General features: G+C 44.9%; 4 protein-coding genes across 6 annotated transcripts in view; 3 read left to right on the plus strand and 1 right to left on the minus strand.

Moving 5' to 3' along the window:
• Positions 1 to 825: 825 nt before the first annotated feature.
• TRMT5 (tRNA methyltransferase 5) lies at positions 826 to 10,687 on the plus strand. The gene is made up of 4 exons (XM_085894163.1): positions 826 to 1,803; positions 3,859 to 3,983; positions 8,406 to 9,144; positions 10,142 to 10,687. Exons 1-4 carry the CDS (start codon positions 1,026 to 1,028, stop codon positions 10,363 to 10,365), a joined length of 1,866 nt encoding a protein of 621 aa, XP_085750289.1. The 5' UTR covers positions 826 to 1,025; the 3' UTR covers positions 10,366 to 10,687.
• Positions 10,688 to 11,219: 532 nt separating this feature from the next.
• Positions 11,220 to 17,916, minus strand: OPA3 (outer mitochondrial membrane lipid metabolism regulator OPA3). Its single transcript, XM_085894164.1, has 2 exons — positions 17,659 to 17,916; positions 11,220 to 13,668 (listed from the first exon to the last, which is right to left on the minus strand). Exons 1-2 carry the CDS (start codon positions 17,798 to 17,800, stop codon positions 13,355 to 13,357), a joined length of 456 nt encoding a protein of 151 aa, XP_085750290.1. The 5' UTR covers positions 17,801 to 17,916; the 3' UTR covers positions 11,220 to 13,354.
• A 12,106-nt stretch (positions 17,917 to 30,022) lies between these two features.
• LOC147019612 (uncharacterized) lies at positions 30,023 to 51,370 on the plus strand. Of its 2 annotated transcripts, XR_015061464.1 has the most exons (10): positions 30,023 to 30,179; positions 30,765 to 30,914; positions 32,863 to 33,123; positions 33,303 to 33,538; positions 35,784 to 36,053; positions 36,668 to 36,910; positions 39,067 to 39,193; positions 39,308 to 39,361; positions 43,658 to 44,660; positions 44,876 to 51,370. XR_015061464.1 is itself a non-coding variant. In XM_085894165.1 (9 exons), the coding sequence occupies exons 1-9, from the start codon at positions 30,038 to 30,040 to the stop codon at positions 43,969 to 43,971; spliced, it is 1,797 nt and encodes a 598-aa protein (XP_085750291.1). In that variant the 5' UTR covers positions 30,023 to 30,037; the 3' UTR covers positions 43,972 to 51,368. The 2 variants fall into 2 exon arrangements, 1 of the variants encoding a protein (XP_085750291.1); XM_085894165.1 differs by having other exon boundaries at positions 43,658 to 51,368.
• Positions 51,371 to 66,095: 14,725 nt separating this feature from the next.
• The window catches only part of LOC147019613 (isthmin-like), a 71,951-nt gene continuing 71,039 nt past the window's right edge, over positions 66,096 to 67,007 (plus strand). For both annotated transcript variants that reach the window (XM_085894167.1, XM_085894166.1), the window contains exon 1: positions 66,096 to 66,415. Coding sequence is in view for 1 of the 2 variants with exons in the window: in XM_085894166.1 (XP_085750292.1) it covers positions 66,299 to 66,415 (117 nt within the window). In the remaining variant the exon portion in view is untranslated. The remainder of the gene's footprint in view (positions 66,416 to 67,007) is intronic.

The raw sequence follows: 67,007 nt of genomic DNA on the forward strand, positions 1-67,007 counted from the left end.
GAGCACAGATAATTTATCGCAAACTTGATACATGACAATGACGTCATATTCGTTTTTATGACGTCATCATTAAGAGGACGAGGATCTTAGCTCATTCGAGCTTGTTTATTGTCGTTTTCAATTTCAGAACAGGAGACATTTATTGCGACATTGTTAAAAAGGAACATAAAACTAATTTCTCGACGGACGTAGTTGGCGCTGCAATGATTTTCGGTGTTGAATCGTATATTCGGCCGTTGTACTTGTCAAAATGAATGCAAAATCCAAATTAAAAAAAATCTATTCTTTTTGGCTTATTCAAAACTGTTCCCGAATTTCAAGAATGCCGACAGATTGATTTTTCCATGCAAAAAGCCGTCGTTTTACCACCAAGAACATGTAGATTGTAAATAAGCTCGTATTTTCGGGAGATATCAAATCTATCATGTCGGGATGATTGCCCAATCGTGATAATCCTTTTTATTTCCCGCTCGTTCGGACCACACAGTCGCGACTTTCTTGCAGTGTGTTGCACAAGATGTTAAAGCTCGGTTGTTGCTCTCCCTTTTTTGTCATTTGATTTAACGGCTTCGTTTGTACGATTATGGAGTACGATACTGAAGTAAATGTTGGAATGCTGGTGCGAATTTGTATCCTGAAAATGACATTCGAATCGGTAATATAAAGCTTTCACCTTCTCGTTGTTTTTTCCGTTCTGTGTCTTTCGTACCGTGAAGGTGGTTGTTCTTCTTTTTCTTTTTCTTCTCCTTCTCCCTTCTCCCTTCTTCCTTCTTCCTTCTTCCTTCTTCCTTCTTCCTTCTTCTTCTTCCTTCTATTCTTCTTCTTCTTCATCCTATTCCTCTTCTTCTTCTAATCCTTCATATTAGTATTCCTCTCATTTTCTCCTCATTATTAGGATTATTTTTCTGTGAACCAAATTCCAGTTCGTGGTTCGTTAGACACACGTGACAGGAAGTATTTTCATCGTGGCGTCCAGAATAGTAACAGGTTGCGTCTTGGCCTTTCGATCTCAGAGACTCATAGTTATGGCGTCAAAAGCGGCGACGCAGGACGTGACCATGACAACCACCATGACCACGACCACGACCACGACCACGACCGACTCTTTTCAGGAGGGTTCGTCAAAAGATCCCAAGGACAATCTTGGTCCCTCGAGCGCGGTGCGGGGCATGACCCAGCTGAACCGCGGTCTTTTCGCGTCGACCGTCTGTGTACCCGCCTTGCGAGTCCCCACAAAATCCGCGTACGAACTCTCCCGTCGTCTTCGGAAAGTCCGACTGAACAAGCGGGACTTGAAATGCGTCATCGATGCTCCGCGGGAGGAGGAAGGGGAAGGGGGGGAGTTAGGGACGACGGGGGAAGGAAGGAGTGCATTGGTTGAGGGGACGTGTCGTGCTGCGATCAAGGTAAAGAAAAAAGACCAGGGAGAAGAAGAGGAAGTGGTTGCGAAGATTCACGGCGATGGTTTTGAAACTGAGGTAAAATGCTTTGAAGGAAAAATGGAGGAAAGTGGAAGTTCGTCGATAAATGAACACAAATTGATCCTCTTGGACCCAAAGCAAGTGACTGTGACGGACGGACTGCAGGCCGGGAAGCTCGGGCACATTTTGGCGCAAACCCGAGACGCAGACCTCAGGTTGGTCTCTCACCGGGTTGACCTCGACTACGTGAACTTCCACGTGGATGAGGTCCTTCGTGCTGTGCTACCCGAGGGTCAGGATGTCCCGTCGGGGTTTAGCCGCATGGGGCACATAGCTCACATGAACCTCCGGGAACACCAGCTGGACTACAAGTACCTCATCGGTGTGTTGGAGTGTCTGTCTGTTCGTGGTTTGTCTGAAACTTCTACACATTTCCTGGTTTCGGGAAACAAGAATGTTCAAACATCGGATAAAATGTGACGAAAACCACGCACACGGACGCACACGCGTACACACACACACACACACACACACACACACACACACACACACACACACACACACACACACACACACACACACACACACACACACACACACCCGTACACACACACCCACCCAAACACACGCACACACACACACAGACACGTACACACACACACACACACGTACAAACACACGTACACACACACGTACACACACACACACACGTACAAACACACGTACAAACACACGTACACACACACGTACACACACACGTACACACACACGTACACACACACACACACACACACACACGTACATGCATACACACGTACACGTACACGTACACGCATACACACATACGTACACGTACACGCATACACACACACACACATACGTACACGCATACACACACGCACACGCATACACACATACGTACACGTACACGCATACACACATACGTACACGTACACGCATACACACATACGTACACGTACACGCATACACACACACGCACACACGTACACGCATACACACGCACACACGTACACACACATGGGGTATTCCATGTCAAGTGTACACACCCTCCCAACACTAATACCTCATTTTCTCCCCATATGTTGGTCATTTATTCACTTTGGTGAAAAAACTCAAAATACCAACTTTTAGACCCATCGGGGCCCATTTTAGCCCCCCCCGCCCGAAATTTGGGTGCCCCCGGCTGCCCCACAATCTTCCAGAGGCCATATCACAGGTTGTAGGTGGTCCGATTTGGCTGATCTTGGTGTCAAAATGCTCGTAAAAGCGAGATCTTTCGAATCGCGTAAAGTAAAATTCTCCGAAACAGTAATTCAAAAAGTTATAGTTTGGGGTGCCCTTTGAATTTGGGCCCCCGCTCCCCAGCCAAACCGATGGTCCCCATTTTTTCGTGTGAGAATACCCCTTCATATACTCCAACACCTCAGCACAAATGAAAATGAGATCCCAATGGGTTCACGCATGGCAAAGATTTATGTTGGGGGACTCGGGTGCTGGACACACAATACGCCACAACACAAAGCACAATATTTGAACACAAGATTTCCAATACACTATATCTATATTGTACATAAATTTTCCACATGCAGGAACTGGAAGTGATACTAGTATGAGTAAGAGTTTTTCATAGCATATTATAGTCAAGATTTTTTGCCAACCAATGTTTTATTTGACAGTATGTATTGTGGCGTATTGTGTGTCCAGCACCCGAGTCCCCCAACATAAATCTTTGCCATGTGTGAACCTATTGGGATCCCATTTCCATTTATGCTGAGGTGTTGGAATATATGAAGGGGTATTCTCACACAAAAAAATCGTGACCATCGGTTTGGCTCGGGAGCGGGGACCCAAGGTCAAAGGGTGCCCCAAACTATAACTTTTTGAATTTGTTTCGGAGTTATTTTACCTCACGTGATTCGAAAGATCTCGCTTTTACGAGCATTTTGATACCAAGATCAGCCAAATCGGACCACCTACACCCTGTGATATGGCCTCTGGAAGATTGTGGGGCAGCCGGGGGCACCCAACTTTGGGGGGCCCCTAAAATGGGCCCACAGGTCTAAAAGTTGGTATTTTGAGTTTTTTCACCCAAGCGAATAAATGACCAACATATGGGGAGAAAATGAGGTATTAGTGTCGGGAGGGTGTGTACACTTGACATGGAATGCCCCACATGCACACACGCACACGCACACGCACACGCACACGCACACGCACACGCACACGCACACACACACACACACACAATCTCCCTGTCACATTACCCCCTCTTCCCTGTTTTATGAACGTGATGTTGACACAGCACAGGCCTGATGGGCCAAAGGGCCTCCTGTATCCAAGTTCCATTATTGTTTCTATTCTTGCCCTGTCCCCACTCTTTGCCTGTTTAATATATGTCCTTCTCTCTTTGTAACAGGTCAGGTTATCATTGATAAAAATCATGGAATTAGGACCGTGGTAAACAAGACGCATACCATAAACAATACCTTCCGGAATTTCTCGATGGAGGTGATTGCTGGTGAGGACGATACTGTTACGACGGTAAGAGCTGCAGCCTCGAGAGATTATGAAGATGTTTGTATCTTTTCACGGGCGTTGCTAGGCAGGATCTGCACGTTCTGACGAACCCTCATCCCGGTGAACCAATCTGATGTACCATAATCTGTGATACAGAGTGTTGGTTTTGCTGAAGCAGTTTCTCGCCTGGGGGTCATGCTGGGTGGTTTGTCATTGCTCTACCGTCAGTAGTTAGGGCAGGAATTTGTCATTTGTTTGTGGTGCCAGCGATAGCTCACCTACTCTTCGCGAAGGACATAGTGGGATATTTAACGTCCATCAACGAATGCTGGCAGATGGAGTCATGGGGTGCACATTTAATGTCCATCGGAGGGATGGCACATGTTGATGAATCACCCCAACCCTGCCTGTAAAACTAACCCGAATCCTAACAGCCAGGTCAAAATTTGAACCCAGGCTAGACAGCTTAGAGGCGAGTGTGCATCCCTCTCTAGGCCATATGCCCGTAATATCAAACCAGCACTTCGTCGCCTTAGAATCGGAATGTTGTCTGGTAATTGAACCTTTGTTCGTTAGAACCTTTTGATTCGAAGGCGACATCTCGTTTATTTTATTTTTTTATAATTCACAATGATTCCCTGAACCTATTACAATGACTCCCGTTCGATGTTTACATGAGCAATTTCTCTGTTTTTCTCCATAATATATATTTATTTATCCTAGTTATGACGCACAATAAACCCTCAAATATTAAATTCCTGGAAAATACTGCGATAGTTAAAACCGCAATCATGGAAACCAAGGGCCAAGGGGAAAAGGGGGGTTTGGTTCCTGGACTTCGAGGAAATAGAGAGGATGGTCGGCGGCAGACAGAAAATAAACACATCACAATTGAAATAAACACGTAAATATCTATTAAAAAAACATGTTAACGTTGAAATAAACAGGTAAATACAATAAATGCATGATAATCCGTCGACAACTTTTTGAGATATCGTGCTACATATCGTTTTTGGCCCTATCTCTCAATGGTGAAGAATCATTTAAAAATTTTTAGAAGTCAGATCCGGATCTGTATCTTCACCAAAATCTAATCAGTTTGTCCTTGTCACACACCCAACTTGTCCACAAAATTTCATCCGAATGGGTCCACAACTTTTTTGAGATATCCTGTACACAAACAAACAAACAGACAAGCCGGTAGGCGGACATGGGTAGTCGACCACCCAATAGAACCTGACGCGATGGGCCCGTTCGATGGGGAATGACCTGAGGATTAAGCACAAGAAAATTCATGATTCTAGCTTGAAGGGTTAATGCTGCAGATTGTTTTTTCGTTAAAATACCCCCACATTTAGAGGTTTTTTGGCCGTTGCTAGGCAACGGAGGGGTCCATAGCAACGGTTCTTTCTCACACATAACTCGGACATACCATGAACCTACCATACCAGTTTCATTTATATCTGACTCATAGTCTCTGAGATATAACGAACTTCGTTTTTTTATTGTTTTTGACCAGGGTTCATTCAAAGTCTATCTTCTCCGACAGTTTTCATAGGATCCGGCTGGAAATTTTTGACAATATGGCTGAATTTACTGCCACAGTCGGTCATGGCCCGATTTTTGATTTTCGAAAAAATTAATTTTTTATGATTTTCAAAAAATTTCAAAGTCCCGTTGCTAGGCAACCAAAGGGGCGTTAGCAACCAGTACCGACACGGCACAACGAGGTCATAAACTGGTCCTACCACCCAAATTTCATCAAAATCGAACAACTGCAAAGGGGTCAAAAACCCCCGACAAACACACACGGACAGACCAATACCACGACCAACAAATAAGGGTAGATCATAGATCAAATTAATCGAAAAAAAAAAATTCGAATTTTTGTTTTTTTCCACTCGATTGACTACCCAATAAAGGGGTGAAAATATAACCTCATTCACCTTCGGTGGTGGAGGTAATAAACCAAAACACGACTTTTACCTTTTGAATTTATACCAAAACAGCAAGGTGGGTGAGGGTAAACATTTTTATGTACTCTTTCGTACTGTACTCTGCCGTCAATGGAAAACACAAGACTTAGCTCGGAGATGATGACGATGCTGCTAAAGGGGGAAGGGGGAGGTTATAAAGATGTCGATGCAGAACTTGTGATGGCTGTTCGATCATCGGGAGCGCGACAAAATCCACTGCTGCATTTCCACATACAAGAATGGTAAAACGATCCTTAGCCACCTTGATCCAGAGCAGATCTTCCCTGCTTGGACAGGAAGGTATGAGATGGCATCATCTTCCAAAAGAATCCCGTTTCTTTGAAATTAAAAACCTGCTCCGGCATCAATCCCTTCACCTCGATTAGTTCCCTGAGCCATGGTTGAACTGGAGCCTTGGTAAATCTACAATGGTTTCTCCCGTACACCTGTCCACTCAAAGGCATTTTTCTCTGTTTGGTCCTCGATCCAAACAAGAAGCGCTTTTTCCATCCCTTCAATATGATGATCCTGCGACTGGAATGAGATGTTTGCGCTTTGCAGAGCAGGACACTTGAACAGATATTTGACTCTCATTCACTGCACGGTCGATTCATTGATCCAGTAATTGCGGCCCAAAGATGCCGCACTTTCACTTCTTGCCAACATATTTAACAATTCAATTATTTTCACATAATTTCATAACCATTCTTTGCGTTTTGGCACGATTAATTTTCTCCATTGTTTTCGGTTTGTGCACCGTCATTAACTGTTGTGTGTCAACTAGATCTTTGTAAATCTAGTATTACAGGATCTTCGTATGTTATTTCCTGTTCGATGACGATTCATTATTAAAGTTAGCTTCATTCCCTTATGCTGGTCTGATGACAACAATTAACGGTGCACAAGAAGCAAGAAAAGGCTCGTAATGGGAGGTAATCGTACATACGGATGAAACAATGACTCATCTTAGCTCAAAGACTGAGATTGGCCGAAATGAAATCCCCTATTAACGAAATTAGAACACAATAGGTTGCCCTCGATTGGTCAAAACCCGCGATATTGGAACCCACGATATTTGAGGGTCGAGTGCAGTGTTTCTCAACCGGGGTTCCCCGGAACCCTAGGGTTCTGCAAGAGGTCGCTAGGGGTTCCGCGAGAAACAGTAATAAATAGGCTAATGTATTTTTGAGTAGTTTTTGTTTGATTTAATATTCGTAATTTTGCGATACACGTACGGCATATTGTTGGAAACTCCTTGGTTATTATAATAGAGGCTTCAACCTCTTATATTATTTTCGATTATAACAACCATAGGGAATGTATTTACTGATGTCTATATGGCGCCAGTGCAGTGTGAAACCGCCCTCACTGGTTAGTGGACGTCCTGGACGCGGCGGATTCGTGTATCATTGAGTGACTGACTCAAGTACGGGACGCATGCACGGTGTCCATCTATCTTCTCTGTGCTTCCTAGCGCGAAGTCTCTGTCTCTGTCTCTGTCTCTGTCTCTGTCTCTGTCTCTGTCTCTGTCTCTGTCTCTGTCTCTGTCTCTCTCTCTCTCTCTCTCTCTGTCTCTGTCTCTGTCTCTGTCTCTGTCTCTGTCTCTGTCTCTGTCTCTCTCTCTCTCTCTCTGTGTTCTAATGTTTACCTTGATTGCTTCAGCTTTATTTGTTTAAGTTTTGTTGATCAAGTTGCATGAGGTGTGTTTTTTAATTGTCAAACAGACTCGGGGTTGACAAACACTTTCAAAAATGACGTTTTCAAACAAACAAACAAAAAATTTTTTTTTGTGTGAATTAAAACCTCGGTGTGAGGTCTCATAAACGAGCAGTATGTTTTTTTTTCATTGCCAATGAATTTGACAAAAAGGGGGTCATTTTTTCCTTAAACAGGTATCTGAAAAAAATATTATATTTACCACGTGAACTACGATAAAAATATTAATAATGGTATATAAGAATTTTTATGCAGGGGTTCCTGAGACATGAAAACTATTTCAAGGGTTCCACAAGGGTAAAAAGGTTGAGAAACGCTGGTCTAGTGTATCACTTCCAAAAGGTTGTGGATGCATGTGAAACAAAATTACCAAGATGTATCAACATGGCACTCTTAGATAAACAACGGTTGAAACTTAACCACAGATACTCCTTTTTTTTCTTCTTTTTTACACTCATATTTTGCCATTAAATGGAAGAGGAAGTAGTTGCAAGTTAATTTTTCTCACCTGCTTTTCAATACAGCATCATGTACAGCCTTCTCCCTCCCACCTCTTCCCACATTTCCCAACCCTCCCTTTTCTTTCAATCCCTCTGCCCTTCCTTTTGTTTTCTCAATTTTTCTTTTCTGGATTCAAACCCTGATCTCCCACCCTGTCTTCGTGTGTATTGAATAAATATGTGGCCCCCTTATGAGGGCTTCAGCTCTGAAATCATCTCTTTAATCTTGCTTTTTGTGGCCTTGTGGAACACAGGTGAAAGAAAATGGAATCTCTTTTGAATTTGACTTCGCTGCGGTTTACTGGAACACTCGCTTGTGCACAGAGCGGCAACGTCTTCTTTCCCGCTTTTGTTTTGGTGATACCATTTACGATATATTTGCTGGAATTGGACCTTTTTCTATCCCGGCTGCTCGTGCCGGCTGCCGCGTCCTCGCAAATGATCTCAATCCAGAAGCTTACCGTTGGCTGCAAAACAATGCGCGCCGTTACCGCCTACGTGCGGACAGCCTTCGTGCCTTCAAGTCCTTCAATATGGATGCTGCCGAGTTTATATGTGGTCCTCTGCGGCAAGATTTGATTGAAATTATCAAAGCAGAGGAGGAGAAAGAAAAGCTGGAGGACTTTGTGGAGGACAAGAAGTGTGTGACGTGTCATGTAATTATGAATCTGCCTGGATCAGCTATTGACTACTTGCCGTGTTTTCGAGGACTTTTATATCAGCCTGGCTTCTCAAAACTCGGAGCAGAAGATGTGAGAGCTGTCAAGGCATGTCAAGAAGCAGAAAATGTACTCATCACTGTGCATTGCTATGCCTTTTCAAAGGCAGAGGATGTGATTAAAGATGTTCGAATGCAGGTTGGCCAGGCCCTAGGCCTGGGAGAGACGTGGTGTGGGGGAGAGGTGCGAATCGTGAGAAATGTTGCTCCAGGAAAGGAAATGGTCTGCATTAGCCTACTGCTTCCCCGGGAGCTCCTGTTGGAGCAGAAAAGCTGTGAGTATTGCTGGTGGGAATATATCTTTTTTAACAGGATCTTAGGCTGTTAGTGCAGCTGCATACAGACAAATACATGAGACACATCCCAGGACTGTTAGATGAGACAAACACAGCCACTGAGTTTGTAGGAAGTGCCATCACTTCTCACAAACACAGCCACTGAGTTTGTAGGAAGTGCCATCACTTCTCACAAACACAGCCACTGAGTTTGTAGGAAGTGCCATCACTTCCCGGTGCACTCTGGTTACCAGTGACGTCACAACAATGGCTCCGGCCTTTCTCACTGCACTCCGCATGGCATTTCCGAAGGAGGAATTTCCTCCGACCGATGGATGCCAACCTCTGGGGATTATCCATGCTCTTATAGTTTTTTTTTTATGCTGAACATCAAGCAAGGAAACAGCACGTACCATTTTTAAATTATTTGGTATGACTCGGATGGGGTTTGAGCCACCGACATCCCAGACTCTGAGCATACGCTTTAATCATTGATAAGATGTAGACCTGCGCCAAACTCTCAAATTTTCATGCTGTTGCACTCTGCTGTTGGAGATGGTCGTACAAGTTGGCTCGACTCAGCTTTCTGCAAGGGTGTGCCGTGCTGTTTGGTGCAGATTCAAATTTTCATGAAATAATCTGGAATTTTTTTAGCTGTAATTGGGCAAATATTGGTGATTAGTCAATCCCTGTGCCATCCATTGGAAAGACATTAAGCCAGAGGACCCATCTGCAAGCATTGGTGGAGGTTAAAGATCACGCGGTGTCTTTCACGGAGAGGCGGCGAGTTGATGAGCGTCCAAAAGATAAAGTGCGACTCCCTAAATGAATTCCAAATTCCAGTCACTTTCAGTCGAGTATCGTGTGACAGAGTGGTGATCTATCCAGGATTGGTTCCATCTTTGAAACGCTTCTTGACTTTTCTAATAATCTTTCACAAATTATCATAATTATTGTTCAAAACACTCATCTGTTTTGTCTTATTTCTGCACTACAGGGGTTGTGGAAAATCGGAAGACCCCAGAAAAGGAGCGAACAAACATTGAAGGATTTGGGGAAGCAGTGATGGAAAAAGAAGAAATTGATGAACTGAAGTTGGCAACTAAGGAAGAGGTGAAAAGAGAACAGACAGAGGGTAAAGGGCAGAGCATGAATGAACCATGTTCAAAGAGGGCACGACTTGAATGTGAACCTCTTGAAGGAAATGGATTCGATAAGTAATGAAATGTAGATTTGAGAGTTGAACACCTGTCTCAAATCAACATTGGAAACGTTTGCGTTACAGTAACACTGCCAAGGCTCCTGTTTTCGGTGGTCCGAGGTACCGCGATGAGTCGACCGTGTTTTTTGTTGGACTTTAGTTTTATTTTTTTATGGACTCATGGTTCCTCATTTTGACAAGGTGTTGTCGTTGAGCTCGATTTGTACATATTCTCTTGTTCAAATGCAAGTTAATTGATTGATTCTCCAGGTATGAGAGATTAATTTTTATTGTGGTGACACGATAGACTGCCCTTTTTATAAAAACGGTTATTGCGACAAATCTACGAGTCGAGAATCTGTTCCTATTTGACGACCGTGCTGCCGTGAAAGCGAAGCTAGAAATCCTCTGGATTTGCTTTATCGTGCTAACTCGAGGACGGTCTTCATCAGGTTTCCGGCCAAACATCAAAGATTTTCCACGTGGCTTCACCGTTTTCACGCCAACCTTGAAACGCGTCGTATTTCTCCTGTTGTCAGACATCCGTTTGTGAATGCAGTGCGAGTAGGATTGTGGTTTGACTTTGAAAGAGGCGTTAAAGTGCTGGTATAGATCTCCACAGACCACCATGACAGCATGCGTACATTCGGTGTAGAGTTTTGAGTTTTATGGAATGGTCGCTAATTTGGGGAATTTATGAATTTTATATTTTTTGAATATTACTCTCTGTAGCTTTGTTTTCTCACCTCACACAAAAAAGGAACAGTGTTGCACCCCTTAGCTCTGTTCGGTTGGGAATGAACCCTGGGTACAAGTGCTGTTATGTGGTTTGTTGGCTTAAAGGAAATGCTTCAACACCAGCGACATGGACAGATTTACAAAAAAAACAAATCCCCAAACTTTCCTTTATTCTTGGGAGATTTAACAGCACAAGAAATGACCGATTCAGTTCAGGATGCTTTTCCTGCAAACATTCATATTCCCAATAAGGTAAATATAAAAACCCAAATTGCAATTCCTCAAGTAAAGCTGCTTTCACAGAAGAGGCACGGATTGCATACGTGTTCACGGTTGACATGTACTATATATGTTCATTCTACAGGAATGTGTATTATAACGCGTGATTAGCCCAGATAAATATTGATCACAGTGTGGAACACTTGATACAATCCAAACAAACAAACAAGGGACATGGAGGCCAGGGGATTAGGAGAGAAAGAATGGTCCACACCACCTTCGTGGCTGGAGAGGGGAGATTTGAAGGTGGCTGTCCTGCGGGTTGTGCCATCGAGCGGTACAGACATTGACAAATCCGAGCAATCCGTAGCACGGTATTGACTGTGTGTCGCACCTGGGCGGAAGATCTCGTCGCCCATCTGAAGCAATCATGGGAACTTGTGACAGACTCGATCGCAGGTAGTCGACCAAAAATTGCACTCGCACGAGAATGCAGGAAGTGCAGCCCATACTCAAAACCCATAGCTCAAGTTCTCCCCCTTTTTATACCAAGCCCTTTCTGCAATCCCATCTCGAGGTTTGCCACGGCTAAAAAGGTGGCAGGCTTCTTGGGGTCTGAGGAGCTTCACCACCGTTGGCGACTTCAGTTCTCTGATCAAAATCTTGGTTTCAATCTTCAGAGAGCATTTGGCTCCGTGCAACCCAAGCAGCTGACCAACAAAAAGGTGAGCTTCACTTAAAGAGAACGTTTTGGTTTCAGTTTGAAAAATGGTTTCAAAAATGTCTTCACCATCATCGACACCTCACCTTGTAATAAGGAAACCCGCATTATGTCATCGCGAGATCAGCACATTTCGATTGTTCCACACGTTTTGTAAGTACATTCTGTGCAGCACCGGCACATGTTTTGCATTTAACGTGACAAGAACAAACCACCTGGTTGTTTAATGAAAATTTATAAGAAACCTATCCAACATGAGATTGCAATATTTCATTGTAACAACTGAGGCTTATTTTTTTAACCACATTTGTATCAGCATAAGTGATGACCTACAGCAGCCAACATGAGCGATTTGCATCAAGTTTACAAATTCTTCATCTTCTTCCATACGCAGCACGTGGTTATGGATAACATCATTTGTTCTGCAGCTTATAGCTGCATCATTGTTGGGATTGTGGTTGCGTCGCCCCCTCGAGGTTAGGGCAGGAATTTGGAGTTTGTTCATGATGCTGGCAACAGCTCTCCTCTTCGTGAAGGACACAGTAGGATCTTTACCGTCCACCAACTAATGCTGGCAAACTGAATACCCAGCTTATCGTCCTTCGAGGGACGGCACACGTGCATTGTTGAATCGCCCTGTCTATGAAACACGGGGATGACAGTTTATAGCCGGGTCGGGATTCAAACCAAGGCAAGACTGCTCAGAGGCGAGTGTGCGTACCTCGAGGCCCTCAATCATGTCAGCCCACGTTTATAAATTTGTTAAAACTACCTTTGATAATGGAACTCTGAGGCTATTCTACAGCCTGCAATGCAGTCCTTGGCATTGCTTGAAACTCGGTGAACTCGTGTAAATGCATGTCCAGATACAAAACAGCTGTGAACAATATAGACGGTAGCTATTGGTCTCAGCTGCCTTGATGGGTGAAAACACGGTCAGGATAGAGTTTACAGGTATAAAGATATCATGTCCGTCTGTATCTCAAGTGTAATATAGCTAAGTTAACTCTCGTAAAGACAATTAAATAAAGTTTCCTAAAACCAAGAAATATGACAATCAACTACAACCATACTGTTCCCAGAGCATTGATTTTGAAGCAAATACATTGGACAGTTTGCTATTTCCCTCCCAGCAGGTTTGGAATTTGAACCTGCAACCAACAGATTAAAATGCAGGTTCAGCGAGTTGAGGACTGAAAAATACAACACTCCCCGTTACAAAAATTTCAATCATTTTTTCCTTTTTATAACCGACTGCAGTTTAGTTGCTCAACCTGAAAGGCACCAACAGGAAACTATCGTCACAGATTGTACATGCTCGTTCTAGAACGCTACGACTGAGCATAGATGTGGCGGGTTGAACTCCTCATACGAGCTTCCAGCTCATCGACGGCCAGCGTCAGGTTTCGTAGTTGTGTCTCCATGGCTTCCATCCGTGCCTCTTTTTCCTGTTCTTTCCTCTGGCTGTTGGCCGACTGTCGAGAATACTCGAACCAGATGCACGCACCGCCTCCGATGAAGATGACAAACTCTCCGACGAGTTCCGCCCCGAGCTCGACGGCGGCAGCCTCGTTTAGGGGATTGACTGGCGACGCATTCAGTCCCATCATTCGCATCTTGGCCTTCATCTCAAACAGGTGATACACTGCAGGGAAAAAAAAACAAACAACGATGTGTCTGAGCAGGGGCGTCGAGTTCAAAGCATTCCGAGTGGTGTCTTAACGTGACTCCTCTTTGAACATTTATCTGCTGCAATAATGAAGAGTTCGTATGTACACTCTATTATCACGGATACGCCGTCTACCAAAGGGCCCTCACTCTCGTATTACATCAAGGACAGTAATGCAGTGCTGTTTAAACTCCGTCGCAATAAGACACGTTTATCAAGCGCATGCTCCTTTGCATTGTGGGAATAATCCATGCCCATGTTCATTTCAAGTGTGAGTCTGTTTACTTTGTATTGTAGTTATTTCATGTCAATGCGACGCTCACAAGTCGTACAAAGTAGTGTTTGCTCGGAATGTTTTGCAGCTACCTGTTTCAGCAGTGTGTACAATAACATGATTCGAGGTGAGCTACAAATGGTTTTAAGCCTCACAGGATGGTGTCCAGGTAATGCGTATACCTTTGACCTGTTGAGTCTGGGTTTGATTCCCCACCCGACTATAAACTGTCGGACTGGTGCTTGGTGGTGGTCGTATGGCAGTTTAACTGCCGGGGTAGCTATCATTTCTTGAAGCGTGACTGTCGCTGATGCAGTGCCCCTCTACCAGTACACACACTGGAACTGGTACTCATTTCGCCGACCTCGGAAGGATGACAGGCAGAGTCAACCCCACCTGGTATTAATTCAACAGCGAAGGGGGATTTGAACTCAGGACCCGAGGATCCCAAGCCGCCACCCTAACCACTGCGCCAACACCAGGCTGGACTGGTGCTTCATAATCAGGGTGTTGAATCACAAAGTGCGTCGTCGCTCCGATGGACGATAAGCCGGGTGTCGTCTCCAGTTGAATTAGCTGGCGGACATTGAGGACCCCACGGTTTCTTTCAAAAGGAGCGACTCATCACCTGCACCTTGAAGAAATTACAAATTACTACTCGAGTTAACTCCAACGGACTGGGAGGATAGCCGAGAGGTACGCACACTCGACTTGAGCCTGGGTTTGAATCCCGACCCAGGTATAAACTGTCATCCCAGTGCGATCGGTCCCTCGGATGGGAATTAAACCGGGCCTCCTGTCCATCGACATGAGTTGGTGGACGTTCAAGATACCACGGCGTCCTTCGTGAAGAGGAGGTGAGCCATCACCGGCATCTAAAAAAAACAAATTACAAATTTCTGCTCAAGCTGCTGCTGGGAAGGCAATGGCAAACTACCCAATATCCCCCCTTTCTCAGGAAGCGGCTTCGGCGTCATCTTCAGTCTGCGACAGAGTATGGTACAGGAGGAGGAAGAAGGAGGATGAGGAAGAAGAGGAGGAGGAGAAGGAGGAATAATACAGCTGATAATCTCTCATATCATAAGAATTGTGCAAATTATGACTAAAGCATGAAATTTCTACCAGTGTTAGTTCATGCCATAAGCCTCATTTTCAGATTGGGAGGGAAGGCAGATTTGACCTCTGAGGACCGTGAGAGTTCAATGATCTCAAAGTATGAAAATATTGATGTTTGGCGTCATTGGTTAGTGGTAAACATGTTTATGATGTACAAACCATGCATTTGTGTTCCAATAGAAGTGTCTACATATTCCACACAGTGTTGGTAGTTATTTACAGATGTCTAGCTTTGACCGACCGGTCCTTGACACGAGAGACATCATGGACACCCCAGTGGCAGAAACTGAGGAAGATAGAGTCCCTTGGTGAGGAGCAGTACACAAAGTTTGTTGAAGAAAGACTGGAACTATGCACGAAGCCAGTTACAGAAACACTGCACAAGAACAAGTTGCCACTCTTCAGTCGGCCACAGACCAAGACGCAGTCAAAGCAGCAGATCCAACTCGTTGCAGTGAAGAGTGACTGTAGTCTCTTCTCGAGGCTGTAAATTGCCTGCCAATCACGTGATGGGGATCTGGACCAGTTCTTCTGTAACGAGAACCAGGCAGCCCCACCAGCATTATCAACAGGAGGAAAACTGCGCCTTGGAGTCAGCAGATCTACTACACTGCCTGAAATCAGACCAACCCGAAACCACAAGCACACTTGGGGTTGATGCCACAATCCTTGGCGGAGCAGCTATTGTTCAAATGCTCAATCCTGTAATGGCAAAGACCTTTGAAGAGTATGTGAACACAGTCTTTGCACCTTACATCTCCACTCAACTCGAAAAGGTCAACAGACTCGACCTCATCTGGGATGTATATCTACCTGACAGCCTGAAAGGCACGACTAGACAGAAGAGGGGCAAGGGCATCAGGAAGAGAGTGGCTCCCTCTACCGTCATGCTTAAGAACTGGAAGGACTTCCTTCGTGTGGATCAAAACAAGACTGAACTCTTTGGTTTCCTGTCACGAGAGGCCATTCGTCTTCCAATTGCAGATGGCAAGGAAATGTATGCAACATGTAGAACTGAGGTCCTGTGCTCTCCTGCAAGTCCGACTTGACGAGCCTCGCCCCATGTTCACACAAGGAGGCGGACACTCGCCTGCTTCTACATGTGGCAGATGCTGTGCAGAAGGGGATCAGGAAGGTGGCCACACGCGCTGTGGATACTGATGTTGTGGTACTGGCTGTGGCTTCATTCAACATCAATCCTGACGAGCTGTGGATAGCTCTTGGTGCTGGATCCAGCTTCCGGTACATAGCTGTTCAACTGGCTGCTGCCATGAACCGAAGACAATGTGCTACTCTCCCCATCTTCCATGCCCTCACAGGGTGTGACACTGTGTCTTCTTTCGCTGGCAGAGGGAAGAAGACTGCCTGGGAGATTTGGAAAGTGTTCCCACAGGTGACTGATGCCTTTGAAGAACTCCTACACATGCCAAGTGATGTCAGTGAGAAGTCAATGTCACTGTTGGAGCGCTTCATTGTGCTGATGTATGACCGCACCAGTGACACCATGGAAGTGAACGATGCGAGGAAACAGCTCTTCGCACACAAGTCTAGGGCTCTAGAAAACATTCCCCCAACGCAGGCAGCACTCCAGCAGCACATCAAGCGTGCATCTCTCCAGGGCAACTGATGGAACCAAACTCTGGTCCTGAATCCAGAGTTACCCATCCCATCTGACTGGGGCTGGACAAAGGAGGCCTCTGGGTGGCAGCCTCTTTGGACGACACTGCCAGAGGCATCAAAATCTTGCCACGAACTGATCCACTGCGGCTGCGAGAAGGGATGTACCGGCCGCTGCAAGTGCACCAAGGCTGCACTCAAGTGCACCGCATTATGTGCATGTTCGGGAGACTGTTAGGTGCAATCAGACACCTTTATATTTATGCGTCTATATGGATAATGTGTGTGTATTACATGTTCCGGTATGTACTATACATGTGTCTGAGGTAACTGACCTCACTGTACTTTGAGCTTATAGACTATGTTCAGTGCACATTGAAAATTAAGGTTGCACAGATGATCTTACAACACGATTTCATGCAAGCTGTTCTGGACACCACAATAACCTAAATGTGTATTTCAATAAATTTGTTTTCTGAGGTCACTGACCTCATTTAAAGCACTTGCTCAGTCATGGTTGCATCCTGTTGATTATGTATTAAGGCTCTCCAGAAGATAAAGGGGCCAACACATGGCAACATACCTTTTTAATGATTCCCAAAACAGACAAACTCCACCAGAATCGTGAAAAAAATGACAATTTCAATGAAATTGAGGTCATTGACCTCTCACTATCCTCAGAGGTCAAATCTGACTTACCTCCCGATCTGAAAATGAAGCTTATGATATGTATTAACACTGGTAAAAATTTCATGCTTTAGTCATAATTTGCACAATTGTTATGATTATCTGCTGCACGAGAAGAAGAACGCGCAACAAAAATCAGAACGAAGGATCGTGTATGCTCTACGATGCAGCGCCCCCTCCCGTCAGAGCACCAGAACAGCCGATTTCTCTGGGAATTTCTGTGCCTCCTCATGCGTGACCCTCCTTATCAAGCAATATCCATGCGAACTCACGCTGCGCTGGCCAGATGCACGCGATCGACTTAAAGAGCTCGCTCTTCCTCGCCACCGCCTTGATATTCGCAGCCAGGGGTTTATTCAGGTGCCTGATTCCCAGCACAATGAGCTTGGCAGCGGGAAATGCTCCCACCACCATGTTCCGCTTTCCTTGTAACCCAACGGCTTAATCCAAACCGAAACAAACTACGAAGACGTTCAAGTCGTTCAACTTCCGTCTTCCTTTAAACTTTCCAACTTCCGGCACCTACGTCACTCATCCCTCCACTGTGATTGGTCAATTGGTTTACTTCAGCTTTCTGAGCGACAAAGACGACACTTCCCTTCATTGAAGTTTGTCATGGGAAAGTATGCTTACCAAATAGATCTGATAAAGAATTGAAATCAAACATCGCTTTATCAACATTAAACGATTTAATAAACTGCCAAAGAAATTATGTCCTCGGCGGATGACGTAACTCACGTATCCTCGAATCTATATAGGCCACGGGGAGGGGTTCACAAAGTTTGTATTTATAATACGTACTGGAAACAAATGACTTCCGGCGTTTTCACGGAAAGATTATAAATTACACAAATCGGGAGCGGCATGTCGGAAACCACTCCGACGTGCTGATGGAAAGAGGAATTCTGGCTCCATGACGATGAACTTGCATGGATTTCATTCTCGAAATCGATGACGAAACAGAAAGTCTCTTTATTTACTTTTCTTGGCAAGATGAACATTCAGATATTGGGAGGGGAGGGTATCGAGGGATACCAAGTGAGACGTTTGGACGTCATGAGGACTGGTTATGATCGATATCCTGTGTAGTGGTTATGATCGATATCCTGTGTTGTGGTAATGATCGATATCCTGTGTAGTGGTTATGATCGATATCCTGTGTACTAGGGATAATCGATATCCTGTGTAGTGGTTATGATCGATATCCTGTGTAGTGGTTATGATCGATATCCTGTGTTGTGGTTATGATCGTTATCCTGTGTACTGGGGATAATCGATATCCTGTGTAGTGGTAATGATTGATATCCTGGGTCGTGGGGATGATCGATATCCTGGGTCGTGGGGATGATCGATATCCTGGGTCGTGGGGATGATCGATATCCTGGGTCGTGGGGATGATCGATATCCTGGGTCGTGGGTATGATCGATATCCTGGGTCGTGGGTATGATCGATATCCTGGGTCGTGGGTATGATCGATATCCTGGGTCGTGGGTATGATCGATATCCTGGGTCGTGGGTATGATCGATATCCTGGGTCGGGGGTATGATCGATATCCTGGGTAGGGGGTATGATCGATATCCTGGGTAGTGGGTATGATCGATATCCTGGGTAGTGGGTATGATCGATATCCTGGGTAGTGGGTATGATCGATATCCTGGGTCGTGGGTATGATCGACGTCCTCGTAAGTGGGTATGATCGACGTCCTCGGAAGTGGGTATGATCGATATCCTGGGTCGTGGGTATGATCGACGTCCTCGGAAGTGGGTATGATCGACGTCCTCGGAAGTGGGTATGATCGACGTCCTCGGAAGTGGGTATGATCGACGTCCTCGGAAGTGGGTATGATCGACGTCCTCGGAAGTGGGTATGATCGACGTCCTCGGAAGTGGGTATGATCGACGTCCTCGGAAGTGGGTATGATCGACATCCTCGGTAGTGGGTATTGTCGACATCCTTGGTCGTGGGTATAATTGATATCCTGGGTAGTGGGTAGTCAGTATGATATCCTGGGTCGTGGGTATGATTGACATTCTGGGTCGTGGGTCTGATCAATATCTTGGGTCGTGGTTCTGTTCAATTTCCTCGTAAGTGGGTATGATCGATATCTTGGGTAGTGGGTATGAACGATATCCTGGGTAGTGGGTATGATTGATATCCTGGGTAGTGGGTATGAACGATATCCTGGGTAGTGGGTCAAATCGATATTCTGGGGAGTAGGTATGATTGATATCCTGGGTCGTGGTTTTGATCGATATCCTGGGTAGTGGGTATAATTGATATCCTTGGTCGTGGGTATGATTGATATCCTGGGTAGTGGTTATGATTGTATCCTGGGTCGTGGGTATGATCAATGATCAGCATATTCATCATACCCAAGACACAGGATATCGATCGGACCCACGAGCCAGGATATTGATCACACCCACTACCCAGGATATCGATCATACACACTACCCAGGATACCCACTACCCAGATCATACACACTACCCAGTTGGTATGATTGATATCCTGGGTAGTGGGTATGTTTGATATCCTGGGTTGTGGGTATGATTGATATCCTGGGTTGTGGGTATGATTAATATCCTGGGTAGTGGGTATGATTGGTATCCCGGGAAGTGGGTATGATCGATATCCTGGGAAGTGGGTATGATCGATATCCTGGGAAGTGGGTATGATCGATATCCTGGGAAGTGGGTATGATCGATATCCTGGGAAGTGGGTTGTGGGTATGATCGATATCCTGTGAAGTGGGTTGTGGGTATGATCGATATCCTTTGTCATGGGTATTATAGATCTCCTGGGTCATGGGTATGATTGATATCCTGGGTCGTGGGTATGATTAATATCTTGGGTAGTGGGTATGGTGGATATCCTGGGTAGTGGGTCTGATCGATATCTTGGGTAGTGGGTATGATTGATATCCTGGGCAGTGGGTAGGATTAATCTCCTGGGTGGTGGGTATGATTGGTATTCTGGGTTGTGGGTATGATCGATATCCTGGGTAGTGGGTATGATCGATATCTTGGGTAGTGGGTATGATCGATATCCTGGGCAGTGGGTATGATCGATATCCTGGGCAGTGGGTATGATCGATATCTGAGGTCGTGGGTATGATCGATATCCTGGGTTGTGGGTATGATTGATGTAGTGGGTATGATCGACATCCTGGGTAGTGGGTATGTTCGATATCCGAGGTAGTGGGTATGATTAATATCCTGGGTTGTGGGTGTGATCGATATCCTGTGTTGTGGGTCTGATCGATATCCTGTGTTGTGGGTCTGATCGATATCCTGTGTTGTGGGTCTGATCGATATCCTGGGTAGTGGGTCTGATCGATATCCTGGGCAGTGGGTCTGATCGATATCCTGGGTAGTGGGTCTGATCGATATCCTGGGTAGTGGGTCTGATCGATATCCTGGGTAGTGGGTCTGATCGATATCCTGGGTAGTGGGTCTGATCGATATCCTGGGTAGTGAGTATGATTGATATCCTGGGTTGTGGGTATGATTGATGTAGTGGGTATGATCGATATCCTCGGAAGTGCGTATGATCGCTATCCTGGGTAGGGGGTATGATCGACATCCTGGGTAGTGGGTATGATCGATATCCTCGGAAGTGCGTATGATCGCTATCCTAGGTAGGGGGTATGATCGATATCCTCGGTCGTGGGTCTGATCGATATCCTGGGTAGTGGGTCTGATCGATATCCTCGGAAGTGCGTATGATCGCTATCCTGGGTAGGGGGTATGATCGACATCCTGGATAGTGGGTATGATCGACATCCTGGGTAGTGGGTATGATCGATATCCTCGGAAGTGCGTATGATCGATATCCTGGGTCGTGGTTATGATAGATATCCTGGGTCGTGGGTCTGATCGATATCCTCGGTCGTGGGTCTGATCGATATCCTGGGTAGTGGGTATGATCGATATCCTGGGTCGTGGTTATGATCGATTTCCTGGGTAGTGGGTATGATCGATTTCCTGGGTAGTGGGTATGATCGATATCCTGGGTAGTGGGTATGATCGATATCCTGGGTAGTGGGTATGATCGATATCCTGGGTAGTGGGTATGATCGATATCCTGGGTAGTGGGTATGATCGATATCCTGGGTAGTGGGTATGATCGATATCCTGGGTGGTGGGTATGATCGATGTCCTGGGTGGTGGGTATGATCGATGTCCTCGGTAGTGGGTATGATCGACGTCCTCGGAAGTGGGTATGATCGACGTCCTCGGAAGTGGGTATGATCGACGTCCTCGGAAGTGGGTATGATCGACGTCCTCGGAAGTGGGTATGATCGACGTCCTCGGAAGTGGGTATGATCGACGTCCTCGGAAGTGGGTATGATCGACGTCCTCGGAAGTGGGTATGATCGACGTCCTCGGAAGTGGGTATGATCGACGTCCTCGGAAGTGGGTATGATCGACGTCCTCGGAAGTGGGTATGATCGACGTCCTCGGTAGTGGGTATTGTCGACATCCTCGGTCGTGGGTATAATTGATATCCTGGGTAGTGGGTAGTCAGTATGATATCCTGGGTCGTGGGTATGATTGACATTCTGGGTCGTGGGTCTGAACAATTTCCTCGTAAGTGGGTATGATCGATATCTTGGGTAGTGGGTATGAACGATATCCTGGGTAGTGGGTCAAATCGATATTCTGGGGAGTAGGTATGATTGATATCCTGGGTCGTGGTTTTGATCGATATCCTGGGTCGTGGGTATGATTGATATCCTGGGTAGTGGTTATGATTGTATCCTGGGTCGTGGGTATGATCAATGATCAGCATATTCATCATACCCAAGACACAGGATATCGATCGGACCCACGAGCCAGGATATTGATCACACCCACTACCCAGGATATCGATCATACACACTACCCAGGATACCCACTACCCAGATCATACACACTGCCCAGTTGGTATGATTGATATCCTGGGTAGTGGGTATGTTTGATATCCTGGGTTGTGGGTATGATTGATATCCTGGGTTGTGGGTATGATATGATATCCTGGGAAGTGGGTATGATCGATATCCTGTGAAGTGGGTTGTGGGTATGATCGATATCCTGTGAAGTTGGTTGTGGGTATGATCGATATCCTTTGTCATGGGTATTATAGATCTCCTGGGTCATGGGTATGATTGATATCCTGGGTCGTGGGTATGATTAATATCTTGGGTAGTGGGTATGTTGGATATCCTGGGTAGTGGGTCTGATCGATATCTTGGGTAGTGGGTATGATTGATATCCTGGGCAGTGGGTAGGATTAATCTCCTGGGTGGTGGGTATGATTGGTATTCTGGGTCGTGGGTATGATCGATATCCTGGGTAGTGGGTATGATCGATATCCTGGGCAGTGGGTATGATCGATATCCTGGGCAGTGGGTATGATTGATGTAGTGGGTATGATCGACATCCTGGGTAGTGGGTATGTTCGATATCCGAGGTAGTGGGTATGATTAATATCCTGTGTTGTGGGTCTGATCGATATCCTGGGTAGTGGGTCTGATCGATATCCTGGGTAGTGAGTATGATTGATATCCTGGGTTGTGGGTATGATTGATGTAGTGGGTATGATCGATATCCTGGATTGTGGTTATGATCGATATCTTGGGTCGTGGGTATGATTGATATCCTGGGTAGTGGATATGATCGGTATCCTGGGTAGTGGGTATGATCGATATCCTGGGTGGTGGGTATGATTGATATCCTGGATCGTGGTGATGATGGATATATGAGGTCGTTGGTTATGATCGATATCCTGGGAAGTGGGTATGATCGATATCCTGGGTAGTGGCCATGATTGATATCCTGGGTAGTGGCCATGATTGATATCCTGGGTTGTGGGTATGATCGATATCCTGGGTCGTGGGTATGATTGATATCCTGTGTTGTGGGTATGAATGATATCCTGCGTAGTGGACATGATTGATATCCTGGGTGGTGGGTCTGATTTACATCCTGCGTTGTGGCTTTGATTAATATCCTGGCTCGTGGTGATGATGGATATCCTGGGTCGTGGTTATGATCGATATCCTGGGTCGTGGGTATGGTCGATATCCTGGGTCGTGGGTATGGTCGATATACTGGGTAGTGGGTATGATGGATATCCTGAGTTGTGGGTATGATCGATATCCTGGGTAGTGGGTATGATCGATATCCTGGGTAGTGGGTATGATCGATATCCTGGGTATGATCGATATCCTGGGTCGTGGGTATGATCGATACATTGGGTATGATGGATATCCTGAGTTGTGGGTATGATCGATATCCTGGGTAGTGGGTATGATCGATATCCTGGGTCGTGGGTATGATCGATATCCTGGGTAGTGGGTATGATCGATATCCTGGGTAGTGGGTATGATCGATATCCTGGGTAGTGGGTATGATCGATATCCTGGGTCGTGGGTATGATCGATATCCTGTGTAGTGGGTATGATCGATATCCTGGGTCGTGGGTATGATCGATATCCTGGGTCGTGGGTTTGATTGATATCCTGGGAAGTGGGGATGATTGTAGTGGGTGTGATCGACATCCTGGGTAGTGGGTATGATCGATATCCTGGGTCGTGGGTATGATCGATTTCTTGGGTGCTGGGTATGATCTATATCCTGGGTCGTGGGTATGATCTATATCCTGGGTCGTGGGTATGATCTCTATCCTGGGTCGTGGGTATGATCTCTATCCTGGGTCGTGGGTATGATCGATATCCTGGGAGGTGGGTATGATCGATATCCTGGGAGGTGGGTATGATCGATATCCTGGGAGGTGGGTATGATCGATATCCTGGGAGGTGGGTATGATCGATATCCTGGGAGGTGGGTATGATCGATATCGTGGTTCTGTTTAATATCCTGGGAAGTGGGTATGATTGATATCCTGGGTAGTGGTTATGATCGATATCCTGGGTCGTGAGTATGATCGACATCTTGGTTCGTGGGTATGATCGATATCCTGGGTCGTGGGTATGATCGATATCCTGGGTCGTGGGTATGATCCATATCCTGGGTCGTGGGTATGATGCATATCCTGGGTCGTGGGTATGATCGATATCCTCGGAAGTGGGTATGATCGATATCCTCGGAAGTGGGTATGATCGACATCCTCGGAAGTGGGTATGATCGACATCCTCGGAAGTGGGTATGATCGACATCCTCGGAAGTGGGTATGATCGACATCCTCGGAAGTGGGTATGATCGACATCCTCGGAAGTGGGTATGATCGATATCCTCGGAAGTGGGTATGATCGATATCCTCGGTAGTGGGTATGATCGACATCCTCGGTAGTGGGTGTTGTCGACATCCTCGGTAGTGGGTGTTGTCGACATCCTCGGTAGTGGGTATTGTCGACATCCTTGGTAGTGGGTATTGTCGACATCCTGGGTAGTGGGTAGTGGGTATGATATCCTGGGTCGTGGGTATGATTGACATTCTGGGTCATGGGTCTGATCAATATCTTGCGTCGTGGTTCTGTTCAATTCCCTCGGAAGTGGGTATGAACGATATCCTGGGTCGTGGGTCAGATCGATATTCTGGGGAGTAGGTATGATTGATATCCTGGGTCGTGGTTTTGATCGATATCCTGGGTAGTGGGTATAATTGATATCCTTGGTCGTGGGTATGATTGATATCCTGGGTAGTGGTTATGATTGTATCCTGGGTCGTGGGTATGATCGATATCCTGGGTCGTGGGTATGATCGATATCCTAGGTAGTGGGTATGATCGATACATTGGGTAGTGGGAATGATGGATATACTGGGTAGTGGGTGTGATGGATATCCTGAGTTGTGGGTATGATCGATATCCTGGGTAGTGGGTATGATCGATATCCTGGGTAGTGGGTATGATCGATATCCTGGGTAGTGGGTATGATCGATATCCTGGGTCGTGGGTATGATCGATATCCTGGGTCGTGGGTCTGATCGATATACTGGGTAGTGGGTATGATCGATATCCTGGGTCGTGGGTATGATCGATATCCTGGGAAGTGGGGATGATTGTAGTGGGTGTGATCGACATCCTGGGTAGTGGGTGTGATCGATATCCTGGGTCGTGGGTGTGATCGATATCTTGGGTGCTGGGTATGATCTATATCCTGGGTCGTGGGTATGATCTATATCCTGGGTCGTGGGTATGATCTATATCCTGGGTCGTGGGTATGATCTATATCCTGGGTCGTGGGTATGATCTATATCCTGGGAGGTGGGTATGATCGATATCCTGGGAGGTGGGTATGATCGATATCCTGGGAGGTGGGTATGATCGATATCCTGGGTAGTGGGTATGATTGATATCGTGGTTCTGTTTAATATCCTGGGAAGTGGGTATGATTGATCTCCTGGGTAGTGGTTATGATTGATATCCTGGGTCGTGGGTATGATCGATATCCTGGGTCGTGGGTATGATCGATATCTTGGTTCGTGGGTGTGATCGATACTTTGGGTCGTGGGGATGATCGATATCCTGGGTCGTGGGGATGATCGATATCCTGGGTCGTGGGGATGATCGATATCCTGGGTATGATCCATATCCTGGGTCGTGGGTATGATCCATATCCTGGGTCGTGGGTATGATCCATATCCTGGGTCGTGGGTATGATCCATATCCTGGGTAGTGGGTATGATCGATATCCTGGGTTGTGGGTATGATCGATATCCTGGGTAGTGGGTATGATCGATATCCTCGGAAGTGGGTATGATCGATATTCTCGGAAGTGGGTATGATCGATATCCTCGGTCGTGGGTATGTTCGACATCCTCGGTAGTGGGTATTGTCGACATCCTTGGTAGTGGGTCTTGTCGACATCCTTGGTAGTGGGTATTGTCGACATCCTGGGTAGTGGGTAGTGGGTATGATATCCTGGGTCGCGGGTATGATTGACATTCTGGGTCATGGGTCTGATCAATATCTTGCGTCGTGGTTCTGTTCAATTTCCTCGGAAGTGGGTATGATCGATATCCTGGGTAGTGGGTATGAACGATATCCTGGGTAGTGGGTCAGATCGATATTCTGGGGAGTAGGTATGATTGATATCCTGGGTCGTGGTTTTGATCGATATCTTGGGTAGTGGGTATAATTGATATCCTTGGTCGTGGGTATGATTGATATCCTGGGTAGTGGTTATGATTGTATCCTGGGTCGTGGGTATGATCAATGATCAGCATATTCATCATACCCAGGACACAGGATATCGATCAGACCCACGAGCCAGGATATTGATCACACCCACTACCCAGGATATCGATCATACACACTACCCAGGATACCCACTACCCAGATCATACCCACGACCCAGTTGGTATGATTGATATCCTGGGTAGTGGGTACGTTTGATATCCTGGGTAGTGGGTATGTTTGATATCCTGGGTTGTGGGTATGATTGATATCCTGGGTTGTGGGTATGATTGATATCCTGGGTTGTGGGTATGATTAATATCCTGGGTAGTGGGTATGATTGGTATCCCGGGAAGTGGGTATGATCGATATCCTGTGAAGTGGGTTGTGGGTATGATCGATAGCCTGTGAAGTGGGTTGTGGGTATGATCGATATCCTTTGTAATGGGTATTATAGATATCCTGGGTAGTGGCTATGATCGATATCCTGGGTAGTGGGTCTGATCGATATCTTGGGTAGTGGGTATGATCGATATCTTGGGCAGTGGGTAGGATTAATCTCCTGGGCGGTGGGTATGATTGGTATTCTGGGTCGTGGGTGTGATCGATATCCTGGGTCGTGGGTGTGATCGATATCCTGGGTCGTGGGTGTGATCGATATCCTGGGTCGTGGGTGTGATCGATATCCTGGGTCGTGGGTGTGATCGATATCCTGGGTCGTGGGTGTGATCGATATCCTGGGTCGTGGGTGTGATCGATATCCTGGGTCGTGGGTGTGTTCGATATCCTGGGTCGTGGGTGTGTTCGATATCATGGGTGCTGTGTATGTTCCCAGCAATGCTCTGGTACTCAAAGTCCAACACAGATGACCACGCAGATGGACTGAGAGATGTCTCGCCGACGGTGCTCCTGCATGATTCGTGTCGTGTCTGAACTTGAGGGAATCTTTTGTTTTCAGATTTATTCTTAAATTTGTGACAAGCAAATACCATATGTCACTTCACTGATGGGATACTTTGACGAGGGCAAGGGAGGTGTCGGAGAGAGCGGGGGAGAGAGATGCGAGGGGAGAGATGAAAGATGAGAGAGGATGGTGTGGAAGCGAAGGCGGCGTGAGGGGAGGGAAGTGAAGGCAGCGTGAGGGGAGGGGAAGGCAGCGTGAGGGGAGGGGAAGGGAAGGCAGCGTACTGTGGTGTTACCACGGCAAAGGGGTTTTCAATCATTGATTGCGAAAGGGAACTTATTGCTGTTGCAGACATTGCTTTTCTTTGAATCCACATTATCAACCGTCACTACCAGGAACTCTCTCTCATGTTTGGTTTTCAAATGTTTGAGCATATTGGACGTATTACAGTAATGAGCAAGGTCTATTGAACAAAGTGAGCATGCAACTTTCGAATCGTCTTCTTTAACCTTTCCAAAATAGTTCCAAACCGCACTTTTGGACCTTTAGAACGACAAGTTGTGAAAACTTTATCAGTCAATGTATTGCTTATCCGTCCATCAGCAAAGGAATCGGCACGGTTTACCGGCCAACTCAAAATACCTTGCTGATCATTTAACAGGAATTCATCCTTCGGGTGTGTTTAGTTTGCAAGTGACTTGCTTTTGCTGCTATATTTACTGCAAACGGGATGCCACATGGGCGTGTTTCCATCAAGCCAACACCAGGCAGAGAGGTTATAACATGTGCGGAACCTAAATAAATCCACGAACGCTGGCCTCTCCGTGTGTTCATAAGCATTGTGATGTATCTAGCGATTTGTGGGTCTGAAGATCAGGCATTTGATGATATGAGTGAGGAAAGTTAAAACAAAATTTGAGTGCTTTATCATGAAGAAACTTTTGCGACCTGTTACAAGTTAGCGTTGGTTGAGCAGGTGAGAAAAAAAGGCAAATTTAGACCCCAGTGAGGGAGAGTGAGGTGACCAAGGATGAAGCCTTGATAAAGGATATAATTAAATAAGGCTGTTTATAATCTTCAAAATGGGTGTTTTAATTAACCCAAACACCCAATTTTCACTTTTGCACTTCCTTGGAATTTACTTGGTACACATGCAAAGTTTCAGGGTGCTCGGATTTATAGTTTGAGTTATGGAGGAGACACACTGACACAAACACACACTGACACACATACGCGCACGTACACACACACACACACACACACACACACACACACACACACAGACACACACTGACACACACAGACACACACTGACACACACAGACACACACAGACACAGACACACACACTGACACACACTGACGCACACAGACACACACACTGACGCACACACACAGACACACACACGCACACACTGACACACACACACACACACACACACACACACACACACACACACACACACACACACACACACACACACACTGACACACACACACACACACACACACACACACACACACACACACACACACACACACACAGACACACACACACACACACAGACACACACACACACAGACACACACACACACACACACAGACACACACACACACACTGACACACACACACACACACAGAGACACACACTCACAGCGACACACACACACACACACACACACACTGACACACACACACTGACACACACACACACACTGACACACTGACACTGACACACTGACACACTGACACACTGACACACACGCACACGCACACACACTGACGCGCACACACACACACTGACGCACACACACACACTGACGCACACACACACACTGACGCACACACACACACTGACGCACACACACACACTGACGCACACACACACACTGACGCACACACACACACTGACGCACACACACACTGACGCACACACACACTGACGCACACACACACTGACGCACACACACACACTGACGCACACACACACTGACGCACACACACACACTGACACACACACTGACACACATATGCTGACACAGACACACACACACACAGACACACACACACACACACACACACACACACACACACACACACACACACACACACACACACACACACACACACACACACACACACACACACACACACACACACACACACACTGACACACACACACACACATTTATTATTATTGATAGATTGATGTCCTTGTTGTTATTGTTGTATCGATCGTGATATTTGCACGAACGTGGTGTTAACATTCATGGGAATTCAGATGGAAGGGGAGGGGCAGGGGGATGCGACTCCCAAGGGGTGGGAAATGTGAATACCGTGCAGTGAATGAGTGGGAAGAGGGCACGAAAGGGGAGGGGAATGGGAGTATGAAGAGTGGGAATAAATGTGAATAGTAAAGGAGCGAAAAGTGTGCGAGGGAAAGGGGTGAAAAAGGGGAAGGGAATGCATGGTAAAGAGAGGGATGGATGTAATGAAGGTAAACAAGTGGGGGTGTTGAATGTAAGGGGAGGAGAAGGAGGATGGGAATGTATGGAGAGGAGGGGGGAGGTGGATAAAGGTGAATAAGGTAAAGGAGTGGGGTTCCTGGAGATGTGGGGGGCATGAAAGGGGAGGAGAATGGCGATGTGAAAGGGAGCTCCTGTTCAGACTGCACGCTGCGTCCACCGATCCCTGCTCGTCTCCTCCGATGCGGTCCAGCCTTGGATGCTGTTTCCACAGCGATGAATATTCTGATGCGAGACAGTGAGTAAGGCACAGAACGTCATGCGTTTTGTATGTGAGCACGTGCACGTTTACGTACTGTTTGTGACACGCACGGTCGGGTGTATATAAATAAATTTATATATATATATATATATATATATATATATATATATATATATATATATATATATATATATATATATATATATATATATATATATATATAGATTTAATAAAAATATATATATATTTTTTTTAATTTTACATTTGCAATCCATACCGAGTTTCTCCATGTGAACACGTCACAATGGAGAAGCCAAAAACAATGGAACAATCAAACGGGTCTCCATGGTGAAAGAAACCGACGGTTGTGGGTCTGTGAGGCCTTCAGACGGTGATGCCAGTGTTGGGGGGGGGGGATAAATCGCAGCTTTTCCCACGCACACACTCGTTCATTAAAATATATAAACCATCCATAATGAGCAAAACACAATCAATGGACGTGCGGTTGAGTGGTGATCGAGAACGGCTCGGTGTATGGTTCGAATCCCACACCTGCTGGATGATGTGGGGGAGGAGTGGTTATTCCTCACTTACCTGCTGTGAATGTCTATTGCATTGCAGTGATTTCTCAAGACAAGGTAGTTTTGGTGGGTCTTTGTGCTGTGGTTCTGCTCGTCCTGGTCGTGTTGTTTTTCATCGCACGCAACAGACACGCCGCCATACCTGCCAGGTGTTCCCGTTATCAACATCGGTCTCGGATCTACATCACAGGTAATAAGTGAAGATTAAAGTTAAAACTTCGCTGGTTGATCACGACTCGAGGGTGGGGAGATAAGAGCAGAGGCATAAATAGGGGGCGGGGCAAAAGGAATATTAATTAAAACTAGCCAAAACCCCGTCAAAGACTGATTCCGTTCATTCAACCACCCTCATCAGCTCACCCATACTCGAGGGACATGGAATGGACAGGGCGTGCTTGCCCCCGCCTACTCATCCCCCACCCCTGCCCCCATTTCCCCCCCCCCACCTTCAATTTGGTTACTCCTGCCCAAAAATTTAATTACCCCGGCCCCGCCTATTCACTCCCCGCCCCCCATCTCTTGATTCCCTGCCCCACTTGTCCCCGCCCCCTTGTCCATCCCTTCACACTCAACCCCGCCGAATTCACCCCAGCCCCCGCCCACTCATCCCCTGCCCCATTCCCCACCCCGTCTCCCGCTTTCAATTTGCTTACCCCCGCCCAAAAATTTGCTTACCTTGCCCCCCGCCTCTTCACTCCTCGCCCCCGTCTCAACGAAAAGTGTTTATTCTGCTTCAGAGTTGAAAGTTGACTGTTGCCACTATGTGCGATGCACTCTTACAGGTACGAAGTTTCTTTCAGTCCAGGTCACAGTACCGAGAAAAACGTGACTTGACCGTGAGGAGGAGCACAAAATAGGTCCTTCAGTATTAATATATCGATGGGAGGTATGCAGGTCAAGTACCATGTAGCAGTGGTAGTAAAAAGGAGTTTAGATTTTGACAAGTCTGAAGACGACAATGGTTCACGAGCGGTACTTGACGATGTAGATTGTTTCAGAAGTCAAGGATGAGACAATGTGATAATTTTTGACCAAGTTATAATTCAATAGATTGTCATCCTCCCTCTTAAAGTTTGGGCGGTCGTATGATTTTTATGTCAAAATTCGCAATTTTCCAAGTTTTTGACCTTGGGAAAAAAATTAAAAATCGGACAATGACAACTTTTAGATAATTCAGTTTGCTATTCAAATACCAAAGAACCCATTCCATTCAGTCAATTCCCGAGGAGAAGAAAGATTTTTAATCCGACAACCCCTAAAAATGGCTATTTTTGGGCGTGGCTCCACCCACAATGGGCGTAGCATGCCCACATCTAGGAAAACACAACTAGACATTGATATCGAACATATAACTAAGTTTCATTAAGATCGGATCAAAGACCACGGAGTTATGCTCTGGACAGACACACACACACACACACACACACACACACACACACACACACACACACACACACACACACACACACACACACACACACACACACACACACACACACACACACACACAATGAATATCGTGGTCACTCTGACTGGCGCTCGTGAACCACAAGTTGTAGTACTCGAAGAGCACTACTTGCAAACCAACTTTCATTCTAAACAGTTGAAAACCCTAGGAGCTCGATGCCCACTTTATTGATTTTTTTTGACATTTTCTAAGTTCGTGACCTTGTGACCTTGACCTTGGGACGAAAATGACAAATCGAGCTCCGTGGGGCTATGCAGGTGCCATTGGGCTAAGCAAATACCAAAACCCCTGCCAGATTCGACAAACCCCCTCGGAGAAGATGTAACTTGAAACCGGCTACCCCCTAAAAACACGTTTTTTTGGGCGTGGCTCCGCCCATGATGGGCACACCACACCCATTCTCGGGGAAACGCAACCAGATCATGATACAAACCTCCCACCCTAATTTTGTCAAGATCGGATCAAAACCCACGGAGCTCTGCTCGGGACAGACAGACAGACAGACAGACACACCCATAACGAATATAGTGGCCACTTTCTGGCTCGTGAAGCAATACATCATGTGATGATTCATTGATTCCATTTCTGCCGATGTCTCTTATCCCTGGACCCCTCTATCCCCCCCCCTGGGTTGTCCCAAACATAAAGTACAATACGTGTCTCGCTGCAGATGATTTTGATGAGGACAGTGAAATGAGCTGGGAAAGTGAAGAAGATGAAGAGGAAGAGGAAGAAACGGAGGCCGAGAGCGATGACCATGAGGCCGAGCAGCTTTGTCGACCTCGCCGCCGTGCCAGCTTGCCTGGAACGTTCTGCTTTGGCGATCGGGTCTTATATCTTGGTCGCTCTGCCTCCGCACCATTCATTCCTGGCCCGTCCACCGGGAAAGATGGTGGTAACGTGTGCACCTCCTCCATCCCACAGTTCGCAGGTCAGAATTTAATCTCCCCTCGATTCCGATGTCCTCGAAAATCCTAATCCTTCGGAATGTCATTTCGACAAATTTTTCTTGATGAAATCTTTTTCTTTTTTTTTATTTCTGCCACTTTTTTGTTTTCATGTAATTACCGGTAGAATGATGTCGTTGACGACGTGTTCAACCTCCTCCAGGTGTCTCTGTATTCCGTGGTACCACTGAACATTGCTCTATATCCATGCAAACATCCGGCCTCAAAGGCTTGAGTCCTTCATCCAATTCCTACATCTCAGGCAGCCCTGGGACCCTCTCAGCTTCGCTTCATGAAGTTCCTGATGAGTTTGTGCAGGAACAAACGTCATGCAATAAACCAAGGCCTCAGGAGGATGCCATGGTTACGCAGCAGCAAGTGGAGACCACAGTTGCAGAGGCAAGGCAATCTGTCACTTGTTTTTTTTTCTTTTTTTATCCTCTTTTTCCTATTCATTCTCTGATTGGAAACATCTGATTTGAGAGACGTTAGTAAATTGGAAGCATCTGATTGGAACCGAAGAAACGTTGTATGTATCATGGTGTTGTCAAATGGAGACGAGGGGGTGAACAATGCAAACGAGAGCCAAGTCGATGGGGCTCCTCGCAAATCCCGACGCTTGCCACCGAAAGCAAGGTTGAAAGATCGTAAAAAGTTCTACTAGGAATGACTCTATATCAGATTTAGACTTAATTTGTTTCCTCCATTTTGACCTCTGGACGACTCTTCCCACCCTCTACGGGCACGAATCGGGGGTCATTCAAAAAATGGTTGCATATTTCACATGTCCCCCAATCTTGAATGCACATACAAAGTTTCATTGAAAAAAATCTGCCCATAATTGCATTTTTAATTTTTTTGTATTTGACCTTTTGACCCTGCCCCAGAGGGTGGGGCCAAAAATGATCCTGCTCTTGCACTTTCTTGCTACCTGGTGATCATAACTACCCAGTTTGGTGAATTTCTGCGCAACAGTTTGGGAGGAGATAGTGTGACGGACGGATAGACACACGGACAGACAGAGCCGATTGCAATACCCCCCCCCCCCATTTTTTTCAAAAAGCATGGGAATAATAAATATCAAAGCAAAACCCATATGATTGCCTCGTACTCTGACTCGCCCACTTTGGGCTACGTTCGTATTCCTTGTACTTCCTTTTCTCCGCAAAAATACCTTCCAATCGTCAAACCAAATGACGTGTGACTGCTGTCCATGACACACACCTTGTGACTGATCAAGACTGGAACGAAGTGCAGACTCGGTCGAGTTTACATGCAATAATGACTCTCGTGTGTAAATGTTTCCCATAGTCCACGAGATGATTTATTTCAAAAACATTTATTGGACACCAAATGCGTGTGTGATAAATGGTTGATTCAGGTAACTTTTTCAAAAAAACAATAACATTGTGTGAGTTTACAGAAATTGTAAAGGATAGGTAAATGCTAAATGGCTGCTTGACCAAAAGAACACCTTTTTTTTTTTTTTTGGATCTTGCAGTGTTCCAGAGGGTAGGAGAAATAGTGGTGGAAACCTCGGTTCTTGCCGACTGTCTTCTTCTTCCTTGGTATGCAGCATCTGGCCACAGGTAGCATCATTGGCTGGGGACGTGGCTGTGTCGCTGATGCGGTTCCTCCTGGAAGTTCGGGCAGGAATTTTGAATTTGGTTCGGGTAGTGGTGATAGCTCACGAAGGACACCGTGAGATCTTGAATGTTCACCAACTAATGCCAGTAGACCAGACACCCAGTTTGAGGTGCATCCTAAGCACGGCACATACGTTGATACCTTGCAGTACCTGCAAAACACCAGGGTGACAGTTTATCGCTGGGCAGAGATTCAAACCCAGGCCAAACAGCTCAACGGCAAATACGCATACCTCTGGGCTATCCTGCCAGCCCAAGCAATGTCCTGATGGGACAATGGATCAACAGTTGGACACAACAAACAAGGGAGTGAAAAGAAAAAGAGAGAGATGATAGAGATAGAGATATATATTACAGGAAACACAATGACCCACAACTAAGAGGGTTGGGTTCAGTTAGGAAAGTTTAATGTGGTATAAAAGATCATGAGAGTTACAGGAGTACACGAAATGTTTCACTGTTTTATTACCTCCGCCACCGAAGGTGGACGAAGGTTATGTTTTCACCCGTGTCTGTTTGTCGATCTATCTGTTTGTCTGTGTCCAGGATATCTCAAAGGGTTGCTGAAGGATTTGGACAAAATTTGGTGGAGAGGTTCGTTGTGTGACAAGGACGAAATGATTAGGTTATGGTGAAGATCTGGATCCGGATACGAGAATTTTAAAAGTGATTCTTCACCGTTGAGAGATAGGGCGAAAAATGATATATAGCACGATATCTGAAAAAGTTATTGATGGATTCGGATGAAACTTGGTGGACAGGTTGGGTGGGTGAGCATGACGAATTGATTCGATTTTTGTGAAGATCCGAATTCGGATACTAGAATTTTTTAATTTGCTAAGTGATTCTTCACAATTGAGAGATGAGGCCAAAAACTATATATCGCATGATGTCTTAAAAAGTTTTGGATGAGTTATGACAAAACTTGGTGGATGAGTTGGGTTGATGACAAGAACAAACAAAACTCCTGCACTTGCTCAACAAAATCGTTTTTACAGCTTGGGGCACTGGAAGAAGCAAAAGCATCGGCCAAGGAGGATCCTGGAGTTGGTGGTTGTGGTGATAATAGTGATGGTGGGGGTTGTGAACCGGAGGCTGTGGTGCGTCCTGCTCCTTGTCCCTCAGTGGAGGCGCAGTTCGCATACAGTGCCAAGATGCGCCGCCTGTCCATTATGGTTCTGGGTCTGAAAAACGTTCCTCCAAGGCCAGCATTCCAAGAGCGCTGGCGAGTGCATCTCGCCCTCATACCTGGAAAGAAGCTGAAGGCGGTAATTTTGGGTCCATCCGGAAGCCAGCGGGTTGAATTGCAACAAATATCGAGAGTGCACTCTTGTTTTTCTTTCTAATTTAAGTATGCAGTCATCTTGTTTCTTTATACTCATGTGGAATATTGTGTTCACTTTTGGTCGCCACATCTGAGGAAGGACATAGCTGCCAGAGATAGGGTCTAGCATCGGACTACGGGATTCATTCCAGGCCTAGCTAGGCTAAGCTTTGAGGAGTGGCTGAACGAGGCAAGACTTTATACATTAGAAAGGAGGTGATTACGAGTGGATTTGATAGAGATGTTTAAGATGAAGGATATAGTCAGAATAAGTGTGGAAAATGTTTCAGCAGGGGTCATAGCTTGAGAGTGAAGAAGAGGAAAGTTGTGACGTCACAAAGCAGTAATCTTTCACTCGGACAGTAGTTAATGCATGGAATGGTCTATCTGGAAGATTAGTGGTAGGTAGAATCGGAAGGTATGTTAAACTGGAATTAGATGGTTAACTAGAAACACTGAGGATAGAAGGATACATAGATATTGTAAGAATTACGCAGACATGATGGGCCTATAACAGCGTCTTCCTGCATTGAACTTCCTTGTGTCCTCCCATCACAGCGACGCTGCCGCACAGCAGTGCAAAAAGGAGAGCGTCCGATGTTCAATGAAGCCCTGCGCTTCAACAGCCTGGATGTGGCACGCTTGAAAACGAGTACTCTCCGCCTGCGTCTGTACACCGCACCACGTCTACGCAGACCGAAGCTCCTCGGCCAGCACATATTGCTTCTTAAAGACCTGGTTCTTGAAGGAAGTGTGACCGCTCTTTCTCTTATCCTCACCTCTCCGCGACAGGCAGCTACCGTAAGTCTTCATGTTTCATTGTCTCCACGCTTTTTGAAAAAAATCAAAAAACGGAAGGATATTGTAATTGGCTCTGTCTATCTATCTCTCATTCTGTCTGTCCGTCCATTTGTCCGTCTGTCTGTCTCTGTCACACTATCTTCTTCTAAGCGGTCGGGCACAAATTCACCAAATTTGGTAGTTATGATCACCATCTGGCAAGAAGGTGAAAAACACAGTCACCTTTGGCCCCGCCTCTTGGGGCAGGGTCAAAAGGTCAAATCCCCCCCAAAAAAGGAATTCCAGGTACCTTTTCAAACGTTTTAAAATGAAACTTTGTACATGTGCAATCAACATTGGGAGATGCATGAAATATGTAAGGCTTTATGGATGTGACCCCCGGCTCGTGCCCCAGTGGGTGGAGGACTTTCGGTCACGGGGGTGAAAACGGGCAAGAACGTTTTTAACTCGAAAACTTGATATTGGGTCATTCCTGGTGAAACTTTTTGCCATCTTTCAATTTTGCTTGAGGTGGGAAGCTTGGGGATTTATGAAGGTGCACCATCGACTTCGCTCTCGTCATTTTCTTCTGAAATTCTCGCTTTCCACACCCACTTCGTCAAACAATACAAACACTGCCGTAGAACGTTAAAGTTTACCCAACTTGTATCGCAGACGCAGCTGCTTTAATTGTGTAGCATGAGCAACGACTTTTGCGAAAAAGAGAAAAATTCAACAGCCACCGTTACCCTACAACCCAGAAACCTCAGATGCCCCAACATCAAGAGGGAAGAGTCTATCAAGCCAATAAAGGGCATATAGGGTTGGATGAGAAGAGATCGTCGACGAGTTTAAATGGTCTCGATGGTCTTCCGAGCCCTCTGTGTGGGTGAGCATTGTTGTGTTGAGGCAATACTGCTCCTGTCATCAACACATGACGATTGCTCCGATTGAATGGTGTCGGTTTCAAGTGGAGCCGTCTTTGCTACAGGAGGAGAGGAGATTGGGACCATACTCTGTTCAGAGCGTTGGTGCTGCCTCAGCAGTCTCCTTGGCTATCGGGCACAATCCTGGACGGGTCGCCACTCCGACACAGTATACCAGCACGCTGGCACTCATTTTGCCGACTTCGGAAGGATGACGGGACGAGTTAACCCCACCTGGTATTAATTCAACAGCTGAGCGAGATTTGAACTCAGGACACTATGATCCAAAACCCGCCACCCCAACCATGAAGCCAACACCAGGCATAGTGTTAACAGTTGACCCGCTTAGTGCAGAATTGAGTCGTAATGATATCATTAGTGTCCCAAAACGCCATGAGCATGTCCTTTCCTGCCAATGCAGAGATTTTTTATTCTTGAAGAAAGTGAGTTGTGGTGCTGCTATTGCTCTCCAGTGCAAGTCTGCAGATCCATGTTTTGTTTCCAGCCATGATTTCGTTGAGGACAAAATTGATTACTGTGCAGTGGTCGGTCATTGGTGCACTCGTCATTTCTTCGGTCAACTGTTGAAACCTGCAACAACATGTGCTGCGTGGTGTGTGCAACATGACTGATGTCCATCTGGGTGGCAATTTGGTCGAAGGCGAGCGGCAATTTTCCTGCATTAGATCCTCTTTGTGCGCAATTGCCTGTGGCGTTACAGCACGATGGCCTTGGCTCGGATGTACTGCTTCATCAGCAGTATCCGTGTCATCCAATTTTGGAATTTATACATACCTCTGCTATAATGGCCGATTTGAACTGCCTCTGCACCGTCCAAGGGCTTCATATTGTGAAATAAGCAAAATAAGTGATCCGTGCAGGGCCGGAGGGGTTTCAGCCATTTCACGTGTTCAACATGTCACCACAACCTTTTGTGACATGGTAGGCTGAAGGATGGGGGAGGGGAAGGTGGTGGTTGAGGTTCTAAATTGACAAAAGCACAGTGACGACAATTCTTACCATGCACGCAATCCTCTCGCACAGAATATCTTTATTATAATTGACGTCACATATTTTAATCGACGTCACGAACAGCTCTTGCAATATAAACAAATCCAACGAAACCTGCTGTACAGATCTGCGTCATATTAGATACAATTGCTCGTTCTCTTCTTTCTTTTAATCTGTTCACCAAAATATCAGTCTGAAGGGTAATCCCTCGCCTCATGTATTCGCATTACTGTTTTGCAGGGTCTCAGCGGATCTGGTTGTCCACAGCTTCAGCTTGGCCTATCATACAATCCCACAACAGGGCGGCTGTCTGTTGACGTCCTCCAGGGCAGACAACTGCGCTCAATTAGTGCCAGGCGGCACAGAGGTATTCAAGAGGGGTCGGAATGATGCAGACAATTAATGCCAAGGTCATATTTATGTTATGTGTATTATCGGCTCAGTACACGTGTATTCATATATTGTTGTTTGCCTTTTACAGATAATCTCTGCTGCCTAAAACATCTCGTCGGTGGTCAAGTGTACGTTTTGCAAGGTGAACCAGAAATGCAGCCTTAACGGTGCCTAAGGTTATGCTATCAAGTGTATCATGTCCCCAATCTCTTAATGGTGAAAAATCACTTGAAAAAATTCTCAGATCCACATCCAGAAACAGATCTTCACAAAAACCGAATCAATTAGTCCTTGTCACATTCTCAACCTTTTTCACCAAGTTTCGTTCAAATCCGTCCATTGTGTTACTAGATATCGTGCAGACAGAGAAACAGACAGACATGGGTGAAAACATAACCTCCATCAAGCTTTGGTGGCAGAGAAAACAATCTATCCTTTCTAATGCTGAGTATCAGGCAAGGAAGAAACACGTACTGGTTTTTTTTCCATGTTTTGTACAACTCGGCTGATTATTATACTCCCCAATCGTGCATCTGCTAATAACTTAACACCAGAAGGTTATGATGGTAATAAATCAACACTCCCTGAAACAAACCAGAGGGTAATGTACTGAACTGATTTATTAACACGAAGGAAACTCAAAGAAAGAAAGATTTTTTTTCCAAATAATATCTCAACATTCTGATGGTCCGAGAACAAGTAAGGGTGTCGTATCATAATACTTCAATTGGTGTATCTTGGCCATTCGTATCCGGTGCCAAACTGTGTCTGCGGACGTCCTCCTGCAGTTGGGTTACTTTTTTTTTTTAGGAGGTTGGTGGCAGGATTTGCACTCCGGCCACCGTAAAACCCTTCACTCCACAAAATACAAGAAAAACGCAAATAAATCTGAAAAACAACTCCGTGGGAGTACCTCGTGTACAGCTGCCCATCGCAGGGCAGCTCACCGGATTACGGGATTGGGGCAAAGCCTTCGGGAACCCCACTCTTTGATGATAAGAAGAAAACCACAGGGTAATCTTTCTGGGTCAGATTGCAGTAGGGTGTATCAGGGTGGTGCGAAGGTGTCGTCCACCAGACGGCGGTTCCTTCGGGTGGGTACCTGGAATGTCCTATCCCAAAGAGAGGATGATCACTTGTCTCTGTTATCATCTGAGCTCAAGCATTTGGACATTGGTATTGCAGCTCTCTCTGAGGTTCGGATACCGGATTGGACCAGATCATGGTATGGAGGGTGGTTACACCTACTCTTGGCCTGGTCACTCTGATGGTTACCATAGAAAAGGAGTTGCTGTACCTGTGTCCAATAAGCTGACTCTAATGAAAATTGAGGTAACACCGGTCAACAAGTGTATTATGAGATGAAGGATTAGTCAATCCCTGGGTGTCGTTTCTCTGGTCTCTGATTATGCTCCGATTGAGGCGAGTGACCTCACCGTGAAGGACGCATTCTATGCCACGCTCGAGTCTGTGGTCGATCAGTGCCCCAGGCGAGATACTCTTCTCGTCTTGGGGGATTTCAGTGCATCGAATGGAACTGATAGGGATGGTTATGAGACATGTATTGATCTCCATACGTCTGGAACTGTGAACCAGAATAGCAGGAAGTTCCTTGACTTTGCAAGAAGTCATGCACTTTGGGTGGCTGGTTCATAGTTTCAGCGCGTAAAGGCTCATCGCTGGACTTGGTGTTCCAACGTTGGTGGTTTGGCAAAGCAGATTGACCATGTGCTCGATGATGGTCATGGTGGGATTATCCAGAACTGCAGGGTCTACTGGAGTGCTCAGTTCCTCAATACTGACACAGACTTGTGGTAGTAACTCTGAAGTTTCAGCTTAAATCTGGGAGAATGCTACCATTCCAGCTTATGCTGGATGTTGGCAAGCTCAAGGATTAGAGGGTAGTTGAGGAGTTTGTGAACAGCCTGAGTGTGGATTTGGGGGTCTGGGTGCTTTGGGGAATCCTTAAGAGTTGTGGAGTGCCTTTAAGACCACCAACCTTGATGTTGCCGATGTATGTCTTGGAAGTCCCCGTTGGGCGAAGAAGAATGTTGTCTCTCAAGGGAGATTGGATACCATTGACCAGAGTCACAGGGACAGGCTTTATTGCAGAGCTGATCTGTTCAGGGAGTTGAGGCGTAAAACTGTACGTGTGCTGAGGGTGGACAAGGAGGCCTATGTGTGAGCAATTTGTGAGGGAGAGAGCATCACCTGTGGTTAAGTTATTCTCGTCCTGCTTGCAAGGGAATTGGTGCATTGTGTTCCTTCAAAGCCAGTCCCTCAGTGTACTGCAGTCAGAGCGGAGGGTGGTCAGCTCTTGACAGAGGAGTCCGAAGTGAAGGCCCGCTGGGCCAGTTACTTTGAGTGGTTGTACCAGGCTGATCCACCAGCTGTTGAGTTGTCAGGGGTGTTACTATCCCTATTGCTGACTCTCCAATCAACTGTGGTCCACCTTTGTTTGTGGAAACACAGGCTGTGGTGAATCGGTTGAAATGTGGTAAAGCGTCAGGGATCTGTGGCATCCATGCTGAACTTCTCAAGGGTGGTGGAAATGCTGCACTCGTGTCGTTGCATGTAGTTCTGCGTTCTGCCTGGAAAACAGGCATCATCCCAACTCACTGGAAGAAGGGCCTTGCTGTCTCTCTCTGGAAAGGGAAGGGTGATCGCCAGGACTGCAACAACTACCGAGGGGTGACGCTGCTCTCAGTGCTGGAAAAGGTCTTTGCTCGGATAATTATTGATCGGGTTCGCCACCATCTGCTTGAGCACCAGTGCCCAGAGCATTTAGGCTTTACATCAGAGGTCAACAATTGACCGTAACCTTGCCGTTCGGGTCCTCGCCGAACGTAGACGAGAGTTTCGGCAGGGGCTGCTTGCAGTCTATGGTGATCTCTTTACAGGATTTGATTCAGTGAATTGGGATGCCCTCTGGATGATTCTTGGTCTTCGTGGGGTGCCACCAAATCTGATCAATTTGATGTCTGAACTCTACTCTGGTACTGAGAGTGCTGTGAAGTGTGGTGGTACCATCTCTGACTTATTTCCAGTTGTTCCTGGAGTTCGTCAGGGGTGTATACTGGCCCCCACACTTTTCAGCACTTGTATGGACTGGATTTTAGGGAGGATGTCGGAGAGATCAAGCTGCGGTGGATCGTTTGGGAATGTCAAGATCTCGGACCTTTATTTTGCAGATGATGAAGTCATCTTTGCGGAGACTTTAGATATCGTTTTGGGGGCCCTCGAGCTGCTGAATGAGGAGTCGGAGCCGCTGGGATTACGGGTTTATTGGGTCAAAATCAAGATCCAGACTTTCAATGACATCTTGGATGCTGCTATCTTGTCTGCACCTGTTTGTGGTGAGGATGTTGAGGTCACAGAAAGATTGACTAACCTTGGCAGTGATATTCATGTCTGTGACCAGGGATCTGAGCTGGAGACTTAATTCCTTTGGTACCAGGTCTCTTCAGAGAATTATTTGCAATCGCTGGTCGGACTTTGTGTCCAACGAGCGGTTGCTGAGACACAAATGACATTTGTTACCTGCATAGTCCGTGAGCATCAGCTGTGGTTGTATGGACATGTGGCTCGTTTTCCTGACGCTGATCCTGCTCACCAGATTCTCTCGGTGAGGGAGCCTCGTGAGTGGAGGAGGCCAATGGGCCGACCACGTGCCTCTTTGTTGTAGCAGGTTGATTGGCATGTCAAGGAGATGGGGATGGGCCAGGCATCTGCCTGGGGGATGGCCAGATGGAGGCCCCTGGAATACCGGTGGAAAGTGGACACGGCGACGCGCTGCTCAAGTGCATGCTTCCATACCTGACTTGATCATGCAAAATGATTGCAGGAATCAAATTCACATCATTGAAAAAAAGCAACAATTGGCTATAACCACTTGTCTTCACGTCATTTGAAGTGTTAATGAGTCAGATATTTTTAAAGCAGTTTGAGCTATGTGAAATTGTTGGAAGATCTAATTAAAAAAAAAATTTAACCACCTCCCACTAACATCCTGGTAATTTGATCGATCATATGAATTTTGGCCTTGGGAATCCTCACTTGCACATCCATGTTCGTGGTTTACGCATAATTGAGAAGGAAGTCAGCTTGTCATGACTGAAGGGAGGAATTGATGCCATGAGCAGAAATGTTGTGTTGGGTGAGTTGCATGACCAAAGAATGGACGGTGTCCAATCTATCCATCGCTGGGATAACCTATCAACCGTTGAATAGCTGGGGAAGAAACCAAGCTGAAGAGAGAATTATCGAAAAAATGATATCTTCAATTTTGTAACATTAACAAATATTAGAGGTGGCTCTCAGCATTCCCCCCTCCCCTCTACCCCTTGTGTCTATGCTTATCATTGTTCAGCAGCAAAATATTTATAATATCAGATGAAACCATGCATAAACAAATGTTTTTTTTTTTACCATCACGCAGATATGTACGTGAAGCTGACGCTACTGAACAGCATGGGGCAGCAGATGGTCATGCACAAGACTTCAGTGTGCCGTGGTAACACAGATCCAGCTTTCCACGAAACATTCCCTTTCCAGCTGGCTCTCTTCCAGCTCTCTGATGTGACCCTGTTGGTGTCGGTGTTTGTTCGACGCAGCCTCCGCCGACGTCGACTCCTGGGATGGCTCCTATTGGGAGCCACAGGTAGTGGACCGGCTCAGGCAGAACACTGGGCTCAAATGCGCACCAGTGAGGGGCGACCCATATGTCTCTGGCATGCACTCTTAGAACCATAAACATTTTCACGCTCACGCTGACGCCGGGGGTATCGCTATAGTTCTCTGTTCTTCGAACAGGCGAGCTAAAAAGGGAATTTAGTAGAGCCAATATATTATGCATGGTGAGCAGCTTGCAGGTGATCTGTGAGTGCTTTGTTCTACTTCTGGTACTGCCAAACATATTGCGGAAATGTTACTTCCACTTCCACCGAAATTATTTTGTAAACTGAAATTGCTATTTCAACATATTCCATCGTGATGCACAAATCATTGCAATATATATATTGTTCCTGTCATTCTGTATCTTTTGCTTTTTACCAAATTGAGTGTAAATTAATTTAAGAAAGAAACTCCGTTTTGTTCATTGTCTTATATTGATGATACCTGTCAATTTCTTCAACGCTTTGAACCCTGGGCTCCTTGGACTTTCGGCTCCCCCAACCTGGGCTCCCGAGAGAAAAATCTGGCCACTCAGGTCTCAATAATATGGAGGTTTGTATAGCGGCCTTGAAACCGGCCGCTCGGGTATATGGAGGTTTGAATAACGGCCAGTAAATTGGCCGCTCGGGTATATGGAGGTTTGAATAACGGCCAGTAAATTGGCCGCTCAGGTATATGGAGGTTTGAATAACGGCCAGTAAATTGGCCGCTCGGGTATATGGAGGTTTGAATAGCGGCCAATAAACCGGTCACTGGGGTATATGGAGGTTTGAATAGCGGCTAGTAAACTGGCCACTCGGATATATGGAGGTTTGAATAGTGGATGGTAAACCGGCTGCTCGGGTATATGGAGGTTTGAATCGCAGCCAATAAACCGGTCACTGGGGTATATGGAGGTTTGAATAACGGCTAGTAAACTGGCCGCTTGGGTATATGGAGGTTTGAATAACGGCTAGTAAACTGGCCGCTTGGGTATATGGAGGTTTGAATAGTGGCCAATAAACCGGTCACTGGGGTATATGGAGGTTTGAATAGTGGCCAATAAACCAGTCACTGGGGTATATGGAGGTTTGAATAGTGGCCAATAAACCGGTCACTGGGGTATATGGAGGTTTGAATAGTGGCCAATAAACCGGCCATTGGGGTATATGGAGGTTTGAATAGTGGCCAATAAACCGGTCACTGGGGTATATGGAGGTTTGAATAGTGGCCAATAAACTGGTCACTGGGGTATATGGAGGTTTGAATAGTGGCCAATAAACTGGTCACTGGGGTATATGGAGGTTTGAATAATGGCCAATAAACCGGTCACTGGGGTATATGGAGGTTTGAATAACGGCTGGTAAATCAGCTGCTCGGGTATATGGAGGTTTGAATAGCATCTGGGAAACCGGCTGCTGGGGTTCATAGGGTTAAGACACAATCCTTGAGGATTGCAGATATTTGCGATAATCATAATTCTGGTTGGCCTGTAAGAAAGTTCTAATCTGAACCACTGGTTCACGCTGTTGGGAGCCCATGTTCAAATATAATATTCGTTTGTCCATTGTCTACTAATATCCTTGCCATTCATGTTCAGTACACAAATGTCTATTGCTCATGTCTATCTACTGAAAGTACTAATATGTACACGCTTCTGAGCTTTCGATCAGTGTTTAAAAAAAGAATAAAAGTAACAAGTTGTATTAATGATCAACTTTTAAAATTTATTTCCAAAAACTTTTTCTCTGTTTTTTGTAACTGGAAAAAAATTACTTGCTGGGTTAAGGATTATCATTTTCGTCAAAAGATAAATTATTTCTAAAATCCTTATGATGTTTTATGTTTGATTGATTGCACCAACTTCATAATTTTCTTATCTTACGCATTAACAACAAAATTTTTTTTTTGTGAGCAAAACCGACTCGGTGATTTCTGTTGATGAAATAATGTACTGAAATAATGAAATAATGCCCAAACTGAAACAAAACTCTCTGTTAAGAAATATTAACAAGACTTCCAAAATATAAATCTTCTTCTTCTTATTCTTTCGGCTGCTCCCGTTCGGGGTCGCCACAGCAGATCATCCGTATGATCCGCATAGTGATTTGGCACATGTTTTACGCCGGATGCCCTTCCTGACGCAACCCTGGTCGCCTCTTACGACACAGGGATATGGTACACCAATTTTAACCGGGGTATACACCGGCCCAGTACACTGGTACTCATTTCGCCGACCTCGGAAGGATGACAGGCTGAGTCAACCCCCTGGTGTATTAATTCAGTGGCCCAACGGGACTTGAACTCAGGACCTGTTGGATCCCAAGCCGCTGCCCTAACCACTGCGCCAACACCAGGCTCATTCCAAAATATAAATATATTGAGGTATTTATTGCATTTTTGTAACTAGTACTGTCAGCTTCATGAATTTCTCCCTCAATCAACAAAGGCACATTCAAAATGTTTTTCTACTCAGGTATTTAGAAACAAGATAACAAGTTTTCATCTTTATTGAGCTGGGGAGTTGGCACACGCAGCCTTTTTACTTCTACCTTTGCTCTCGTGTATCTCACTGCAGAGAACTGTGCACCTGACTGGCCTGCGAACAGTCACACTAAGCACCCTGACACTGTCCTGAACTCTGCAAGAGAAATGTATCTCGCACACTGAAGTCAACCCCTCGACCGTAGATCCCAATGCTGACTAACATTGCACTCCCGGACATCCGCAGACAAGCATGAACGTCCCATGTGTACCTTCAGATACGATCTAATGCTGATGTTTCAAAGCATGAAGAGCTACAGAATCCTCTAAGGCTTCGACTGAAGTCATGGAAGCCTCTCTGGATTAGGGGACCTGTAGTGGCTAATACTACTGTTGAGGTGTTGTGGTGGCAGCAATGGGAAAAGGCATCAGTTTGAAATGGCCAGCTGATCCAAGATCCCACAGAGGAGCCCCCAGGCTTTGACCTACAGAGACGCCGGTGGAGTGATCTTAACCGATTGTGAACGCTACATGCAAGGACCGTTCTTCATATGTACATGTGGAAGCAAACTGATTACCCAGTGTGTACCTATCAGACAGTCATACCTGTATAGTCGCGATGCCAAACAGACATTTCAGGGAAAAGTGTGCTTTAGCGTCATTATGAAGTTTTTTTTTTTGGTTGATTCATCATCTCTGAGCTATCCTGAATCAGAATCAGCCGGCTGCTCGACTCGCACCCTTGAGGAATTTTTTAGAGGCGAAAAACAAAATGGCCACCACCGACTTTCGATAAATTCTGTTTTGGGCTATATCTTCACTTCTAATGCACTTACACACACAATTTTGGTGTCTACTACTATGTTTTCATGCGACAGACAAGGTACACGTTGATGATTCTCTTAAGATTGGATGACAAGAGATGGTGGAATTTAAATCTGGATGGCCAACAAGCTTCAACAAGACACTCACCAAGAAAGTGACCCTGATGACCTCGACCAAAAAGAGCATCAAGCTGGATGGAAGGCCAGTATATGTACCGAATTGATTGATACCCGAGTCATGTGTCTCCAACAATACAGGGATATTGATATCAAGGATGTCCTGTCTTACGAACTGTCCCCTGTCCCAGCCTCCTTGTTTGATGAGAGTGGTGCGATGCGGGCTCAGTCAAAAGCAATCCTGAAGACGAAACTCCAAGTTGAGCAATCATGTCAAATCCAAGGTATTCCAGATGCTGTCATCATCGATGGATGCACCATGTTATGGACTGTACATTGGCCCACAAATTGTGCAGTTGAGGATTATGTGATCAACTTCATGGGAACCATCAAATACCACCTGGAGTGTTGTGACGTATACCTGATTTTCGACAGGTACATCAAAATTGGCAGGAAACAAATGACGAGATCCAGTCGCGCAGGTCATGATTCAAGTCGAAAACATCAACTCAACTTACACACAACACTTCCAGTGCCAAAAGTGGTCCTAAATGTCGCCTACAACAAAGTACAACTGATCGATGTGATCTGTCAGTATCTGATGACCCACATTGTGGACAACTAGACCAAACTGGTGATCACCGGAAAAGATCCTACACCAGTACAAGTATGGAACAATTCCACTCTCCAGAGACAGGATCTGAAAACACACCATGAAGAAGCAGATGTCATCATCATCCATCACTTAGTTAGAATTGTGTCAGGTGTCAGTGGTGACTCGCACGTCAAAGTGGTCTGCGACGATACAGATGTCTTTGTCCTGTTGATTCATTTCTACCTCGAGGAAAAGATGACTGTGGATGTCAGCATGGAGAGTCCGTGTGCTGGGAGGGCGAACGTAGACATTCGCCAAACAGCACTGAAACACAAAAGCATCGCCAAATATTTGCCTGCTGTACATGCTCTGACAGGATGCGATACTGTGTCGTATTTGTTTGGCATTGGAAAGGCCACAGCGCTGAAGGTACTAATGGGCGGACATCATTCCACCTTACTTGGTCAGCTGGAAGCAGACCAGGAAGAGATCATATTTGAGGCAACTACCTTCATTGCTGCCTGTTATGGTTCCAAAGTCGAAGGTGATATGTCCACACACTGGTATCAGTTGTGGAAGTCTACGATGGCCAACTCCAAGATTACCTCTGCTCTGAAATTGAAGTCGTTGCCCCCATCGCATGATGCCTTTGTTCAACATGTACATCGCGCTCATCATCAAGTCATTATATGGAAATCAGCTACTCAGTCAGACCCTCCGAACTGGGATCCCATCAAGTATGGATGGCAAGAAGGTGAGGACGGTGCGACGTTATGTCCAACCACACTTCCACCTGATGTGTCTGCTGCACCAGTCACCATTCTGCAGCTGATCAAGTGTGGATGCTCCACCAGCCGGCCATGTTCCACCGGGAGGTGTGGTTGTGTGGCAACACAGATGTCATGTTCGATGTTTTGTAGTTGTAATGCTGGATCAGACTGTTGTAACGAACAGACAAGGGTAGTCGACGACGATGACTCATAACGATGACTATGACCAAGATTGAACACAATGTAGAACATTGCATCCTTAACAAAGTTAATATTTGTTTGCCTAAAAATAAAAGGTAATTTCAAAATCTTATACATGTACATACTTACTTTAAGAAATAACCCAAAGTCAGAGTCAACTATCCACATGTATCCGGATATATTTGTGTAAAAATCGTATTTCAATATGATCATCAATTTATTGATCATTGGAAGTAAGTTACTTCAGCCGTCATTGACTATTATTGTACGTAGTATTAATATTTGAGGGTTCATCAAATTCAATTTCTGACTCGGTGATCAGTGGAACTGCAAAATAGCCATTTTTCATATTAAAATGGTGGCCATCTTGAAAATATGAGACAGGTTTTTGTATATACACCTTCGATTTTATCATTATCGGATTTCTTGACCATGAAAACATAGTAGTAGACACCAAAATTGTGTGTGTAAGTGCATTAGAAGTGAAGATATAGCCCAAAACAGAGTTTATCGAAAGTCGGTGGCGGCCATTTTGTTTTTCACCTCTTAAAAACAATTCCTCAAGGGTGCGAGTCTGGCACCCGGCTGATTCCGATTCAGGATAGCTCAGAGATGATGAATCAACCAAAAAACTTCATAATGACGCCACAACATGCTTTTTCACATTTCCGCTGGACTAGTAGTGCCGGACTGTGGGCAGGAGATTCAGCAGGTCCTTTGCAGAATTACACAGGGCCACTGTTGCTGCAATCAAATGGCTTTTGTTACGAGATCTCCAATTATAATTGTCTACAAAATCACAGAAAAGAAGAACTTTATCGGTCTAATAAACCCTCATCTCATCATATTTAGTTTTTCAAACAAGCAATGCTCTCATAAGAGAAATTTTCTGACTACCCTTTTACCATGCATCAATGGGGGATCTTAAGAAATCATTTTCTTGAAACCTTCGGATGTCAGAACAAATAATAGCCACTCTGGGCCAAGTCTGGCCTGTGGAGTGGATGATGAAACTGTTCCGATTCTCACTGGTGAATTGTGGCTTGTATGATCTGGCTTTGTGGCATTTTTTCGCTGATGCTTTCATGTAGCTGTGCCAGCAAGTCAGCACAACATTGAAAAGTGATGATAGTTTTTCACAACATGTAATCAATCAACAGCACCACCTTTGTGAATCCCTGTAGGTGCTGACCGTAATCTTTCTGGCCGAGGGCTGGGTGCAGAACTTCTTCGAGGTTAGAGGTGTCCGGTGATTCCACTGCATTGGTTCAGTCTTGGTCTCAGAGTCCCAGTGGTGAACCCATGTCTGATCACCAGTTGACTTGAAAATCTCCACTGGAGCGGTGTTGAAGAGCGCAGGATCTCTTGACTGGACTTCCATCCTTTGGTGGTGATCTTGCACACTCAGTTTCGAGGTGCCGACCTGGCAGAAACTTTGACCTGCCAACATATTCGTGGATAATGGTTTTGACGGTTTCAACAGAAATACCAAACCGTTTTGTTAAGTTTTGCAACCTTGATTTGGCAGGTGTGTAAATTCATTAAAAAAAAAAAAAAATCAGATGTCATTATGCTTTCCACAGCAAATATTGTTCGTGAACTGATCGTGTCCGAGGATCATCCAGACCTGGGGTCATCTTTGATCGATTTTGTGCCATGTTTGCACTCCTTTGACCATCATTCCATTGTGGTGTAATGATGGGCATCCTCCTCTGACACGTCAACCATGCGTCTGTGGAGTCGCTTTGCAGCGCAAACATCTTGCCTTATAGAAAAATGTGATGACTACAAGTTGCTCAACTGCAAAGGTCCACCATTCAATGCCAATGAAGAGAATACAGTTGGAATTAGAGCAGGAATTATAAGTGTATATTTGGCTTTAATAATTCACATAAACTGCACAATAGGCCTGTGCATGTGCATTGGCTGCAAGGCAGTGTCTCATTATATGAATTGCAAAACCTTTTGAACCACGTTTTAAAAAATCCCATATATATATATATATATTTTTTTTTTTTGTGTGTGCAGGTATTGAGGAAGAGCAGAATAACAATGGGAAAAAAAATCGCAGACACAAAAAAGGGTGAACGAAAAACTCTCGAACATCCAGATGTACAGTGGCCCGTAAAAGGATTCACCTCCTACTAACAATGCCACATTTAGATGAATAATGGAGAAAAATTTGCAAAGTAATTTTTTTATTTATAAATGAAGACATCAAACTAAACACTGTTATAGTTGAAGGAGGTTACTTACTAGGAATACCTACAAAAACACATGTTCGAAGTAGAGCGGCCACTCAATGGAATGCATACCTCCGTCAGGCTGATTAGTTTATGTCTTCTATCCCAATGATAGGTCGGATCTGGATTCGGATCTGAACTAAAATGTAATCGGTTTGTTCTTGTCAACTAACCAACTCATCCACCAAGTTTCATCCAAATCCGTCCCTAACTTTTTCAGATATCATGCGAGAGATATACATATATATATATATATATATATATATATATATATATATATATATATATATATATATATATATATATATATCGTTTTAGCCTGACAGTGTTACCCAATGGTGAAAAGCCATTAAAAAAATTATTGGATTCGGATTTGGATCTTATCCAAAATCGAAACATTTCGTCATCCATGTGACATCCCCAAGTTCTTCACCAAATTTCGTCTGAATCCGTCCACAACGTTTTGAGATATTGTGTTCACAAAAAACAGACGGGTGAAAACAACCTCCGTCCACCTTCGATGCTGGAAGTAATCAAAATTCACTGGTTGGGAAAGTATTCAGCCACGTTGGTCAGTAATTGGTGGAAGGACCATTTGCAGCAATGACTGCAACGAGTCTTTTTGGTTCGGTTTTTACCAGCTTTACCCGGTGAGATGGTGAAATCTTTGCCCATTCTTCACATGAAAATTGCTCGAGTTGTGCCAAGTTTGATGGTGATCCTCGATGGACTGCAATCTTCAAGTCTCGCCACAAATATTGGATTCACCAAAGGAGACTATCGATTTGCTCTGTCTGTCCATCTGTCCGTCCGTCCATCCCACCTGTGGTTTTTCTGACTTTTTTCGTTATTCTTAAACGTATTCAACTGAAACTTGGTACCTGGCTTTATTATGATAAGTTACCCAACAAGTTTGAGTTTCAGGGCATTTCGTAAAATTTTCAAATAATTTTGCGCTTTTTAAACTTCAAAAATGTTACATATTATACATGGGTCAGTGTTCAGCTGCCCTGACTCCACTCCACTGCTTTCCCCCCATTGGCTGAACAGTTGGCCTGACTCCACCCAGATGAAATTATGTGCTGCCATTGCATGAAGCAGCACAGATTGGCAAGCCTCAAGCCTGAGGTCTCGGTGTTAGTCCATGGCCCAGTGCCATTGGAATGATTCCAGGTATTGCAATCGGAATAACCACGATGTGTTATACAGACCTCCGGTAGCTTGTAGTTGATTTCGTGTTTTGCCTGGGGAGTAAATGCTGAAATCTATCTGTCCGGGTTCTTCCCGACATCTTTGTTCTTTGTTCCTTTCACACTCCTTTCTAATTTTTTTTTTCACAATTCTCTTGTCATTCAAATTCTTTCTTTTTCTTATCTTTCATCTCTTTTACTCTCTATTCCTCTCTTTTATTATCTATCTCTCCAAGGAGAAGTGAATTATTGCAGAATTTTTTTTATAAGGCTCACTTGGCTGCGCCGAGTTGGGTTTGAGGGTTGTGGAGTAGCGGTTGAAACCCGAATCCTATCCAATTTCCTCCAGATGACTCCAGCTTTACTCTTTACTTCTTCGGGTTCCTTCTTGGTCTTACGTTTGAATATGCACACAAAATGTATGCATGTTTTTGCTTCATGTATGTACATGGGGTTATTACCTCCGCCACCGAAGGTGGAAGGAGGTTATGTTTTCACCCCTGTCTGTTTGTTACTTGGCACAAAACCCAAATTTTTTTGACAAGTATATTGATCGCTTCCGTTTGTGACTTGGCAATTTTTTTTTTTGTTTGACATGTCGATCGCTTTTGTTTGTGTGTTTGTCAGCTTGCCTCCAGCCCAAACTGCTTAACCGATCATTCTGAAATTTGCAGAGATTAATGTCACCAACCTTGCGATGGTCCCACATTGAAGTTTAGTAAAATTAGGTCGACCGAATACATCGACATAGGCCAATAGGGCAATTTGAGCCAAATTTTCTAACATCCTCAAATTTCATCTGATTAACTTGAAATTTGAACACGATTTGCATATCAAGTCAGTGAATTCAACCACCTATTAATTTTGAGGTTACCTTAGGTCAAAAGGTCAACATAGGCTATCAGATCAACCCAAAATAGGACAAATTTTAAAATTGTTTCTAAAATTGTCAATTTTCATTTGATTGACTTGAAATTTGAAGATCATTTGCATATCTCGTCGCTGAATTCAACCACCTATTAATTTTGCGATCAACTGAGGTCAAAAGGTCAAATTGGGCCAAATTTTCCAAAATCTTCAATTTTCATCTGATTGACTTAAAATTTGAAGAGTTGTATATTTGGTCACTGAATTCAACCACCAATTTTATTGTTGAATTTAAATTTGTTTTTTGGATTTTGTAAGCATTGTGCTCTGTACGACATCTTTTTCTTGTTACTTGCAAAATTGAAGATTTTTCAAGTATATTGGTCAGTCGATTTTGTTATTCTGTCTGCCTGTCAATCACCAACAGGTAACAATTTAAAAACGATCTTGATGAAACTTCACCAAGTCGTCGAGGTCGTCTCAACTGAGAAGCCTATTGATTTTGAGGTCAACAGTCAAATTTATAAAATCGTCATTTTTCATCCGATTGACTTGAAATTTGAAGAGGATTTGCACATTGCGGCACTGAATTTGGAAACCAACTAATTTTGCACTCAAAAGGTCAACTCGAGGTCGAACTTCTAAAATCGTCAATTTTCAACTGAAAAATTGTAAATTTACATCTTATTAACTTGGAAGTTGAACAGGATTTGTATCGTGCATCACTGAATTGGGAAACCAACTATTTGAGGTCAAAAGGTCAAAGGTCAACTCAAGGTCAAACTTCTAAAATCATCAATTTAAATGTGAAAAATAATCAATTTTCATCTGATTGACCTGAGCTTTGATTAAGATTGTCAATTTTAACTGGACGATACATGAATCCGTTGGGTTCTCATTGTGACAGCGGTTGATAAAAAAAATCATTTCAAGGAAAAAAAAAAAAGACAGCTCCAGGGAACTATATTGCTGAGGTTGTTTGCATTGATCACATAATTCCGAAGAGTACTTCACTGAATCGGGAATTGATTTTTTAATATTTTTTTCCGGTGCCCGATTTGATTGAAACGATATTGCGCATCAATGTGAAAAAAAATGGAGAAAAGAAAGCTGAATAAATTATTGAGCGTAATCTTCCAAATACAATTTTATTTATTAATGAGCACGGAAGTATTAGATAAAAATGGCGATGTTTATTTTATACTTGAAAACTAATTGTTCTTTGTCTATCCTAAATGTTTGATATTTTAAAATAAATCATTTCAAGGAAAAAAAGATAGCTCCAGCGAACTATACGACTGAGGTTGTTTGTATTGATCAAATTCTCCCGAAGAGTACTTCACTGAATCGGGAAATGATTTTTAAATAATTTTTTCGTTGCCCGATTTGAACCAAACTTGATACTGCACACCGCAGGAGAATGGTGAGTAAGGTGGCCCAAAGATTTTGCGTTAATCTATACCGTTTTGGCTGTATTTCGGGAACATACATACAAACATACATAAATCCATAATACATACATACATACATACAAGATGAGAGTTTTCGTAATATATAGATAAATGAAATGGATAATTTCATGTATTCCTGGCAACTTTTGGAGAAGGGGTGCATTTTGCAAATATCATGCTCTGTATGACATCTTTTTCTTGTTTCTTGGTGAATTTTTTTTTTTGCCAAGTATGTTGGTCTGGAGCATTTGTCTCTGTCTGTCTGTCTGTCTGTCTGTCTGTCTGTCTGTCTGTCTGTCTGTCTGTCTGTCTGTCTGTGTGTTTGTCACAGGATTTTTGGCCAGTTTTCAAGCAACATTTCTGAATTTTTTTGTGTTTGTAATTGACCAGCCAAGGACGGCAATGCTTAATTCTGGTGAAGATCCGAATCCGGATCTTCGAATTTTAAAGTGATTCTTTACCATTGAGAGATCGGGCCAAAAACGATATATAGCACAATATCTCAAAAAGTTATGGATGGATTTGGACACTACTCGTGGACAGGTTGGGCGTGTGACAAAGCCAAATAGATTCAATTTTGGTGAAGATCCGAATCTGGAGCCCGATCCGAGAATTTTATAAGAGACTCCTCACCATTGAGAGGAATGGCCAAAAATGATATATGGCACAATATTTCAAAATGTTATGGATGGATATATCAATGTCCCACTGAAACTTTGTGGACAGGTTGGGTGTGTGACAAGGATGAATTGATTCAAGTTTGGTGAAGATTCGAATCCGGATACAAAAAAATTTCAAGTAGTTCTTCACCACTGAGAGATGGGGCCAAAAACTATGCATCACATGAGATCTCAAAATGTTGTGGACAAGTTATAACATAATGAGGTGGATGAGTTGACTCGATGACAAGAACAAGCTGATTTGATTTTGGTTAAGGTCTGGATTCAGATTCGACGTATAAGTGGCAGACAAAATGTAAACTATTCAGCCTGGCGGTGGTATGTGCTCTACCAATTGCCGTTCTATTTCACCAAGTGTCATGAGTGATTTTTTTTTTAATTTGTTTGTTTGTCTGTTTGTGTGCAGGTATCCCAAAAAGTTGTGGACAGATTCAGATGAAATTTGGTGGCAGGTTGGGTGTGTGACAAGGATGAATTGATTAGATTTTGGTGCAGATCTGCGTTCGGATCTGGCTATGAGAATTTTTATGTGATTCTTCACGATTTAGAGATAGGGCCAAAAACGATACGTAGAAATATGTCTCAAAAAGTTGTGGACGGATTCGGACGAAACTTGGTGGACAGGTTGGGTGTGTGACAAGGACAAATTGATTCGATTTTTGTGAAGATCTGAATTCGCATCCAGATATGAGAATTTTTTTATTTTTTAAGTGATTCTTCACCATTGAGAGATGGGGCCAAAAATGATATAGCATGATATTTCAAAAATGTATTGGGCCTGATATGTCCTCGTGGATCTTGCATTGCGTGGCAGAGGTATCCCAAGAAGTTGTGGACGCTCTACAAAGTGCCCTTCGAGTTTTTAATATGAAATAGGCAAAGCCGAGAAACAAATGAAACATGGTGGGTTAAAGAGTTTCTTCTTCTTCATTTTGATTCTGGGACCGGCTCAAGCATGCGTTAAATGCAAATAAATTTTTATCTTCCAAACATTAAGTGGGACCGGTTGAGGACATGTAATTGCAAAGCAATTCTTGCTCTTGTTTCAATTGATTTATATATTTCATCGCTGCAGAACACAAATCGCGTTATTGGCATTTTCAAAAACCTTTTATTTATATTTTAGTAGAACTTGGAGAAAATATTATGGTATTTTACATCATCTCTACCAATGATCTAACCCTAACAGTCCCAAATCGTATTTGCTACTCGCAGATTGCCCATGTCTTGTTTGTTTTCCCCAAGACTGTGCAGGGTAAGGTCTTTGATGAACTGTAGTTCAGAATGTAAAATGGTTCTTGGTTCCTTTTTCCTAAAATGCTTTGCTCGCTTCTGATCTTGGTCGTTTTTAGCTTCATCTTGTTATTTGAAGCCTTGCCATTTCTGGCATCCTTGGTCGACTGGCACTCTCGTGACCCTCACATGCGGTGCTCTGATGTTCTGACATTCGATTCGCATCTTCCAGACTTTTTGAAAATCTTGACACTTATAGTCTGCATGCTGTCATTGTACTATAGTGCCTTCCAAATATATGAACCTCATCTTCTGAACACCCTTTCTTCTGTGTTTAATTATGCATGGCATTGTTTGTCGTGATTGCTCATTTTTGTCCACTGAGTGCGATCAACGTCCTTTCACATTTTCTTGTCATGTCGAATGAAAACACCTTATCTTATATGCAGTTATAAGATATCTACTGTTGTGTTTTCCATCTCGCTGTTAAGAGTCCTGACTTGAGACTGTACGATGAACATGTCTACTTTGTACTATTAAACATTTGGTTGTAAATTACAAATGGGAGCTGAGAAGATGAGAAAAGTATTCCTTACAAGTTTAGAAATTTGGAGTTATAGGCTTGAAACTTTGGACCTATAATAACAATAACTTGGTGGTTGCTTATTTTCTCAGCAAACATTACTGATTTGTGATCATGGCTTCTTGCTGTCGATTGGGTAATCATAAAGTGAACACCTTACATTTGTGTACGTGCCATTTGTGCCTCAGTTCATGGGTTGATAATGTGGCAGAGGTGCTATTGTGCATGAGTTTGAAAGTGTTATGAGAAGAATGCGTTTGTGTAGAGAAAGAAAATAAATCTAGAACACTTGAGGATTTCTTGATTCCAAGAGGGTGAGCATACAGGTGCGCCGGTGAACGCTGTGCATGTAATGTTTCTCGGTCTAGTTGTGTTTTATTTATGTATTTGGTTGCAATTTTCTGAGTTGAAGATCCACTGCAAATCTTATTGCGTTGGGAAATAAAATGGATTGGTGTGTGTTCTGATACAATGTTCAATTCATTGTACTGCAGCGAAGGAGAGAATATATGTGGGTTATCGAGGGAGGAAAAGCAGGACTTGGAAGTGGGGAAGATGTTGACCCCAAAATGTGGAAAAGGATATTTTGATGGGAAGTCAAAAAACACCCCATGAAACTGTAAATAATGTGGTGCCCCAGCATAACTGTCCTTCCTGGATTATGTGTATCCATGTCTCGAAGGCAATTGCACAAACCTTGGTGTAATGCTTGGAGCATCTGCTCTGAGTCTGGGGAGTTTGGTGATTCGAACCCCGGCCAAGTTATACCAAAGATTTTTTTTAATGGTATGTTTTAAATGGTATGTGCTGCGTCGTTGCTTTATGCTCAGGATTTATAAAGGAGAGAGCAGGAATAAACAACCACAGGTTGGCTATCCTGGCACAGGCTGAGTGTGCCCATTTACTTCCTCCTGTGTTGAAGTTCCTTGTGAGGGAAGTCGTATTATCATTATTATTACCATTGGGTCATTGGATATATTTCCTGGGAGGTGAGGGCATCTGATGTTGGTTGTCTCTCTTGACCAACTGAGAAACATCCAGGAAATCTGACCTAAATGTACCAAGATGAGATGTTTTGAAGCGAAGAGCAAGGTGGGGTGAGGCAATTGATTAATCAGTCTATCTGTCTGCTCTGTGATCCAGGAAGTACATCACTGTACTTCATTGAAATTGAATGTTATATTTGGAACACTGGAGAACACGAATTGGAACACGAACCTGCAGTTTAGCAGCACTTTGGCTCTGAATTTGGCAAATTGCACAGCATCTCATCCCAAGCGTGCATGTGCGCGGAGGAGTAAAGTAATGTTTTACTCTGTATGTGGGTCTGGCAGTCAAACAAAATCGAGTCATTCCAAACAGGGAACCTCTGTTTTAGGGACATTGTAAAGGACACAAACAACATGCACGAAGAACTGCAACGTGTTCAATGAGGTGCTGTAAAAGACGGCGCATCGATGGCGGGAAACTTCTGAAAACAAAGGTTTTGGGTTTTTTTTCAATAACCTTTAAAACTTTTATTGTGTTTCAATTTAATTATATACTTGAACACTGAAAGAGCACAAATCATTGAGTTGGCAGTTCCATAAAGCTGTAGTTTGGCAGTACTTGGACGAAATATTATGCCAACGTGATCAATTAAATTTGTTGCTCGAACTCTCAAACGTTGGAGAATATCCAGATTGGCACAAAATTGTGGCTTGTCAGACATATGTGTATATTTTGTGCTTGGAAATGCAAAGCAAGAGTTGAAAAGTCCCTTTCCATGTCGTTTTTCTCAAGACTGTGTGGGGTCAGGTGTTCTTGGAACTCTTTTTATATATATATATATATATATATATATATATATATATATATATATATATATATATATATTTTTTTACAACATCGAAGGCTCGTCGTGAGTGGAGTTGCTGCCACACACATGGGCATACAGACCAAGACACAAGACACAACATGGACTGTTAGACGAGACAAACAGCCACAGAGTTTGGGGAAAGTGCCGTCACTTCCCGAGGCACTCTACGTACCACCAACATCACCATAGCGCCACCTTTCTCACCACACTCGGCAGGGCGTTTCCTCCTCCACATTGATGACAACCTTTGGGGTTGCCCATTCTCTTTCCTTTTAAATTCTGAATGGCAAGCAAGGAAGTACAATTTTTTTTTTAACTCTTTGGTATGACTTAGCTGGTGTTTGAACTGTGACCTCCCAGACTCGGAGTGGACCCTCTGATATTACACCATCGAATCACTTAAAGCATTGGTCACGCATCCTGTATGAAATGGATTCATAAGCATGTCGATGTAATGGTGAACAGCTGGAGCATTTGTTGATGATGGTGATTGCATGGACAAGTCCACTCGGCTGTTTTTTGTGATTGGCAATGCAATGAGTGGAGTATTTAAGACCAAGGCACACCATAACCCAAACAAGGCAGTTGGACTTGACCGACAAGTCTGTGCTGCATCCATGGCTTGTAACATCTTGTGTTTTTTTTTTTTAAGTGAATGCAATTTTTGATAATAACACGAGTTCCCTTGCAAGAAACGGGTCAGGTCAGGTATGGGAGCATGCGTCAGAGCAGCGCGTCGCTGCGTCCACTTTCTGCCGGTACTTCAGGGCTCTCCATTTGGCCGTTCCCCAGGCAGATGCCTGGATTATCCCCATCTCCTTGAGATGCCGATGAACCTGCTGCAACCACGAGGCACGTGGTCGTCCCATTGGCCTTCTCCACTCATGAGGCTTCCTCACCGAAAGAATCCGGTGAGCAGAATCTGTGTCAGGAAAAGGAGCGACTTGTCCATACAGCCACAGTTGATGCTCATGGACTATGCAGGTCACATATCTCATTTGAGTCTCTCAAAGCAACCGCTCATTGGACACAGTCTGACCAGCAATAGTCAAAGATTCTCCAAAGAGACCTAGTACCAAAGGAATTAAGTCTCTGTCTCAGATCCCTGGTCAGAGACCAAATCTCCCATTCAGAGAGCAGGACTGGAACACCAAGGATATAAAGACATGTACTTTTGTCCTCTCGCACAGGAACGGGCAGCACCACACCCCATTATCCAGTGAATCCATGACTCTCCAGGCCCGACCCAGACGTCTGTTGACATCTGGCTCACAGCAAGCAGAGACATGAATATCACTGCCAAGGTGAATGAATCTCTCTCTGACTTCAACATCCTCACCACAAACAGGTACAGACAGGATAGCAACATACAAGATGTCATTGAAAGCCTGGATCTTAGTTTTCACCCAGGAAAACCGTAATCCCAGTGGCTTCGACTCCTCATTCAGTACTTCGAGGGCCCCCAAAAGTATATCCAGAGGCTCGGCAAAGGTGACTGTGTCATGTGCGACATCAAGGTCAGAGATCTTGACATTCCCAAACGATGTACCGCAGCTTGATCTCTCCGACATCCTTCCCACAATCCAGTCCAAGCCGGTGCTGAAAAGTGTGGGGGCCAGTACACACCCCAGACGACCTCCAGTAACAACTGGAAATAAGTCAGAGGTGGTACCACCACACTTCACAGCACTCTCAGTTCCAGAGTCGAGTTCAGACATCAGATCGATCGGTTTTGGTGGCACTCCACGAAGACCAAGAATCCTCCAGAGGACATCCCGATTCACTGAATCGAACGCTTTACAGAGATCAACATAAGCTGCATGCAGCGCCTGCCGAAACTCTCGTCTGTGTTCGGTGAGGACCCGAAGAGCAAACATATGGTCAATCGTTGACCTCTGAAGTGGATTTTTTTTAACCCACCTTGTTGTGATCGTTATCCTCCTGAAGGATTCCAACTGGCCGATTGTGGAATCCTATTTCACTTCAGGCAGAGTTTAACGTTTGTCCGATTTGGTTATAAAATCCTACAAAAACCCTATCGACACCGATAAAACTGATGTCCACACAAGTCCTTCCTTGTGAAACAATTTATTTTCTAATTATACACTATACACTTCTCACCCTCGTACAATGAATTTAAGAATCCCCATTGATTGCAATATCATTTGGTTCTATTTCATTTATTCTAACTTGAGTTTACAGTGAGACCAACTGGATTCAATTCACTTCCACATTACATCAGACCGTTTTATTCTAACTTGGTACTTGGTCAGTTCCAAGGAGCACAAGCCACTGAGATTCTAATACTTCCTCAAGTACTTGCACTGAAACAATTTTACATTTCAAAGCATTTTATACTTTCATGAGAGAGAGGTTGGGGGCTATCAACCCAGACTGCAGACGTGTCCTTCAGACGAGAATCACTTCGTACATTTCTCGGCAAAGGTTCGTTTATCAGCTCGGTCACTCTGCTCCAGAACAACACATTTCTTATCATTTAGGGCAAAAGTCTTTTGGCCAGAAATGACAGCCAATTCAACTTGTAGCATAACAGTTACATTTTCTTAAACTCCATTTGTTACAATTTAGAATACATTAATATAAATTTTCCCCCCCACACCTCTTTGGTGAAAAGCCTGACTGCTCCGGACGCTGGTGCTCAAGCAGATGGTGAGGAACCCTATCAAGAATTATCCGAGCAAAGACCTTTCCCGGCACTGAGAGCAGCGTCAACCCTTGGTAGTTGTTGCAGTCTTGGCGATCACCCTTCCCTTTCCAGAGAGGGAAAGCACGGCCTCTCTTCCAGTCAGTTGGGATGATGCCTGTGTTCCAAGCAGAGCACAGAACTGCATGCACCGGCCAGAGTGCAGCATTTCCACCAACCTTGAGAAGTTCAGAATGGATGCCACAGATCCCTGGAGCTTTGCCCCATTTCAACCGGTTCACCGCAGTCTGTTTCTGCAAGCGAATGTGGACCACAGTTGATTGGAGGGTCAGCAACAGGGATTGTAACATCCCTGATGTCCAACTCTACACCTGGTGGATCAGCCTGGTACAGCCACTCAAAGTAACCGGCCCAGCGGGCCTTCACTTCGGACTCCTCTGTCAAGAGCCTACCACCCTCTGCACTAACTGCAGTACACTAAGGGATGGGCTTGGATGAACGCAATGCGCAAATTCCCCTGGAAGCAGGACGAGAATCACCTGTCCACATGTGATGCTCTATCTCCTCACAGATTCCTCGTACATAGGCCTCCTTGTTCACCCTGAGCGCACGTACAGTTTTACGCCTCAGCTCCTTGAACAACTCAGCTCTGCCATTCAGCCTGGCCCTGTGACTCTGGTCAATGGCATCCAGTGTCGCTTGAGAGACAAAATTCTTCTTTGCCCTGCGGTGAGTTCCAAGACATCCATCGGCAACATCAAGGACGGTGGTCTTGAAGGTGCTCCACAACTCTTCAGGACCTCCCAAAACACCCGGACCCCCTAAATCTCCACTCAGCTTGTTCGTAAACCCCTCAGCTCACTTCTCATCCTTGAGCTTGCCAACGTCGACCCGAGGCTGGGATGTTACCATTCTCCAGGATTTAAGGTGCAGCTTTAGAGTTGCAACAACAAGCCTGTGGTCAGTATTGAGGAACTGAGCACTCCGGTCGACCCTGCAGTTCTGGATCATCCTCCAGCGACCATCAACGAAGACATGTTCAATCTCCTTTGCCACACCGCCAGCGTTGGAATACCAAGTCCAGTGATGAGCCTTCAGGTGCTGAAACCATGAATCGGCCACCCAAAGTCCATAACTTCTTGCAAAGTCAAGGAACTTAGTGATATTCTGATTCATAGTTCATGACCCGTGGGGACCAACACACGTCTCATAACCATTCCTATCAGTTCCATTCAATGCAATGAAATCCCCCAAGACGAGAAGTGTATCTCGTCTGGGGCACCGATCAACCACAGACTCGAGCGTGGCGTAGAATGCATCCTTCACGGTGAGATCACTCGCCTCAGTCGGAGCATAAACAGAGACCAGGGAAATGACACCAAAGGAGTGACGAATCCTTAGTCTCATAATACGCTCGTTGACCGGTGTTACCTCAATTATCATTGGAGTCAGCTAAGGCCAAAAAAAAAAAATGTTGCATTGGCGTAACGGGTCACTGAAAAATAGGGTAGGTTGGTCGGGATCTTTTTTTTTTTTTTTTTTTTCTAATAAATCCCAAAATTTTTGGATAATAAATCCAAAAATTTAATAAATCCTAATAAATCCCTCCAAAATCTCCCCCGGCTCGAGTACAACCCTTTTTGTCGGCGGGTTCTGTCCGAAACACTTCCGGGTTTTTGCGATCGCGATCGCAATCAACAAGATACTTGAAATCGATAGCAAAAAAACGCCAATGCAACATTTTTTTTTTTGGCCTTATTGGACACAGCTACAGAAACTCCTTGGGAATGGTAACCATCAGAGTGACCAGACCAATAGTTGGTGTTACCACCCACCATGGTGTCACTGCAATCCTGTCTCTGGACATTAGTATTACAGCACTCTCTGAAGTTCAAACGCTTGAGCTCAGATGATAACAGAGACAGGTGATCATCCTCTCTTAGGGAGAGGACATTCCAGGCACCCATCCGAAGGGACCGCCTCAGGTTAACCCAAGGAGACCGCCGTCTGGTGGACGACACCTCAGCACCACCCCGACACACACTACCATAATCTGACCCGGGAATGTTACCCTGTGGTTTACGTCCTATCATCAAAGATTGGGGGTCCCGAAGGCTTTGACGCAATCCCGTCATCCGGTGAGCTGCCCCGCCAAGTGATGCTGCACAGGAGGTACTCCCACTGAGTGGGTTTTCAGATTTCTTTGCGTTTTTGTGTTTTCTGCAATGAAGGGTTTTACGGTGGCTGGAGTGCAAATCCTGCCACCAACCTCCATTTAAGAAGTAACTCAACTGCAGGAGGACGTCCGCAGACACCGTTGGGCACAAGATATGGATGGCCGTTGGCTCACAAGGAGCTCCTCCGCCCTTTGACAGGTTTTGTTTTTAATCCTGCTGGGTGTCCATATCCAAACACCCTCCTCACCAAAAAACCTGGTGGGGGAGACAGTTTATTTGCCGACAACCCGAGCATGGAACAGATTTGCATAGGTTTACATGATTGCTGTTGCAAGTCACAGATCTAATCTGGCCTGACAGATGCAGTAACCTACAAGTAAGAGGGTTCTGTTAGTGAGGGTTGATAGGGGTATTCAAGATGAAGGGTAAGAACAGGGGGGTGACGTGAGATGATGGTGCAGCACTTGCTTGAAGCTCTGGTAGGAACAGTGTTCCAGTTGCAAAGACAAGTGAAAAGAGGAATAAAAGAGTTGAGTTTGGCAGCAAACCTGGATTTTGGGTGTTTAACAAGAAATGGGGTTACTGGAATAATACATGCATCCTGGGGGGGGGGGGGGCTGGAGATCGTGGGAGGGCCGAGAGCGAGCGAGAGGAGAGAGAGGGCAGCTTGACCGGAGGAGAGGTGGGAAGAAATAGAGAGACCAGCAACCTGTCTGCAATGTGAACAACAGGCTTGTGTTTTGGCCTCATCATGGGAGGTGCCAATATTGTTTAAAGCTTTGGATGCACGAGAGCCCAGGAGAGACAGATGTATTGCAGTAGGGAAAGCAGTACTCCACTGAACTTATGGATGAAGGCCTTGGAGGCTGAAAGAGGTTCAGGTTTTTCAAGGAATGGAAGATACATTTGAATGTAAAGGTTGGGAATGTCAGTCTGTGACTGGGTTTGGAGGTGCAGACTAAGTCATGGTTGATGGTGAGCCTTGGAAGTTCAAGATAAGGAACCTTACAGGAAGGTGTATTTGTTTTCCATCCTTCCAAAGCAGCTGGCTGAGATTGTGAGATTTTTCCAGGATTGAAGGACATGTTCCATTTTTCAGAGTGGCACTTGATCAATTGTAGATCAGCAGAGAGTGACACAGCTCCAGTCTTCCTGTCAGTAAGAAAAGGAGTACGAAACGACACGACGTGGAGTGATCTGTTCAAAGGAAGAGAGGGTTTCCGAGAACAGGAGAGGTCATTTATATCGATGTGGACCAAGACTCAGCACAAGGCACTGCCATGGGGTAACTCCATCCTCCACTGGGAGAGGAGTGGGTTGGATTGGCAGCAATGCATTGAGTGCATGAGTGGAGTAATTCACAAAGAAAACTGTGAATGTGACTGTGTGCCAGAGCTTGCAAAGTCGAGCAAGTTTGCGAGAAGAGCAGACACAGATGTAAACTGGCAGGAGTTTGGAATTGGCCAGGATTTATATTTTGGAAAGTTATTATGGGATTATCCTTCACTTTCATTCACCAGATGGTGCCAACAGAAGGTAAAACTGGCTTATCGTCTCCTTTGAAAGGTGTCGAATGTGATGCAACATCTTCTCTACAACATAGGTATAGTTGGATCGGAATTGAACCAAGAAGAGAAAACTCGAAGCCAGAGCTTGAGTTGCTTCAAGTCTCACACGTATTTCAAACAGATGCAAAAAGTTTTTGTGCAAGCAATGATACAAAAGGTACAGGTAACAAGGATTTATTGAGGAATCTATGCAAGCACAACATGCAGTAAATAAGGCTTGTATCTCATGGAAGGAACTGGGGGCAAGGGAGGGAGAGAGACAGAGACAGAGACAGAGACAGACAGAGACAGAGACAGAGACAGAGACAGAGACAGAGAGAGAGAGAGAGAGACAGAGAGAGAGACAGACAGACAGAGAGAGAGAGAGAGAGAGAGAGAGAGAGAGAGAGAGAGAGACAGAGACAGAGAGAGACAGAGAGAGACAGACAGACAGAGACACAGACAGAGACACAGACACAGACAGTCATGGGGCGAGGTGCCAGCTCTGCAAACAGCAGTTGTGAAGCGGTGGAGGTGAAGAGAAAGAAGTGAAAGATTTTCAAGCGTTGTTTGCAAAACTGAAAGTCCTCCGATAAAGTTGTCTTGAAATCCCTTTCTTTACCACCCTGTGCATCAACCCCCTCTTTCACCTCGCGCCCCATTCCTGCTTCCCTCCCCATCTCGCCTTTAATCTTCTCTCCACCCTCCCTTCTTCCCCTCTCCCTCTTCCACCTCCTCCTTTGCTACCCTTTCATGTGCCGCCTTCGGCTGAACTGGGACTCAAGACCCGCAACCGTCTCTCATTCCAGCATTTTCTCTTAATCTCTGCGCTCATCTTCTCCCTTTTTTAAAATTATCTTCCTCTGCTCATACTTTCCACACTCCTTCCTATCAAAGTTCTGACATTCACCTTCCTTTCCTCACCATCCCCTAATTTCGCCATGAGTTCCCCACTGGGGGAGTCCAGTGCACTCGTGCTCCTGCCGCTTCTGCTGGCGCTCCGTATGCCAGGTGCGCTCCCACGACCCGCGCCCAGCGGTGCAGTCAGACTCCCACAGGTTCGCAGTGCATCCCTGTTCCGCAGCACTCGCTGCGAACTCTTCTGTGCGTCCCTCGCAGTCTCCGTGCATCCTCTTCCTCGATCCCGGTATTTGTGTCCGTGCCACCCGGGTGTCTTTATCGGAAACACGTTACTCATGGACATCGAAATGTGTCACGATTTGATTCAAACCGCATTTGTGACGCAGCTTCGGGAACTCACCGAGTCACAATCACATACCTTAAGCCGGGCTCTCGTCCACCAACCCTTTTTTTTATGGTTAATGGGACGTAAGATACCTGGACGAAACCTATGAAAAAATATAAATGTAAAACCAGAGAGTTGGTGTCAAAGCCACCCAATGCTTGCCTGTTTATATATTTTACATTTATAGTTTTTAAAAGTCATGTAATAATATTTTTTATAAAGCATAACAGTGAAGTCTGATCCAAATAATTTTAAAGCAATATATGAATTTGTATATTGTAATCAGTAAACTAGTACACATATGAAATGAATGGCAAGCGTCAAGGAAAAACAGGCGAGCATTGGGTGAGTTTGACACCGTCTAAGGTTGAAATTAAAAAAAAAAATGTAAAATCATTTGTTAA

This window comes from Eptatretus burgeri, chromosome 9 (genome assembly GCF_056783735.1).
Source record: "Eptatretus burgeri isolate ZD-2024b chromosome 9, Ebu_testis_v1, whole genome shotgun sequence".
Classification (NCBI taxonomy): domain Eukaryota; kingdom Metazoa; phylum Chordata; class Myxini; order Myxiniformes; family Myxinidae; genus Eptatretus; species Eptatretus burgeri.

Coding starts and splice junctions, on each gene's coding strand:
- TRMT5 (XM_085894163.1), top strand. CDS start 1,026: ATGGCGTCAAAAGCGGCGACGCAGGACGTGACCATGACAACCACCATG. Junction 1,804..3,858: donor GGACTACAAGTACCTCATCG/GTGTGTTGGAGT, acceptor TCTTTGTAACAG/GTCAGGTTATCATTGATAAA. Junction 3,984..8,405: donor AGGACGATACTGTTACGACG/GTAAGAGCTGCA, acceptor TGTGGAACACAG/GTGAAAGAAAATGGAATCTC.
- OPA3 (XM_085894164.1), bottom strand. CDS start 17,800: ATGGTGGTGGGAGCATTTCCCGCTGCCAAGCTCATTGTGCTGGGAATC. Junction 13,669..17,658: donor GTGCATCTGGCCAGCGCAGC/GTGAGTTCGCAT, acceptor TTTTCCCTGCAG/TGTATCACCTGTTTGAGATG.
- LOC147019612 (XM_085894165.1), top strand. CDS start 30,038: ATGAAAGGGGAGGAGAATGGCGATGTGAAAGGGAGCTCCTGTTCAGAC. Junction 30,915..32,862: donor GTCTCGGATCTACATCACAG/GTAATAAGTGAA, acceptor GTCTCGCTGCAG/ATGATTTTGATGAGGACAGT. Junction 33,539..35,783: donor TGGAGACCACAGTTGCAGAG/GCAAGGCAATCT, acceptor TCGTTTTTACAG/CTTGGGGCACTGGAAGAAGC.